This window comes from Crocuta crocuta, unplaced genomic scaffold (genome assembly GCF_008692635.1).
Source record: "Crocuta crocuta isolate KB4526 unplaced genomic scaffold, BGI_CrCroc_1.0 scaffold317, whole genome shotgun sequence".
NCBI lineage: Eukaryota > Metazoa > Chordata > Mammalia > Carnivora > Hyaenidae > Crocuta > Crocuta crocuta.
The window spans coordinates 6,434,924-6,506,804 of NW_027530984.1; the positions used below are offsets into that span (position 1 = coordinate 6,434,924).

A 71,881-nucleotide genomic window follows, 5' to 3' on the forward strand; every position below is an offset into this window, starting at 1 on the left:
ATTTACAATATTGTATAATATATAATTTATAATTATATATAATTATAATAATTATTATAAAAAGGGGTTACGCCAAGTCAACACAATTGCAGATCACTGTTTCAGTATCACATATCCCTAGAGAGACATAAATCAGCCTAACAGACCAATCAATGCATTGTAGAATCCTCACAGCAAATATAGAGGGTTATTACACATACAAACACACAATAAAGTATTAGTACATAATTCCTCCATCTATCTTGAGAATGGGTCTAAGTAATTCTTTAAGTATGTGGCTTATTTTAATGGAATGGTGGCATGGGAATGAGAGATGGTGATGTGTAAAACCTGAAAATCTATTCATCCCCTGTACTTACCTTAGTACACATTGTGTGTTGTTGCCCCTCTGGCCAACATCCATTCCCCTTCTTGTGGCCACAGCTGTCAGTTTCTCCTTAGGACTCATTCTTTCCCATTCCAGGCCCACATGGTTTATGTGGGTGTCACCCACCTCTGGCTCTAGCATGTGATCCAGGACTGGTCACTGAGAATCTTCCTGGGATGTTGGATGGAATTCTTAGGAAAAAAGAAACTCTTCTTCTGTTGAGGATTTAATTCTGAGATGCTGACAGATATCTTTGCTTCAGAATAAAGACAGCACAGAAAAAGCAAAGCCAAAAGATGGAAGGAGACACACACACACACACACACACACACACACACAATATGAGAAAGAGAGAGAGAGAGATCTCAAGATTATGATAAAAAGCATCAATGTCTCTATGACATACCAGTTCCCAGGTATGTAGGACAATAAAATCCTCTTTTTCACTTGTTAGTTTGAATTTCTATGACTTGCAGTCAAAGGAATCTTGAGAAGTATACGTACATGCAAGTACTAAAACATACTAAAATTCTAATTCTACCTCTCCTGGAAAACTCTAAGAGCAGGGGATTCGAGCGCTCATAAGATCAGATCCAAGCTTCTGAGACACTTCTCCCCTGTTGCTTTAAGACAAGGGTCCCTAACCTGATGCCTCGTCCCTCTAACCATTTTATGAAGGAGTGTGACAGATACATGAACATCCCATCAAACTTTGGGTAAAATGATATGTGTTCCCAAACATATGTGCTTTTCTGGGGGAAGTGTCCATTGATTTCATCACATTAGTAAAGGGACTGGTAAACCAAAGACATTAAAATCACTGATAGATGATCCAAAGCAAAAGTGCAGTGTTAAAGTCTGAATTTCCATGTCTCTAAGTGTATCAGATAGCTAGACCTTTCCATTCGAGATTTTGAAACAATGGAGAAGCCATGTCACCATCTTATTAACATCATGAAAGACTTGTTTAAAGATAAACCCACTAAATGCTTGAAATACATCTTCTAAAAAATTCATTTCATTTAAAAAAAACCACTTCATTTCATTGGAGGCCATCTGTGGTTGCCACCATCTGAAGGATGGGAGAAGCATATAGATTTAACAAATGACTAGAAATCTGCTTCCTAGAGAAGTTCAAATATTCCCCCAGTGTCATGTAAACAAATAAAAGACTGTAGTTTGCTTGTTGTATTTGCATAAAATAATAATCCTTGGCAGTATCAATACATTTCACATGCCACTGATTAAATCTTGAATATTCATGCATGCATTAGAAAGCCTTCTGTTGCTATGGTGGAACCTAATATTATGAAATGTGTTCCAGCTTTCCTTTAGGGAGAAGAATATTATAACTGAAAATTAAATCAAAGCTGTTGCTTATCAATAAGAACAATCAAGAAGAGAAAGATGGGAGATTGCCTTGGAAATAGTAGGAGAGGCCCAATGAAATACTAATGTTCTGTGGGCCTGGGGCCCAGAGACACTAATATTCAAGCAATAATGAGTGTCTTTAGACCTCAAGCATCCACTGTATGCATCAGCATCATTCTCTGTTTGAGTAATGAGACAACAGAATTCCAGAATGACAGGGACAGAGTTGAGGGAAATGGAGCAGGATTGCCCATGGAGGAGCCCAGCATAATAATGAACAGCCAGCTGGATACTTTGGCTTTTGATAGCAGGCAAGTTCTGCCCTAAGTAGGTAAAATGTGAAAAATAACTTTGCTTTGATTGCATGATTGGTTAGGAGTAAAGCCCGTACGAGCCCTTTGAAGTAAAATCACAGCAATTAAGAATGTCTGCAGACTCAAGTTTCTCACCCTTGGCACTATTGACATTTTGGGGTTGGATAATCCTTTGTTGTCCAGGCTGCAAATTCTTGGGCCCTACCCCAGACCTACTGAACTATGAAATGAGAATAGGATCATTCCTCCATGTGATTCTGAGGTTAGCTAAAGTTTAAGAAGCGGTAATCTAGGGGCTCCTGCGTGGCTCAGTTGAGTATCCATCTCTTAATCTCAGCTCAGGTCTTGATCTCAGGGTCTTGAGTTCAAGCCCCACTTTGGGCTCCATGCTGGGAGTGAAGTCTACTTTAAAAAAAAAAAAAAAGCAATAATCTAACTCAACACTCTAATTTTACAACTGAAGAAACAGAGGTTGGTTAAGTGCTTACTCAATCTGGTTAGCAACCAAAGCCATGCATCATATCTCCATATCTACGGAGTTTGCTAAATAACGCCTTGCAGGAAGAGGTTGATATCCTGCAAGTATATTTCATCCCAACACCATGACACGTGAACATTTTGCTGCACAGCAAACGTTCCTGGACTGGCTGAGTGTTTCTCAAATTTGGTCTCTCTCTCTTGGGGCGCCTGGGTGGCTTAGTCGGTTAAGCGTCCGACTTTCACTTAGGTCATGATCTCGCGGTTCGTGGGTTCGAGCCCTGCGTCGGGCTCTGTGCTGACTGCCAGCTCAGAGCCTGGAGCCTATTTCAGAGTATGTGTCTCCCTCTCTCTCTAACCCTCCCCTGTTCACGCTGTCTCTCTTTCTCTCCTAGAAATAAATTTTTTAAAAAAGTTTGGTCTCTCTCCTAGATTCCCAGGTTTTCTAAATTTTCATGCAGAATTCTTTCCTTTCGTTGACATGATTTTTCTAAAGATTACTAATTTTTACCTATTTTGTTTAGTCATTTTGCCTACTTCATTTTTCTTTTCTAACTACCTTCATTCCTAAGGTAGTCAGCCTTAAAGCCTTAATGTGTAGCCTTCCAAATCTTTTTTCATTGTACAATCACACACAAACTTATATTCACATATATATACACATATACATATAATTAGTATTATACCTAGCACATAAAACCACATATTTAGAACTGAACCTGAAGCATTATAGATGCTCAATATTTTTTGAATGGTTTTTCTTTATAAAAATGGGATAATTATATAAAAATAATATAATATATAAGTAAATATATAATAATTTTATATACATTACATATCTATTTTATTTGGCTTTTATCACTCAGTTTCTNGATTTAATTAATTCTTATGAATGGATGCATAATATCTTACCTCTATCAAACTGACATCAATTTATTTAACTATATCCCTACTTGATTGTCAAGATGCTTTTACTTTTTTGTCACCATAAATCAATAATAGCTAATACTTACTATGTGCCGCATGCAAAGCAATCTTAGCCTTTTACATTTATAAAGTCACTGAGTTAAGGTTATTTTTCTTGTAATAGAAAACTGAATAGAGGTGGATAAGAAGCTTAACCAAGGCTATATAGCCAGTGGGCTACAGATTCTTCAGTGTGGCCCCATAGTCCCTCTCACTGCATTACTTCTATACAAGTCCGTAATCAACACAGTTACACATACATCCTAATGGGATGGTGCTTTACTTCTAGTTGACAGTGTCCCAGGATTGGAATTACTGTGGAAGAATATGTGTATATTTTATATCGATAGATTGCTTTGCAACAAAGCAGTGACAGTTTGCATTTTCACCAGCAGTGTAGAAGAATACTCTTTCCTCAAGCAGATTATTATTTTTAAAAATATATACTTATTGTTTATTTTATTATATATTTATTATTTATTATAATATATTTACTATTTCTTTTTTGTCAATCTCGTGGGTGAGAAGTGACATTTCATTGTTTGGTTTATATGCTTTTCCAACGGTAGTGAAGTTGAGCAGCAACTCCTTATCAGCTATTTGGATTGACTCTACTACAAGTCCAGAAGCTACAGGGTGGCCCAGCAGGCTGGAGATCCAGAGAGCTAATGACATTCAAATTCAAAAGCTATGAGGCTGAAAACCCAGTTTTCCTTCCAACACATTTTTAACAGCTAATCCTTGTAATAACGTTTCTGGAGATGATAATGGTCAGACTGCCTGGACTTAATTTCTAACTCGCCACTTATTTAGTGACTGAGTTCCTTAAAATAACAGTAATAAAAGTTTGCTCCATAGGGTTCCTGGGAACACTGAAGGAATTGCTTCTTACTTTATAACTTTTGCCTATTGTTATTTGTTCTATTATTGGGATCTGTCACTGCTTTTTTAAAAAAAATATTTTAAGTAATCCCTGTACCAATCAGGGGCTTGAACTCACACCACCAAGATCAAGAGTCCCACAGTTTACTGACTGAGCCAGCAAGGTGCCCCAGGATTTCTCATTGCTTTTTGAGTAAACTTAAGAATAGAGGGTTGAAACCCTAGCCTGCCACTAAAAAGACACACGGAAAAAATTCTTAACAAAACCACGTGTCTTGGGACTGTCTGTCCCTTATTAACACTCACAACAATATAGACTTTTATGGAAGATACATAGGATGAATTTCAAATTAACATTCCATATCACTAAAGCAAGAAATTCAACCTATCAAAGTCTTTCCCTATTTGTCATAGGGAAAATTTTAGAAATGAGAAGCAATAAGATTAGTCATTAAAATAAGTTTCATCTTTAGCATGTCTAAGAATTTTTAGATTTTTAGAAGTGTAAAAATTTATAGAAGATTTTACAACTTATTTTACAAAAGAAGTATCAATCTGAGAGTTTCGTTTATTTAAATATTGTTTTAAGAATTAGAAATGCAGGGGAGCCTGGGTGGATCAGTCGTTAAGCATCTGACTTTGGCTCAAGTCATGATCTCAGGTTTGTGGGTTCGAGCCCTGCCTAGGGTTCTGTGCTGACAACTCAGAGCCTGGAGCCTGCTTCAGATTCTGTTTCTCTCTCTCTCTCTCTCTCTCTCTGCCCCTTCCCCTACTCATGCTCTGTCTCTCTCTCTCTCTTAAAAATGAGTAAACATTAAAAACAAACAAACAAAAAAAAGAAATGCAAACAAAGTGCCTGACCCAAAGTAGTCTCACAATAAATGGTAGCTATTACTGCCACTCCCAGCTGTCAAGGAGCATGTATTTTCCTATTAGGACCTCCTCACGACGCCTACCAGTGTTTGAGATCATGTAGGTAATTATCGGATGAGTGAGTGAGTGACATCAGTGATAGACCGGTTGCACTCTGTGGCCAAATCCTAGAGTCCGGTATCCTAAATTAGACAGCGGGGTCAGAGAGAACATTCTAGGTAAGAAGGCCTCCAACTTGCCCATAGTGCTGAACTACAATTCCCAGCATGCAGCCAAACGCCGTGGTTGCAGTGCATTCCGGGAAAGATATCTCCGGCTTCCTATTGGCCGCGCCGGAGAAGCGCCGGTAGTTTGCCCAAATACGCGTGCGCTAGCGTACGTACGCATGGAGATTGCGCAGATCTTCCTCGTCTGAGTTCTGCGGAACTAATTTTGAGTACAGAGATTTTTAGGACTAAAATCCGGTAGGATTTAAGAACGGTTCCACTTCCGGTAACACCGGAAGCAATTTGAAATGGCGTCCTCCTCCTTAAGTGGTCCAGCCGACGTGGACGGGAAAAGTGAATTTCGTAACAAGAAGCCAAAGCCGGAGAACCGAGGTGAGGTCGAGTGAGAACCGAAGCCTGATATTTGTATATAGAGTTGCGGTTGTTTTCTTTGGCTGGCTGGGGACGTGTAACGCTACCTTGAGTGTGCTCCATGAAGTTTGGGATCTCTCATTGCTGACGATTGGGGATGTTGGCCAGACCGACTGGCGGGTACAGTGCCAGGCACGTGTTACTAACCGCTTTTGCTAGAGGCCTTTCAAAGTGAATATGTTGCAGTGTGTGTCTTCTTTAAAATCAGGAGGATTAAGAAATTGTGGAGGGCGCTGCGGGACCTTACACATGGTGTAAGGCGGTGGCTGCAAGTCGTTGACAAAATGAGGGGTTGAATGAAGTAGCAATTGGAGGTCCTTATGCATGTGAACGTACGCTGATAAATGAAGCGTCTGATATAGAAGTGGCTGATAATGAAGTCGCAAAAACTTTAAACGCTCATTCTCTCTTTCTTGAGAAAGCACCATTACGCAGAAGCAGTACCATAATCCAAAACCCCTTAGCAACACATCTCGGATCATAGTATTTGCTTTTACAGGACATGAAATAACCATTCTGAATCATGTTAGCTTTTTCTGTTCTCTTCATAATCTTTACTACTGTGCACAAAATGGTTTGATTTTGTCATTTAATGCAAGAGGGCTGTGGATATTGTGCTGTGTCTTCCTAGGCTTAACTTTGTTTTTCTTATTCAGACCAGAAGATACTTGTAGCTGTAGTTTATTCTTTTCATTTGATACTGATGGTATTTCCTTCTATGAACATACAGATATTTGTATTTTCATTCTACTGTTGGTGGACATTTGGATTTTTCCCATTGTTTGCTATCATAAACAGTGCTTTTATAACAGCTTTTTATGTATCACCTAATTTGCAAGTTGAAGAGTTTTTCCAGATTACGTACATGGCATTGGAATCCATGAAAGTTAGGGTATGTGCAGGTAATACTAAATCTTTCCCAAAGGAGTTGTGCCAGTTTACACTTGCACTAGCAGTGGATGAGAGTTCTCATTGCTCTGCATCCCACTCTAATACTTGATGTTATTTGAATTTCAAATTTCTGTCACTTTTGGTAAGTATGAAATGGTGTCTGCTGGGGTTTTAATTTGAACTTTCCTTATTACTAATGAGGTTACACATCTTTTCACGTTTTGGGGCTATTTACACCCCCTCTATTGTGAGACTCCTGTGTATTTCTTTTGCCTGTTCTTTTGTTTTGTTTAATTTGTAGTTGTTGAAGTGTTTAAATTGGGTAGGAACTTGGTAAGGTATACATTTTAAGTAATCACAGTTGTAGGATTTGAGGGGTTTGGGGGTTTTTTTTAGGATATTAGGAAGTAAATGATACATGAAGACAAATTCTCTGTAATTTGAACCAGAAATAGCAAAGTAGAAATGAGTATTAGAAACAGAAAGCAAGTTTACTTGTGGTGGAGAAAATGAACTATACAGGCCACCTTCTCAGACTTGGTGTGCATAAGAATCTCCCGGTGAGATTATTAAGACAGATTCATTCTTGGGCCTCATCCCAGAGATTCAGAATTGTTAGGTCTGAGTTGGAGTTTACTTATTTATTTTGAGATAGAACCAGGAGGGGAGGGCAGAGGATCTGAAGCTGGCTCCACGCTGACAGTAGAGAGCCCGATGAGAGGCTCTAACTGGAACCGTGAGAACGTGGTGTGAGTTAGAGGCTTAACCAACTGAGCAACCCAGGGGCCCCCAGAATTGCATTTTTAACAAACTCCTAGTTTATGCTGACGCTTGCAGGCCTGTGGTTCATAACTTCGAGTAGTACTAAATTAAAGCATAGCTGTTAGATTTAAGAGATTCCTAAAATCTAGGTCCAGGAATTTTAATAAATGATATGGGAGATCATTTATGGCCTTTAGGAGGCATTTTGTTTTATTGAAAGGAGACCTAAGCTGAATCACCTTTGTGTCCCCTTAAGCAACTTACTGATCCTTTTGGACTGAATGTCTTTTATAAAATAACAGTTGTAATACAGAAGTAAGACATATGAAATCCTTTTGGGAAGCCTAAATAACTCAATACCAGTGATTAGTACCTGAAAGTGTACACTGGAATATCAGCTTTTAAGTTTTGTGTGTGCATGCACATGTGCGCGCGCGCACACACACACACATATTTGCATATATACACACATATGCAGGCTCCAGTTCAGGAAAGTCTGAAAGATTATCTGTATTGAAAATAGTCACGTAAACAAAGTGGTATTACTCTTCAACTCTAAGATAGTGTAGTGCAGTAGAAGTTTCTTGACGACCCCACTGTCTGTCAGGCATATGCTAATTACCATGGATCCAAAGAGGGTCCCTGCTCTTAAGGACCTTTGTCGTATGACGCTGAAGTGTTTACACATAGTTTTAATACAGTGTGTTGATAATAACGACAGAGGCATGTTCTTTTTTCAGTAATCTGAAAAGCATGGCGACAGGAACTGCAAGGAGAGTATTGGGAAGCATGTAAATGTGTGCATATAAGTTTTCAAACAGTGTCCACAAAAGGGTAAAATCTTACATGTAAGTTTCTTCCCCTCTTTAGATGAATCAGAACTCCTTACTGTTCCTGATGGTTGGAAAGAACCAGCTTTTTCCAAAGAGGACAATCCCAGAGGACTCTTGGAGGAGAGCAGTTTTGCAACTTTGTTCCCAAAGTATAGAGAGGCTTACTTGAAAGAGTGCTGGCCGTTGGTGCAGAAAGCCTTGAATGAACATGTATGCACATTTTATATATTTCTTTTGAGATTTTGCTCTTATACCTTTACTGTCAAATAAGTATGTGTGCTGATGGATTTTTTTTTTATAAAGTACTAGCATAACTGGTTAATTTGGTTCCTTTGGTATTTAAAACAGCCTAGATAGAAGCTTTATTCTTATAAACCATTTGTTTTTAATTTTGTAATAGATTACTTTGAAATAATCACATTACCTTTAAAATTTTAGGGATCTCATGGACTGTCTGAATGTCACCTGTGAACTCCAAGTTTTGAATGCCTGTTCTATACTGTGATTAGTTGCCATGTTTCTGTGTAGTTAGAGTTGAGGCATGTTCCCGGATGATTGCTTAATTTTCATTTTAAATGAAAGATGAGGATGTGGCCAGCTTTCCCCTATTTGTTGTTGCTGCCATTCACCTAGAGCAGTGTATTTGTTTTTGTTTTTCAAACTGGATCGAAATCTGTTAGTGGAGCAAGAAGTCCATTTAGTGGAGATAAGGAGCCTTTAAAAAAAATAGAATGTATCACACGTGGTAAGGGTAAGTATCATTCTGTAAAGCTTTTTGGCTCACTTCTGTGTGTGTGTGTAGTGGGCACACCAGGTTGTGATACAGGATGTCATTCTCAACAACGTGACTGCCCTGGTGTTGTTTGTCCTCATTAAGTATTAGGGTGCTTCAGCACACTGCAAGCTGTTTTACAGTGGTCTGCATCTGAGATTGGACTCTCGAAACTCAGAGACCTAAACTTATGTTGAATTGTTCATCACTCGCTATGTTGAAATACTCTTCAGAGTACACTTCCAGTCAGAAATAGCATTTTAATTTGCTTTGTTGAAATCTGGTTCTTCATATTAAGATGAATGCATATGTTCATGCATAATGTTCCAATGATTGTTTCTTTCTGAACATGTGAGAATTTGTTTTTAGTTTGTATTTAGCTAGTACAAACCACCTAGGAAAAAAGTTTGAAAGTCCATTCTCGTCTTAAGGAGCAGATCTACTGATCAGAGCTGGGACCAGGCTAGGGAAGCTATATGTAGCTTTACATTTTTCCCTTGGGTCTTACGTATGTATGGCTTCATTTGCCTTGATGATTTTTTTTATATATAATTAGAAAAAAAATTTTTTTAATTTATTTCTGAGAGAGAGAGTGCATGAGCAGGGGAGGGGCACAGAGAGGGGGAGACACAGAATCTTAAGCAGGCTCCAGACTCCGAGCTAGCTGTCAGCACAAGCCCTACGCGGGGCTCGAACCCACGAACCGTGAGATCATGACCTGAGCCGAAGTCGGACACTTAACCGACTGAGCCACCCAGGCGCCCTGATGCATATTTTTTAAACTAATAATAGTCTTTATTCCAATAAGGACAAAGTATTCTAAAGCAACTGGTTTCAGTCGCCAGCGTTTCTAACATTCTTTGAAATATGAAAGTAATCAAGTATTCATTATTTATATCAACTCTCCAGCTTCCTCACAGAGGGAGTTGATAGAATTTGAGAGAGTTTAACTTATAGCAATTAATAGTTTGATTAGGATGTGCTCTCTGGTTATGTAAGATTGACTTGGTTTGTAGACAGTTGTGTACCTGCTCTTCCTTGTTGCAGCACGTTAATGCAACCCTGGACCTGATCGAGGGCAGCATGACTGTCTGTACGACAAAGAAGACTTTTGATCCGTATATCATCATTAGGGCCAGAGACCTAATAAAACTTCTAGCAAGGAGTGTTTCATTTGAACAGGTAAATGTAGAATTACAAAACCTTTGTTTTATTTGTGTTAACATTAGACAACATATAACACTGCATCCTTCCCTCTTCAGAGTTTTCATTTTTCGGCTCAGATTTCCTTAGCCTGAGCCTTGAAAACGAATGTATTTGTAAAGAATACCAATGGAGTGTTTTCTTCCTTTTCCCAAAGGCAGTACGAATTCTTCAGGATGATGTTGCATGTGACATCATTAAAATAGGTTCTTTAGTAAGAAATAAAGAAAGATTTGTAAAAAGAAGACAGCGTCTCATTGGTCCCAAAGGATCTACATTGAAGGTACTTTTTAATCAGTGGAAAATTTCAGTGTCTTCCTTTGTCATTAGTTTTTCAGTGCACTGAATTTCAACTTACTGTTCTTTTGATAACAGGCTTTGGAACTCTTAACAAACTGTTACATTATGGTTCAGGGAAACACAGTTTCAGCCATTGGACCTTTTAGTGGCTTAAAAGAGGTGAGAGCTATTTACTATCTTTTAGGAAAGAACAAATTAGGTAATTCGATTAAAATAGTTCTTTGGATAACAGTTATAACAGTTTTTTTTTTTTTTTTTAGAATGTGCTTTGTTTGAGTTCCCATTAGTAAACACTTTGTGTTTCATGTTATTTGAGGTAATCATCACTCTTAGATCCTAACATATTATGGCCAATCTTCGGCAACTAAAGAGGTATCCATTTCTGAATTAGAAGGTCTACAGGTCATCACTCTTCTGACTACAAATTTTAAATGGGTATTTAAGATGTTAGTCTGTAGCACACATGGGAGATGTGTAGTTATATGTGCTCAAATGATTGGAGAATTGAACAGATGTCGTTACTTGTAGTAACCTGTAGAAGCCAGTAGAGGTCAGATTCTAAAAACTTCTTTTCCTTTAAAATATATTTTCTTGTATTTGAATTTTAGTGTAATGTTTATTTAATGTATTGATGAACTTTTATTTAAAATCTAGATATATTATTTAATTTTTGCAGCAGAGCTGTAAAATTTTATTTCCATATTATTTCTGTATTACAAATGAGAAAGCTGGAATAGGACAGTTAGGTGACTTTCCCTAATACAGGGGAGTTCCCTTTATTTGAGCCCACATTTTCTGACTCTGAATCTAGCCGCCTTCTCCCTAAATTACACAGTTCCAAAATGTTGTTGTATTCGTTCTGTATGTTACATTTTAGCTGTAAGTTGAGACATTTCATTGTGTCTAAGAGAGTTTTACTGTTAAGAAAAGTCTAGAAGTCACTCAGAGCAGCTGAAGGACCACCTGTATTCAGTTTGGTAGCCGTCGTCTACTCCTTAGGATATGTTGCAGTATATTAATCCTTTTCCACTTAGTTCATTAAAAACTTTGTAAGTGACAAATTCATTTTTCTTTGCAAATTTCAGGTTCGAAAAGTAGTCCTAGATACTATGAAGAATATTCATCCAATTTATAACATTAAAGTGAGTGTTAATTATATATCACTATAACAGTGGTTGTCAAACTTCTTTTAGCTACAGAAACCTTTCTTGAAATTAAATCTTTAATGGAAGCCTAATGCACAAAACAGATAAATGGAACTATTTGGGGTAAATTAGAGGTAGAGTTCAGCCTGCTCACCTCTACCCAGTCATATAGTTACACTTTTGGAGGCTTAGGTCTATGTCATACAGTCTGGAAACTATTGCAGGGGATACTCTAATGTACGACATAGTTCTAATATGAAGGAAATGAGCTTCATGGAAATGGTCATAGATGATAAAAATCAAGTTTTCTTGGGTTATTGGCTTATTACTGTATTAAAAGATGTAATCTTTCAGTATCCTGCCTTTCTGTTAAACAGAGTCTGGAATATTTCAGAATGCATTAAAACTTTTTTTTTCCCCTTAATTTAATGCTCAAATTACAAACTCTTTGAGAGAGATCTGTTACATTCCTGTGTCCACAGGATTCATGATGGTACTTGGAAATTTAATCATGCTGTAATGGGCTATGAGGGTTATTTATTAAGCAGTCCACAAATTTGATGAAATTAAGAAGCACCCTTAGGGGTTCCTGGGTGGCTTGGTTGGTTAAGCATACAACTTCGGCTCGGGTCTTGATCTCAAGGTTAGTGGGTTTGAGTCCCACACCGGGCTCAGTGCTGACAGCTCAGAGCCTGGAGCCTGCTTCACATTCTGTCTCCCTCTCTCTGCCCCTCCCCTTCTCATCCTGTGTCTATCAAAAATAAACAAACATGAAAAAAATTAAAAATACATATTTAAGAAGTCACTCTTAAATTGATGTGAAAGAGTTACTTTGGGGCATTAAAAATAAAGAGAGCTAGTTTTGTATCTGATGCCTGGTTTGCATCCTTGGATGTTCCGATGTGTGTGCAGAAGTCAAATGGCATGGGAGACATTTTAGAGTATCAGTTTTATCTGATCATGAGGAAGTTTACTTTTGTCTTTTCTGATAATTAAAGTAACTACCAACAGCTTCCTGCTTTCAGCATACAACTCTCCCTGCTACTATTAAATTGAATTTTTAAGGGTTTTAATGAATTAATGGTTGAAAAGCTGAATTAATTTCATTTTCATCTCAATTATTTTAACAGTTCTGCATTTCTCTTTTTTTTATTTAAAAAAATATTTATTCATTTTTGAGGGAGAAAGTGTAAGGGAGGGAGGGGCAGAAGGAGGGAGACAGAGGATTTGAAGCAGGCTCTGCGCTGACAGCAGTGAGCCTGGTGCAGGGCTCAAACTGTGAGATCATGACCTGAGCTGAATTTGGACACTCAACCAACTGAACCACCCAGGTGCCCCTAAAGCTTTTTTAATTTTTTAAAAAAATTTCTGCATTTCTTAATCTAAATTTTTAATGGTTTTCTGAAGCTTAGTTGTAGATTACTTATTTTTTTATGGAATTGGTTTGCTCCTACTGTGGTGGTTAAGAACTACTCCTTTTAATCTTGTTATTTTTAGGAACAGTATTTATAATGTGTTATTTTGACAAATGTATGGCTTATAAAATTAAAAATTCTTACCTTGTTCATATATTGCCATGACTAAAGACCTTAATGATTAAACGAGAGTTGGCAAAAGATTCTGAATTAAGGTCACAAAGTTGGGAAAGATTTTTGCCACAGTTCAAGCACAAAAATGTGAATAAACGCAAGGAACCAAAGAAGAAAACTGTCAAGAAAGAGTACACACCATTCCCGCCACCACAGCCAGAAAGTCAGGTCAGTGTTAAATGTTTCATTTCTTCACATGAGGGGGAAACCATTTTAATCTATCTTGTCAGAACCTTCATGGAGAGTAATTGAGGTGGACTTTGTTTCTGTGAGTGTGTATGTGTTTGGGTGTGTATAGGTATAAGTGTGAATAGGCTTATTGTGAGCTAAGTGCGTGGGGTGGGGTGGGCCTTCACAGTATGAGTGTAAACTACGTCTCAGTGGTTGGTGTCCGTTGTGCCCCTGCAGCCATGCCAGCTCCTGCACCTCCGTGGATACAAAACCTTAGTGGTTTGACCCTTCCCGCTCTCACTCTGCTTTAGCACCTTTCCTCTGACCATGTGCTATATGACTGCTCAGTTTTGAAGTCTTCAATGATAACACCCGTCCTTTTTCTAAATTGTGAATGCCTCTCATTTTATTAGAGTTTTCTGGCTTCATTTTTTCCCCACATTTCCTTTTCTCTCTTGCCCATCACTATTTCCTTCATGCTGCCTTTTCCTTCTATCATAGCTGTCCAGCAAAACTCTCAAACTTGATCATTCCTAAAATTTATTCTCTTTCCCATGATGTGGCTACTGAAGATAGCTGGAAAAAGTCTTCTCCTTGGACTCTGTCCACTATAAATTCACATTTCCAGCCTCAGATAGGCCCTCACTGTTGTCCGATAGTTCTGTGCATCCTCTTAATTCTTGAAGCACCCCTCCCACTCCTAACTGGTGACCCTGCATTTTAGTTTATGGAAATATTTAAGACCATCAGGTGAGAACGCCTTCAGCTTCCTTTTTTCATATATATGTATTATATAATTAATATGTATTACATATAATATATATTACATACATATTAACATATACAATAATATATATAATATATTTTCCCCCTCCCCCCGTCTGCACCCAGTCCTTTCTTTACCTGTTCTTTGAATTCTGTCTTCACCTGTCTCCTGAGGGATCTGACTTCATGATTCCCTCTCTTGGTTGTAACTTAGTCTTTCCTCTCTACTAGTTCTTTGTTCTCAGCATGTAGACACATACCTTTCTGTGTTAAAACAGCCTGCTGTATATCCCGTGAACACATCACCTCCTTTCCTATCCCTGTGCTTTTTGCATGTATTTCCTTCAGCTTAGAGTACATCCTCTTTTCATGTGACTGCCTTTATGAATTAATCAGATTTTTTATTTCATTGTCTTTACCTCAAGGACATTGTGCCTTTCTTAGGGAATGATTTCTCATCTACCTTATTTCTCATGTAATTTTAAATACTGCCTTCAACAGATTGATAAAGAATTGGCTAGTGGCGAATACTTTCTCAAGGCAAGTCAAAAGAAGCGGCAGAAAATGGAAGCCATAAAGGTAAGACTCTGTCTAGCTCACAGCAGTGATAGCACAGTTCATAGAAACTTGAATTCCTACTTAACTATAAATTATTTTTTCTAACGTATTTTTTAATTAATAATGCAGGCTAAACAAGCAGAAGCTCTCAGTAAGAGACAGGAAGAAAGAAACAAAGCTTTTATTCCACCTAAAGAAAAACCAGTTGTGAAACCAAAGCAAGGTAAATGCTTGTTTTCTAATTCTTGGTATGATATGAAAGTCTGTTATCTGAAAAGTAAACCCGTAGTGAATTTGCCTGACTCTCTGAGTGTTAGGTAAAGAAATCACCATATCTTTCATCAGTTCTCTTGCTATTTCATTAATCATTAATCCTAGGGACAGGAGACTAATTTATTACCAGCTAATGCCTATTTCAGAGTGTCCCAGATTGTCTTCTCCTGACCTCTGATTGTGCTGCAGAAGGGACTCTTTGTTGTGAAAGCTCTAAAGCAGGGCAGTGAATCCTCTGTAGAGATAAAAGTAACGAAAGCAATGAGGTCCCCACGCTCTGTTATCATGCCTCTCAGAAAGAGCTTATCAGAAGTTATGGTTTTCTTCTCTTATGTGTTCTGTGGCATAAAGTTTGATTCCTATATTATTAACGATGGATTTCTGACCACCTTGGGCTAAAGGACACCATCAAAGTAGTAGGAAGGTCTTAGGGGCTGTTAAAAAAGACACTCAGTGAAAACAGTGTGTTAAAAGTCCTTTCTTCTCCATTTCTAGTCTCATTTGATCCACCCTGTCCTCTTCTGTGTTTTCTTTCCCACTAGTAACACCTGTACTCTTCCTGAAGTAATTTTCCAAAGTAGCCAGTGGCTCAGTGAGGGGAGGGAAGTCACTGACAAGACCAGACATGACATTACTATTTTAGTTTCCTATATTGCATCAATGTTGATAGGCTTAAAAATACTGTATTCTTCTACGTAGATCATTGGTTATGTAAAAGTTAAAAATGTCGTAAGTATTATAATCTGCAGTCTGTTCAGCCTGTGAGTTTTCTGCTTTGAAGGCTGTTCAGTAGCATTTTTTTCCTCCTCCTTTCCCTTTGTTGTTCAGGCTTTTGGCATGGATTAGATGGTTGGATTCTGTTAGGAGGATCTCCAGATATGCTCAGATTATGGTCTTTATTACCAAAGTCTTGTTAAATGAAATACTGTTAGTCACTCATTGAACTAATATTTGGAAAACTTTATTTTTGAGTTTTTATGTGTGGTATTAGATGAAATAGATTTGACCTAAAGCTTCATGATTAGTTGACTAAAATTATTGAAACTGGAAGGGATACGTGTTTCTTGAAATGTAATTTTAAATTATTTTAATATGCAGAATGGAAAATTGGCATATTAATGAGTACTCTAAAGTTCCAAAATATGGAAAAGAATATAAGTAAAAATCCAATTTCAAGTACAGTTTAAGGGAAAAAATGAAGTTTTAATATTGTTGATTTCAGTGATTCATTCAAATAGCTAAACTACAATGCCATTTTCATGTGTACCTTCATTACTGTATTTATAAAGTAATTTATTTTATGATTTTTTTTCTCTTGAAGAAATGTTCAATGTTCCTTTAGGCAGGTGCTTTATATTTTACAACGTGACCTTTCACTTATTACAGTATACTCTGAAGTTATGTGCCAAATACATATTCTTTATGTTTTATTTGGTAAAACATAAAGAGTTACATATGTTGTTTTTAATTTGTCTAGCTTCTACTGAAAATAAAATTGATGTGGCCGCCATCAAGGAAAAGGTTAAGAAAGCAAAGAATAAGAAACTGGGAGCTCTTTCAGCTGAAGAAGTTAAGCTTAAAATGGAAGCAGATGAAAAAAAGAAGAAGAAAAAAAAGTAACACTAAAATAACCCCCTGAACTAGAACTCATTAAGCTATCTCCTTTTGTAAAGGATTTTGAGATACGAAGGCGTTCGTAGCCTTATGTGTGAGAAGAATACTCTGATCACATTTTTCTAGTTTGTGTCATTCTTCAAAGCAGTGTTTATATAAACAGCTGGGTTTGTTTTTTTTTTAATGAATTATTGTATTCTCTGTGTGTTTTTTTAATTTTAGTGCTGCAAAGCGGTATGTATGTCCTTGTATTCATCGCACCTGATCTGTTTTGGCATGTTTTGCCTAAGCATATTAGCTGTAAGTAATTTTTTAGGTTGTTTATACAAAGATCTTTGGAATGTGGCTATTGTAATTACCCGTCAAATCCAGTGTTTGCTGCCACTGGTTAGTCTTTAAATACAATCATGTCCTACAACTTGGTTTTGAGGGAAACAAATGCAGATTTTGCAGTGCTCTCTCTAATGATAATGAGTAAACATTTAGGCTTCTTTTTATAATCTCACTTTATATTATGTTTAACATTAAACAACCCATAAGCAGAAAGAAAAAGCAAGGCCTTTTAAATCCCTTAATTACTTTTCTGAGTCTGGGAAAATGGGAAACCAAAGACCTCAAATTGCAAGGGAGTGGGAGGAAAGCAGATGTTTCGCATGGAAGCAGCATGCAGCAAGTTCCATAGAAATGTTTTTACTAATGAGGGCCAGTAGAGTTGTTTAGAGTCACCTAAATCTAGCACATTCATCTTGTAGCTTTAGAAGCTGAGACACACGGGCTGAGTTACTTACTGAAAGTCATAGCTGTGGCAGCCTGAAAACAATTCTTATTCATAGAAAAGTGGGAAGTAAAAATGAGTTTATTCTAGAATTAGGAAGTTGAAGCTTTTTCTTTTGATTAAGGGTTTATTGCAACAACATTTTTTTCTGAAATGTTTTTAAATTAGAAATAAGAAATAATACAAGGGTCATTTTTTTTAAAGCCATATATGAATGAGTTGGGGTGGCTTTCTTTTTGATTATTTTAGTTTAAAAGAGTTGAGGGTATCTGTGCTTGACCCAAATGGTCGTTAGGATACCCAGTATTAGGATTGGTGGGCTGACAGTGAGAAAGAGAGATAAGTTTTTGTTGCGTACAGATATTGGCCAGTCAGGATACACAATAGAGTAGTAACCTGTGAAACAAACATAAAATGTTCTCTTAAATGTTGTTTCTCATAATGCAGTAATATAATTCACATCGATCTTAATGGAACAATTAAAGATTTGTATACATACGTGTGACTTTGTCTCGTTGTGGGTTAACTGTGAAGTCAGAAGAAAGAAAAACATATGCACTTTTAAATTTTATTTTAAAAAGCCAAGTCGCTATTTATAACCATTAACTGTTGCTTTGGCTTTATTGCAGTGTTTCTCAAACATTAAGATTTTTTTGTACTGTACTAATTTGACATTTTTAAGTTGACCTTATACATAAACTTTTTATATACTACTTACTATAAGTGAAAAATCATTTTACATATCACAGCTAGCAGATAATAAGTACAATTAAAATAAAATTAAACCATTAGAAATTGAAGAATTCATATTAGTAACAGTTCGTGTGAGCAGTGTATTAAAATATTTTTCTAGAAATGTGTTCCTCCCTGAGAAGAATGATACTATTTATGAAAGTAATAAAGGGACAATGACCTCTCTGTCAGCTGTTCCAATACGTCATTAAATTGTCAATAGGGATTTGGCTCTCATGTCATAATTATTTCTCTCCTTTTACTGAGCTTTATTCAGATTTTGACATTCAGAGCACTAGGTAGAAAATTCTACATCTGCCTTAGCCTTCTTGATACTTATTTTTATTGAATAGAGAACCTTTCTACACTAGTACAAGTGCCAGCTGCTGTTGAATTCTTGGGAGTCTGGCAGGTGCTTCTGGGTACTTGTGAGCATCCATGCTTGGGCTCTGTCCGCTGCTCAGGAAGCTGCCACTGCTCTAACTTTTTTGGCAGTGAATACCGTGAAATCAAGGATGTGCTGTGCTAGTTACATTTTTCTTACATATACATTTCTTAAACATTAAATATTCAACGCTTGAATATTGGGACAAATGTACATTCATGCACTAGCTAAAATCATCCCATGTACCACTGGTATACCCAACACATTATGTAATACCGTCCTGATTTGTCCTTCTTGGGTATTTATTGAACTTGCCAACAGTACCTAAAGGAATTTTTAGACTAGACTAGGACTAGAAAGGAATTTTTCCTCCAATATTTGTCATAATTTGTCAAAGATGTAATCTGTTAAATAAAAGCTTTTATTTTTTAATTTCTTTTAATGTTCTTTTTTTTTTTTTGAGAGTGAGCAAGTGGGTTAGAGGCAGAGAGAGAATGAGACACAGAATCTGAAGCAGGCTCCAGGCTCTGAGCTGTCAGCACAGAGCCTGATGCAGGGCCCAGACCTACAAACCTCAAGATCATGATCTGAGCTGAAGTTAGTTAGACGCTCAGACTGAGCCACCCAGGCGCCCCTGTTAAATAGAAGCTTTTATCCTCTAACCCTTACCTTCATGCAAATTAGCATGTTTTCCCTTTATTTTTATTGGACCACAGCCTTAATTTTCTGAATTTTTAGAGGCCATTTCAAGATACATCCAAGATGAGAAGCTAAAAATCTAAAAGGAACTTTTCTTGTCATTGTGGAGCTGTTGTTAACTAATTATCTAGATTTTTAAAGAGAAAGAATGATTTTTTTAAGGAAGCATACATCCAGATTAGTAGTGCTTATTTGCCAGCCAGTCTAGGGTATAAATGAATTATATATATGAATTAAATATATGAATTAGGCATAATTCCTACTTGTTTGGAATTTAGAGTCCAGTGAGAAAGATAGCAAACCAGTGGCAACAATTAAATTACTTCTTAAATAAATTTAAATAATTGTCTCAGTTTTCATAACAGATTTCAAAGAAATATCATGAGAATTGTTCATGAGTATAAAAAGTCACAAAGTTTGGACATAAAGAAAACACCAAGAGTAAACTCAACAGTTGGGAGTTGAGTTTGGGAGGATGAATTTGTGGATATTAGGTAATATTTAATGAGTGCTACTGTGTGCTAGGCTCTTGTTCTAAATATATTTTCTTTTCTCATTGATTGTTTCACCAAACCTGTGATGAGTTACCACCATCTACATTTTATTGTTCTGTTCAGACAGTTGCCCAAGGTCACAGTGGTGGAACTGGAAATTGAACTTGGAAATAAAATAAAATAACATGCATGGTTCTAGGGCACCTGGGTGGCTCAAGTCGATTAAGTGTCTGACTCTTCGGCTCAGATCATGATCTCATGGTTCGTGAGTTCAGGCCCCGCATCAGACTCTGTTCTTGCAGCACAGAGCCTGCTTAGGATTCTGTCTCCCTCTCTCTCTGCCCCCCTGCTTGCTCTCTCTCTCCCTCTCAAAATAAATAAAAATAAACTTAAAATGTGTGGTTCCAACTCCTATGTTATACTGCCTAACTTGGAAGAAAATAATATGCTTTGTAGTGTTATGGCAACACAAAAGGAAGTATCAGTTAATACCTTGATACCCTCAGAAGAAGTTCATCGCATAGAGGCTGCACTTTACTGAGTTCTCTTAACAAAACTGCTGTGAATGAAATGAAAGATGGTCGAACTAGGAGAGAAATGACTGGCTCTGAAAGCTGATTGAAAAAGTGATGCTGTACCAGAAGTGAAGTTGACAACTCAGTGTTGACAAATCATGAGTTTTTTTGATCTTGCTGAAATTCAGCAAATCTTGGGTCTACAGTTTCTATCTTCCTAGTCACTTTTTGTGGTAATGATTAGAGCTACAGAAGGAGGATATTCTCTGCTTCCTTAAATTTATCTTAAATATATGTGCATTCCTAGGACAGTAAGCCATTGGTTTGATTGCTGCCTAATGCCACCTTCCCTGAAAATAGCTATTAGAGAAAGCAAACATTTGCATTCTTAGCTCTGTAGAAAGTTCTAATAGTTTCAAACACATTGTATTATTGGCAGAGTTTTCCTTTTACTCACTGCAGAGATTATCCAAACACTGGTCATCATTGGGGCAGTCACTGCAGGTGGACCCTTCTGTGTACGGCCTACTTCTGTACTGTCTATAAAGGAGAAAACAACTGTCCATTAGGAGACGTGGGTTTTTGTTGTCATCGCAATGAAAATTACCGCGCATCTTTTACTAAATCTGTAGGAAGGAAGTCCAGGGATTCAGAGGGTTGGTAAGGGAAGTGGAGAGGGAAGCACAAGTAGAAGCCTATTAATATTTGCAGAGTTCCCTCCACGTGACTGTGTCTTCTCCTACATCATTTAATTCTTAAGACAGTTCTGGAAGTTTGTTTTATTTGACACAAAAGGAAACTAAAGTTCTAAGAAATCACAATGCACACATACCAGAGTCAAAATCAATCCTAAGGCAACCCTAGTCTGACTCCAGGGCACCACCATCCAAAACACTGTCCGTCCTAATGTATCATGACCCACATTTGCTCTTCTCAGTTTAGCAAGCCTCCATAGTCCATGGTAGAACAATATGTGCTTCCCTGTTAGTATTAAATAAGCTCTAGAAAGAAGTTTAATAATCAGTAACTTTAAAATAATGATAGATTAAAACCATATTTTGAGTTATCTGCAAGTGGAATGTCATATAAAAATATCTGATATTTACAAAGATAGAAGTAGTACTAAAAAAGTCACACGCACTGCTGCTGATACAACTGAAGTGTTGTCTTCATAATGAAATATTTTTTTAATGTTTATTTGTTTATTTTTTTGAGAGAGCTCAAGCAGGGGAGGGGCAGAGAGAGAGGGAGACAGAATCCAAAGCAGGCTCCAAGCTCTGGACTAATAGCTCAGAGGACTTGAACCCACGAACTGTGAAATCATGACCGGAGCTGAAGTTGGACACTTAACCAACTGAGCCACCTGGGCACCCCAAAATATTTTTAATAGAGGTTAGTGAAAATAAACATGTAACTGTTTTCTGATCCAAGTTCATGGACTCAACTCCCCTCCCCTAATACTATACCTTTACCTCCAAAGTTAAGAAACTTTGGTTAAGAACCAAAGTTAAGGACACATTACTTTTATGAACACCTCATTTCCAACCCAACATATGTGTTCTAATCTTACTTGTGTTCTAATCTTACTTGGCTCCAAAATAACTTGGGTTGTTTTAGAAACTCCGTTTATCCTCATGTTTGCTTTACACTGTGGAAAACAGTCAAAGGAACATAGTGATTCTGATAACTGTCCAAAGTGCACATGAATCTGGGGATATCTTTCATTGTTAAAAAGCACCATACTCATTGAGAGGTCCAGTTCTAGAATGTTTTTAGTAAGATCACTTACGCTATTTCATTCTTTGTTGAACTGGGAAAACTATATAGAAGAGGGGAAATTTACTACTTCAAAAACAGGCTAAAAACAAAAGGCAGTTGTGAATTCTAGGGAAATGGCACAATTTGTCTTGAGAGTAACATGGTACTGGAAAGGCCTGGGTTTTTTTGGAGGGGAACAATGGAGACTAAGGGCCCTAATATTCTGTCCATAAAGAAGCAGGAAGTTATAGTGTTCCCCCTGGTAGCTTGAGAGAGAAAGGATTGATACCCCAGGAGTGAGGAAAAGACATTTTTTTTTTAAGTAACCTCTTTGCCCAACATGGGACTCAAACTGAGGACCCTGAGTCATACGCTGTACTGGCAGCAGCCAGGCCCCCCTGAGAAGACAGATCTTTAAGGAAAAGATAAATACGAGTACAGGTTCTCAAAGCAGGGGATATTAATACTGTACTGATAGTCAAGGTTGTCCTTTCCTCTTCCATGCTGTAATCCATTCTCCCACTAATCAAATCACAAGATAGCCTTGCTCAGAGGGGGCTTGAAGGGAGAGTTCTGTCCGTGAAAAATGCAGATCAGAATGACCTGAAGCAGCCAGGAGGAAGGGTCAAAACTGTCCTGGGCAATGAATGACTCCAGAGCTTGAGCTAAGGTGACTGGAGAATTAAGCATCCTGCACCCAGCTCAGAAAATCTCAGAAATATGGCAAGGATACTGGACGTTAGAACTATGTGGGAAAAGATGCCTATGACTTTTTATACATGAAAGGAGGAAAACAAGCTCAGAAGGCAGAAGAAAATGAGGACATCCTTAACTGGTCTCTGTGTTCCTCCGTTATGCCTGTCAATCCATTGCCCACATCTCATTTAGAATGATCTCCAAGTTTAAGGCAGGTCTTGTCACTCCTTGCTGAAAAGGTTTGGATGATTCCTCTTGAGATGTGAATAAAGTTAAATTTGCTGTGGCCTGCACCGCCCTGCAGGGCTGAGCTGCCTCCTTCCCCCCGTTTCATCTGATTCAGTGGTGCAAGCACCCTGACCTGTCTGTTCTTGCATCCTTTCCACAGAAGCTTTGCAGATGTTTTCTGCAGCAGACATCTGTTCCCGAAGTTCTTCACAAGTCTGGTCCCTTTCTATTCTTCATGTCTGTGCTTAAATACATTATTTTATCCAACAGAGGGTCCTGCCTCTTGATAGCGTCAACTACAGTATCATTTGTATTTCCCTCATTACTCCTATCATAATGCAGTTATTTTATTTGTATTTTTATTGTCTATCTGCCCCATAGATATTCCATAGAAACAGAAATTCCATAAAAGCAGGGACTGTGGCTGGTTCTCCTTTGCATCTCAGTAAACAAATATTTGTTGGATAATTGAGCATATGAATCCATTTATTTGTATGAAAAAATAAATGTTACTCTATAGAAGCATTAAAACTGGTTATAAGCTTTACAGCTTTTTATTGTTTATAACTCTAAAAGGCAAGTAGATTCGGGCTAAACCAGGAGAATTTCCATTTGTACCTCCTTATTATAACAACAATAATAACTATGAATGCCTCGCAAATAATCACCATTGCCAGGTATTACAGTTAGTGTTTTACATAGCTTTCTCATGTAATTTTTATAGCTACTTGATAAGTAGCTGGTGCTATTATATCTCAATTTTTTTACAGAGGAAACAGATTCAGAGAGGTTAAGCAACTTGTCCAAGGTCAAGTGAACCAAGGTAGTGGGTCTCAAGACCTTGTATCCTAACCATTAAGCTATATAAATGACATGAAGAGTTACCACTGATTGATTTAATGGCTTTAGCTAGTTGTTCCTAGGTTTTCTCTGTTTTCTGATTTAGGCATTTTAAGTCAAAGCTATTCTCTTTTTTTTTTTTTTTTTTTTTTTTTTTTTTTTTTTTTTTTCTACTATGTTTTNAGGCGCCCCAAAGCTATTCTCTTCTGAGTGACACCTGATTTTAGTCCTTTCACCCCACCCACACTCGATCAGACTATCGAGTGTTTCTTCAGAACATTACTTAAGGGAAAGAAAGAGAGGCTTCCTCTAGCAAGTCTTCTAGAATCCCAAAGATTGGTAAAATCCAAACACAATTAAGGGCAACAAATTAAAGAAAAAGACTGTTATATATACGGCAACAAGTTAAAAGCTTTAAAATATAAACTACCATAAATCATTAAGAAAATCACTACAGTAGAAAAATGAGCAGATCATATGATTCACAAAAGAAGGAATATAAATAGGTGATTGGGTGAAAATTTATAGTCACTAGTGGTCAAAGAGATGCAAGAGAAAAAATAACATTTTCTTTCAAATTAGAAAATACTAAAAAATTATAGTATCCAGTACCAATGAAGAAGTATAAATTGATACAATAATAGTGCAGAATAATTTGGCCACAAGTGCTTTAAAAAACATAAAGATGTTCACACCTTTTATTTAGAATACTATTTCTAGAAACTGTAGGGAAATAGATGTGACCAAAGACTTATATGCAAGGTTGTTCATCACATATTAAAAGAAGATGCAGAGAACAATCTAAATTCTTCAATAGGATGAGCTGTTATGTGACCATCTAGAGCACAGACTCAGAAGCCAGAGAGCCCAGGTCACAATCCAGCTATGACATAGTGTCACCAACTGTGGAACCTGGGCAGGCTACTCACACCATCAGTGTCTCCATTTTCTTATCCCATGCCAAACTTGGGTTGTTATAGGATCCAGCTCAAGACTTTTCATGAAAATTGAGTAAGTTAATATATATAAAGCACTTAGAAAAGTCCTTAACATATGGTAAATATTTTCTAAGTATTACTCTCATTTTTTATGGTGAAAAAATTTATATTTAGATTCAACCAGCTGGATTCAGTTTAGATGATCCCAGTTTTTTGGGAACATCCAAAGCATCATAGTCAGCAGCCAGTCAAACATATGCCTTCCCTCCATCAGGCCTGGTCAGGATGTTGACCTTGGCCACGTCAGTGTCATAGAGCCTCTTCACAGCCTGTCTGATCTGGTGCTTGGTGGCACCACAGTGAACACGAGTGTGTTGTCTTATACTTCCTTTGTGGCCGTCTTGGCAGTTGGTGTAACTTGATGACGACATAGTGGTCAAGCTTGTTTCTCCTGGGAGGATTCTTTCAAAGATATTTGGTCTGCATTTGGAGACTCAGTGTCTTGGGTCATTGGAAGGAAGCTGACATGTGGATCTTCTTTTTTTTGTGATTGTGAATGTCTTTCAGCACCATTTGCTTGGCCTTCAAAGTCTTTGCTTTGGCTTTCCATCTTCATTAAAGAGTACTCTCATTAATTGTATAATTATTGATATTATGTTTAAAAATTTGATGATGTGGAAAATGCTCATGGTATAATTTTAAAAGAAGTAGAAAATGTTCATTTTCAGTATGATATTCATTTTCTAAAGAATGTGTATGATGCATAAGCATACATATCTATAAGTTTAAAGAAAGGTCGGGGGCATATCATGGGTCTACCCTGTTTTCCAAAGGGAGAAAAACTGTATCCATTTCAAAAGCAAAACTTTCAGAAGTAAATGAAATAAATTACATAAATTGAGAAATTTAATTCTCAAAAATTTATTGTTTTGAAAATTGTAAAACATGCCAAGTTTTTAATAAACCAATAAATATAAAGTAACACCAATCTACCCATTTTGTCGTATTATTACCATTTCCAATTAGTCTATGTCCCTGCAAACATTTCAGTCTGGCCATTCTAAAACTATATGTTGTGTGTGTGTCTGTGTGTATTGATTTGCATTTGTAAAGCGTGCACACAGCCACACAAACACACATGTATATTAAAAAAAAAAATGTACCAAATGTTAATGGATTAGATCTCTGGGTAGAGGAATTGAGGGTGATGTTAATTTTCTTTTTTACACTTTATTACCCCAATTTCCTGTAATGAAGATTAATACTTCTAAATTTTTTTTTTAGAAAGAGATTGATTTGGGTACTTACCCTGGTCCATAGTTGCATATGTAAAGTGCTCCGTTGGAAATACCAGTGCCATAAACACTGGAACAATACTGTACTGCACAGCCCACTTTGTAACTAGCTGCCCAAACAACCTGAAAGAAAGAAGGATTTGTAACAAGAGAGACGATAAAGTGAACATTTGAGTATGATTAGGCCTTCATAAACGCAGTGAGGTGTGTTCACTTTGTTTAGTTGGAGCAGTTATTACCAAGAACTCTTAGGTCCTGAGGACTCGGTTAGAAACAAGACTTGTAATTATGATTAGGGTCTGATTGTGTGAAATGAACATGTAAATGATACTAAGAAATAAACGTAAATGATACTAAAATGAAATAAAATAGTGCTGGAGTGGGGGCTGATCCTGGGTGCCCAGAGAAGGGGCGCTGGAGGAGGCACTGGAGCCGAGGCCTGCAGGGGGCAGCACTGGGGATGGCCTCACAGGAGTCCTCACCGCGGGAGGAAGAGCCTTCCATAAGGAGAGAACAGTGGCACAGAACCCCGGAGGTGGGGAGGGCTCGGGGGTGAGAGTGGCAGAGAGAAGCTGGCAAAGCCGGGATCCAGTGAGTGGGGAGAGTCATTGGCGTTGAGGGAGGAGGCAGAGGGATAGGTCGCGGGGAATCTCGTAGGCAAGTGAGTACTTTTTCACATGTCAGAAAGATCGCTTGGTTGTTATGAAGTCAATGGGCTGAGAAGAGCAAGGGAAGAAAGAGGGAGGGCATTTGGGAGGCTCTTTCCGCGGTGCAAGAAAGAGAAGACAGTGACCCACACTTGGGTGGGGGTCGCGGGCTCCTGGGAGTCCATCAGGTACGTGGTTCAGCTCTAGGTACAGCTGAAAGGATTTGCTGTTGCTTTGAGTGTTAGGGAAGAGGGAATCTCTGGGGCCTGAGTAACAGTTACTGAGATGGGGGAAGGGAAGGAGGAGGGTAGCTGGGAGCATGGACAGGGGTTCCGTTCAGGTCCTGTTCCCTTTGAGATGCCTATTAAAGTCCCAGGGCAGAGTGACTTTGCTGCTGAATGTGACCGTCTCTAGATTATTATTTAGATCAAGGCTAGAGATATAAATGTGGAAGACACGGGGCTAGATTAGGTCATAGGCAAAGATAACAAACAAGTAAATGAGAGCATAGGATAAGGAACAAAAGAAAACCAGCAAGGCAGATAGAAAACGGGTGGTGAGTGGCATAGGAGAAAACCCAAGAACAGAGCCAGCTTTAGGGAGAGGGGCCTGTCACACTGGACTCCATGGGGGTAAGACTCCATAGTTGATTTAGTTCAACATTGTCAGTATTTTCCCACATTTAATGACACTTGTCCCCTGATTTTTGAACAAGGGACTTTACATTTTCATTTTGCACTAGGCCCCACAAATTATATGGCTGGTCTTAACCAAGAGTTTGGTGTCATTGGAGCCTAAGGAAAAAAGTACTTTAAAGAGGTAGTATGTAGATACTAAAGATAAGCCAGCAATTAAATGCACTCCTTTGGGCGTCTGGGTGGCTCAGTCAGTTGAGCATCCGACTTTTGATTTTGGCTCAGGTCATGATCTCAGAGTCATGGGATCGAGCCGTGCATCAGGCTCCGCACGGAGTGTGGAGTCTGCTTGGGATTCTCTCTCCTTCTCCCTATGCCGCTCTCCCCCACTCACACACACATGCTCTCTCATTAAAAAAAAAATTTAAAAAGTCCTGTTTACAGTGATACCAAATTGCATAATAAATTACCTTTACTCATTTTTGTAAAAGCAATTTTGTGGCAAGAATTGTGCCAAATATGGGAAATACAGAAGTGAATGAGCTGGAGGTAATGTCTGCCTTTGGCAAATGAGGAGAAAAGCTGCCCTCCAGCCTATATGCGAGGGCTTGACCACAGCACAGGGGAGCGGAGGAAGCTAAGGGAGCACACAGCACAGGAGCCTGCGCTGACTTCATGCGGCGGAACTGAACCCCCAGGAGCTGGTCTAAGAGCCAGGGGAGGTCTTCCAGAGGCCACATCTATGCTAACCCAGGATGGAAAGACTCAGTGGAGACTAAGCTGGTGTGGCTGCAGAAAAAGATCAAGTTTACTTTTTAAAAGAATCGGTAATGGGTGATGGGCATTGAGGAGGACACTGGTTGGGATGCTGTATGTAAGCCAATTTGACAATAAATTATATATTTTAAATTTTTTTTTAATTTATTTTTGAGACAGAGAGCCATGAGCATGAGCGAGGAGCAGAGAGAGAGAGAGAGGGAGATACAGAATCCAAAGCGGGTTCCAGGTTCTGAGCTGTCAGCACAGAGCCCTACACAGGGCTGGAGCTCACAAACTGAGATCATGACCTGAGCCAAAGTTGGACACTAAACCAACTGAGCCACCCAGTTGCCCCTGACAATGAATTATATTAAAAACAAATAAATAAATAAATCAGTGAAAGCACCCCTAAGGGAGAGAATCTAGAGGGAGGGGAGATGTGGATCCAAGTCTGTGCTTCCCCAAGGCTGAAAGGTGGGCGGAGGTGCTAGGGAGGCAGGAGAGGAAACATAAGATAGGGCTGTGGCTCTCTGCATTCTGTCCCTCTTTGGTTTGGCAGCTGGGGACTCCATGGGAAGCCAGCCGCTGGCCTCTCCCCGGGGAGGAGCAGTGCTCTCCTTGGCAAGGATGGCTCCCTCCCTGGTCAGAATGGGGCGATTCCCTTCTTGGCTCATACAGGAATCCCCTGCAGGGAACTCTGGGCAATCCCAGTAGCTTCGGCCTCTGTCTCAGGGAGAGCCTAGCTTCATAGCCATTAGTCCTCAGGTTTGATCCTTGCACTTATTATACTTTCTGATCAATTTTTCATTTATTTACAAAGTTTTAAATTTCTCTTCACTGCATCTCAAAGGAATTTTATCCGGATGCTTTGTTTAAAATACAGGTTTCTGGACCCATCTCAGTCCTGCTGAATGCAAGTCCCTGGAATTGTCCTTGAAATCCATTTTTTTTAATTGAGGTATAATTGACGTATGTTATATTAGTTTCAGGTGTGCAACATAATGATTCAATATATTTACATATTGTGAAATGATCACCATAATAAATCTAGTTAACATGAATGGAAAGACAATCACAGGCCCAAAATGGTGTCACTTATGCTGGGCCCTATCACCAAACTGGGGCCTAATATCTAACCTAATTGCACTTTCCGCCTATCCCAGAAATGATCTTAACTGATCAGTCAGGAATTTTCTGGTCAGCACCAATAAGCTAACCTGTCACAGGGCCCTGTCCATCTCCCAAAGAAAGATGAGGTAAGCCACCTAATATGATTCCTGTCCCCAAAGGAAGATGACCCTTTGCAAAATAACCCTTTTTTCTGTTTATGACTTTTTGTCCTGCCTTTAAAAATCTTTCCATTTCTGGGACACTTGGGTGGCTCAGTTGGTTGAGCGTCCGACTCTTGGTTTTGGCTCAGGTCATGATCTCCCAGTTTGTGGGATCGAGCCCCATGTTGAGCCCTGCACTGATGCAAGCCTTGGGACTCTCTCTCCCCCTCAACCCAAATAAATAAATACTTTTTTTAAAGAAACACCTTTCCCTTTCCATAACCCTTTGGCACTCCTCTCTACTTGCTAGATGGGATGCTACCTGATTCGTGAATTAGTTCATAAAACCAACTAGATCTTTAAAATTTATGTGGTTGAACTTTTGTTATTTAATACATCCATCACCATATAGTTACAAATCTTTTTTCTTGTGATGAAAACTTTTAAGATTTACTCTCTTAGGAACTCTCAAATATACAATACAGTATTATTAACTATAGTTAATGTGCTGTACTTTATATCCCCAGGACTTGGTTATTTTATAACTGTAAGTTTGAACTTTTGACTACATTTACCCATTTTGTCCTCCACCCCAATGACCACCAGTCTTTTTTCTCTTTCTAAGGGTTTGTTTTTTGTTTAGATTCCACATATAAGTAAGACCATATGGTATTTGCTTTTCTTGGCCTGACTTATTTCACTAGCATAATACCCTCTAAGCCCATCCATGTTATTGCAAAAGCAGAATTTCTTCTTCGGGAAAATGTATTACATATATAGGAATATCGCTTATCTCTAAAAAAGAATAAAAATCTATATTTTAACAAGTTTCTTGGGTGATTATTATGCATGCTAATTGGGTGCAATGTTGTCTGTATTCCTTTTACTACCATCGTTGTCAATCATTTTATATTTTTTATCTTTTGGTCTTTGAGCACTTTCTTCAAGAGTTGTTTTATCTCAAGTATTCTGTCTTTGGGCTTCACACACACATCTTTAATGCTTTATGCTGTTTCTTTTGCTTTATTGTCTTTTCCTTTTCTTTTCCAGTCTCTTTTCTTCCAAGGGCATGCCATTCATTTTGTTTTAACTGGTGTTTTTTTCCTTTAAAGTCATGTTGTAATAAACACAATAAAATCCATCCATTTTAGGTGTACAGTTCCATGAATTTTGACAAAAACATAGTTGTGTAGCCGCTGCCATATTCATGACTTAGAACATTTTCATCACCCCAGAAAGTTCCCTTGTGTTCCTTTGTGGTCAGCTCCTACCCCCACACCCTGACAACCATTAGTCTGTTTCCTGTCTCTCTCCTTTTGCTTTTTCCCGGAATTTTATATAAATGGGATCAGTTTAAATGTGGGTTTTTTTTTCATTCTGGCATCTTTCACTGAGCATAAGCATTTGAGATCTACTCATACTATTGGGTTCACTTCTTGATTGCATGGGTGCCCCACAGTTTGGTTATCCATTCAAGTTGGTCTCTTGTTAAAAGTTTTATGGGCATTCACAGGGCACCTTGGTGACTCAGCAGGTTAAGAATCAGACTTTGGCTCAGGTCATGATCTCACTATTCACGGGTTCAAGCCCATGTGATTCAAGCTGTGCCAACAACTCAGATCCTGGAGCCTGCTTCGAATTCTGTGTCTCCCTCTCTCTCTCTCTCTCTGCACTCTGTCTCTGTCTCTCAAATTAAAAAAATAAAAACATTTAAAAAATTAAAGATTTTAAAAATAAAAAAAATTATTTATAGACATTCGGATTCTGGGTTCAACTTGTGGGCTCTGGAGCCACTCAGTCTCTATAGATACTGAGTTCATATTCTAGCTCAGCCACTCACTGTATGACCTTGACCTTTGCTTCCTCAACTATTTAGTGATGATAGAGAACACTCTCAACTTTAAGGCTTATTTTGACATTTTAAATGGGCTAGTAAGAAAGTGCTTAGAGCAGCTGCTGGCACATAGCAAGCACTCAGCAAATGTTCGTGTTTTATTCCCTAATTACTAATTTTCTTCTGTTTTAAAATCTTTGAAAACTATCTTCTATCAAGCAGATTCCTGTTGTGTGCTTTCATTTGTTTTAATAGGGTAAAAAAATAATAAATCTAATTATAAAAAATAATGAGAACTACTGATTATTGGGAATTTACTCGCCGCCAAGGTAATGTTGAGCACTTTACATGCAACATAATGTTTAACACATCACTAAGGAAGTATTGCCCCTATTTTTATTAGCGGAAGTTGGAACCTACTTCTACTTGACTGCAGAGTACTATGAGGGCAGTCCATGCCCTGAGAAAGAGGCTTTCAGAGTGTTTTCCCCTTTTAGCAGAAGTAGGAACAATTTTCTATACCTTTCTAACAAAAACGGCATCTCTGGGGAACATACTGGGGGCAGAGATGTCTGTCCTTTGGAGTTAACACCTCCTTTCCCACCATCTTTCAAGTCTCAGGAAGAGTCCATCTGACTCATTATCAGGCACTATTATCAAGAGTATGGTAACACTGCAACATATATCAAACCCAGTAAAGAAACTGTGAAACATGTTCCACTTTATTGGGCTGTAAAAGTGTAAAAATAACAAGCGGGTAGCAGTTGAGGGCTAGGGATAAAACTAAAAATGGGATCAATGGTGCCATCTAGTGGGCACTCTCAGCACTAGCACACCTAAACTGCTGCCCCGCCCGTACGCTTAAGTCAAACCATTCTGTTCCCAAATATAAAGGTGAGCAGCCGACAACAAAATAATCTAATCTCCCATATTAATATACCAAAATTCTCACACGGTGCAAATCTACCTTAGTGAAGATAGAGCTCAAGTGTTGACCTCATGTGTCAAGAAATATCACATCTTTAGGAGTTAATGATTGGGTCTAAATCTATTATCTTCACTCTGTACAACCACCCTTCACCAGCCAAAATCTAAAAATAGCTTGTTTTTTATTAGTAGAAGATGAGGATAAGTGGGAGATTATAATATCCACTTGAGGTAATTTCTAGCAAGAATTTACAATGGCAACTGAGTCTTGAATCTCCCATAAGATTTCTTAAAAGGATGAAAATATCAAATTTTAATGTAAAGGCATCTTTAACCAAGCTGTCAAAGTCTTCTTCCTACATACTTGGTGGAAAAACAGTTCATGGAGATCGAACCTTTGTTTAATGCCTACTAAGTACCTGCACTTTATTATAACACATACACATTCTATTATTTAATCCTTACAACATATCTGATATCTGGATTCCAGCTCTTCCTCTTATTAGTTATGTGACACTGGGCAAACCACTTCTTTTTTTTTTTTTAACTAGGCAAAAAACTTTATTAACCTTGTTTCAAACTTTATCCTCGGCTTCTTCAGCTTAATCAGCTGCAAAGAAAGAAAATTGTATATAAGCAAAAACTAAAAAGAGCTGCACTGTCCAAAGGGCCTGGGCTTTAAGATACTAGAGACCTAGATTTTATCAGCTCCACGAACAAAATTCTAAAAAGCAGTCATAGTATAAAATAGCCTCTCCCAGCGACTTCTTCAAGCTCTATCTTCTTCAGAAGTTGACTCATTCAGCTTGCTTCATTCTTGGAAGCTTCATCAAACTTCCCCACCAGATCTGGAACTTCATTCTTCTCCTCCTCTCTGGTAGCGAGTGGTGCTGTTCTGTCTACAGATTGTGTAGCCAGAGCTTCAGCGGGTCGTCCTAAACTGATCAGACTGTCTGCACCAAATTGGTTAAGATGCTGGGTAGCATTTCTGTCAGCTGCCTGGTCTCAGAATGGCCTGGAATGTGAAAGTGTTTACTGCCCCAAACTTTAGGTTCCTTGAAGTGGATTTCTGTTCCTTGGTTTGGGAACATATTCACTTCTTCAATACCAGAGATATCGTTCACCCCTAACTTTGTTAAGGGAAACTGAAGTTTTTTTATTCATCTGCTGTAGCGGTTCTATGAACCACCTTCTTCTTCTTTTAATGTTTATTTTTGAGAGATAGAGAGGAGACAGACAGAATGGGGGAGGAGCAGAGAGAGAGGGAGACAGGATCCCCAGAAGCACAGAGCTGGAATTGGGGCTCCATCTCATGAACTGAGATCATGACCTGAGCCGAGGTCGGACTGAGCCGTCCAGGTGCCCTAGAACCATCTTCTTTTCAGGTGGGCTGTTCCTTTCCTACCAATGCACATTTATGCTTTCAGTTTGGCAAGTTTCTCCTGGTTCATGATAGTTTCTTTCATCTTGCTGGAGCAGAAATTGAACCATGCAGGGGGACTAGGGTTCCCTTTCAGGGAGTCTCAGGTGGACAAGCTGAGGTTAGGTGCATAAAAGTGGGCACACAAGATGTAGGAAAACAACTTCCTAACTCCTCTGAGCCTCTTGACTCATCTCTGGATGACAGTGGTTCTCTGACAGGTTTGTGGTAAGATTTGAATGATATCTTTAACCATGGAGAGCTGAGTATCATGCTCACTTAAAAGCGCTGCGGGAGCTCCTAGGTGGCTCAGTTGGTTAAGCCTCCAACTTTGGCTCCGGTCGTATCTCACGGGTTCATGGGTTCCAGCCCCCTCTTGGGCTCTGTGCAGACTGCTCAGAGCCTGGAGCCTGCTTCAGATTGTGTCTCCCTCTCTCTCTCTCTCTCAAAAATAAACAAACATAAAGAAAAAAGTGGACACATTATGCCAGACCCAGGGAGTCCCTGGACTTCCTCTCCATGAACAGGCTTGCTTTTGGAAATTGGGGGTAGAATGTAGTGGTCTTTTTGAGAGAGCAGATTAGGGAGCACTCAGCTTAGACTCTGATACCTGTATGCAAGGAAATGAATTTTTCTCATGTCTGAAATGTTAGCTCTCTTTTTTTTTTTTTTTTTTTTTTTTTTGCCCTAGATGTAAGAGGAACACTCACAAATGAGCCCAGCTAATTTGGAGAGGGCCATCTCTGAAGTCTCCGGTCTATCTGACATAAAATCAAGTTTCCTCCTCTTGTTTTGAGTCCCTGAAAAGATGAACATGGAGTGTCTTAACCTGCATGGTTTAGGAGTCTGTGGTCAATTTACCAATCCTTTGATCTTTATATATTTGGTGTGGTGAGCTACTAGCCAGTCTTCTGAAGTACAAGGCTCATTTGTACACACTGTCCAGCTCTACCCCCTTTTCATTGTTGCCCGGAGTCCTCTTCCTTTTCCTTTTCATTTGATAAATTCTCCGTTAGTTCTCAAGAACCAGGTGAAATGGCTCCTGATGGGTGAACAACTCCTAGGTCTCCATACCTCCCTTTGTCCAGATAAGCGCTCTGCCCTCTTTGCTCACATGGCACCTTGTCGGTTTCTCCAACTTGCACCAACAATGCACTAGATTACATTCACTTACACACAGGTCTCTCCCCAAAGAAGGGCAACTCCTAAGGGTCAGGGGTCATTGCCATCTGTGTCCCTCATTCCCTGCCCCACCTCCATTTCTCCTCACGTTTACTTCTTGTGATTGTACTCAATAAAGTGTTAGGACTTGGGCACCTGGGTGGCTCAGTTGGTTAAGCATCCCACTCTGGATTTCGGCTCAGGCCATGATCTCGTAAGTACAGCCAGTGGAGAGGGGGCTTGGGATTTTCTCTCTCCCTCTCTCTCTGCCCCTCCCCCGTTTGTGTGCTTTCGGTCTCAAAATAAATAAATAAGCATTGAAAAAACTAAAGTGGTAGGAGATAAGCTATTGTTCCTGACTGTTTTGCAGGAATCTATACTAAGACATATGACCAGTGAGTGCCTTACACAGTGCTCGGCATATGGTAGAAGCTTAAACACTGACTGAATGAGTACCCTCAAACTGACAATTATTTTTGGAGATTTAAGCAGTGTAATTTGGGGGCACCTGGGTGACTCAGTTGGCTAAGTGCCTGACTCTTGATTTCAGCTCAGATCATGATTTCATGGTTTCATGGGTTTGAGCCCTGCTTCGGGCTGTGCTGACAGTGCGGAGCCTGCTTGGGATTCTCTCTCCCTGTCTCTCTACCCCTCCCCTGCTCACGCTGTCTCTGTCAAAATAGATAAACTTAAAAAAAATTTTAAACAGTGCAATGTTTAATGGTATCAGGTGCCGCTTGTGGACAAACTGGATTTAGCTTTCTTGCCGTCTAGGACTTGTGGGATTCTGATGGAATCAATTTTCTGGTTAAAATTTTTTTTTGTAAACATAAGCCAAGATTAATTGTTAATGGGATAAGTCTAGAGAAAACCTCATTTATATTTTCAAGAAAGGGACCAATGTGGCTGGTGGTTTGATAGCTCCTCCTTGCTTATAAGAATCGAGATGAAAATTTCACCAAAATCCACCCCTCCCCTCACATCATAATAGTAAATATCTGTGCCAAACTTGTTTCACCTGTAACAACACCCAGGCGATCAGAAGCTGAACTGCATGGAGACTTTTTCTAGCAACATTTTGCTCTTTAAAAACACCTATTATTCCAGGCTAACTGCCTTATTAACCTCATTTCAGCACATTTTTGTACATGAGAAGCAGTCAGACATAGGTTCGCACCTTTAATTATTGGCTTGACAAGGACTGCCAGGAAAGAAAAATAAATAAATGAAATGTGGCCAGGATCAGGAAGCAGGATAGTAAGAAGATAATAGATGATGCTACCTGACATCACGTTTATATCATGTTGCAAACATGCTAACTTGTTTACATCATGTTGCAAACATGTGTTAAGGTTAGGAAACTGAAACCAGCTTGAGTTAAAAAAAAGAGAGAGAGAGAGATCTCAATGGGAGCCTCTGAATGTGGCTGCTGGGAATAATGCTGTTTAGATTTGTGGGGCAGAACAGCCACAGGATGGTTTACACAAATTTGCATGTTGGCCTCTCCATTGTTGCTTTTCTCTTCCTTGTGTGACCCGTCACAGGCTCTCAGCTCATGTTTGAATAAATAGGAAGATGTGGAATTGATGCTTCTGTCTGAGAGGCTTATTTCTCCCAATATTATAGACCCAAATCAGCTGCCTCAAATTTTACAGAGGACGCACACCTGAAAATCCATTCACCTATAAAGTTCGCTGGTTAGGATAAATTCCCCCAGAGAGGTAGGTGTTACCAAAATATTCAAAGTCTTCCAGATTGGTGAACCTCGCCTTTAACGTTTATACACATAAATTAACTCTTCAAGCACCACCTCCTCTGCTATTGAAGTCTGCTCCATATATTTGTTTTTTAAGTAAGCTTGTAACCTCTACCCTCTCACATTTACAGGCACAGCAGTTTACTATATATTTTCTTACCACCAGATTCTAGTTTTCTCTTTACCTTTAAAAAGATGATTTCAAGAGAATACAGGGCAGATACTTGCCTGAGTGTAATGCCCGCAGACCTGGGTGCATTTATGAGTCCTGAAGTCGTAGTATTGAAGTTCATCGTACCAGTCTGCAATGGCTGAAGATACAGAAAACAGGGATAGGGACCCAGCCCAGATGTTTTCTCCCACAAAGGAGAAATTTGGGTGCAGCTTGTAGCTCGAATGCAGCTCAACGTTGTGTTTAAACTGACAGTTTCTTGCCCATGTTTTTGCACCTCCATGAATAGACATTTTCTAAGGAAAACATAAAAATGGTCAATAGGTACATGAAAATATGTGCAAAATCACTAATCATCAGTGAAATGCAAAAAACAAAACCACAATAAGATATCGCCTAATACCTATTAGAATGGCTAGTATTGAAAAATACAATTAACCTGGCTAGAGATTCTAGAGGCCTCTCAAACCTTTTCTGTGGATGTGTCTTCTCTGGGCTTGTGCTTAGNACTGGAAGATGAGGAAACTGATGATCAGAGGGGAATCGGTATTGTACGGTTCATGAGAGAAGGTCCTTGCACATCACAGAACAGGAATTAGACCAGTAGCTCAACCGTCAGGCACGGAAAGCTGTAAAAAGGCAACACGCAAGCGGGAACTGTTACCGGCCGCTGCACCCCCTCCCGGATGGACCACGCCCCGTCCCTTTAAAATCTCTTGGCTAGACAGAAAGCCTGGAGCTGGCTTTCGGACCAGAGTCTGCCTACACCGCAGGTAGCCCGCCTCCTGAATACAGCTTCTTTCAAAAAGAATGAAAACTGTTACCAAAAAATGTAACTGGAATGAGCAACATGAGACTCTGAAGGGGGAAATGAGGCCTGACGACGGTGATGACCCAACAGAGAAAGGTCCTCCACGTAAGTGTGGTCTCCCAGTATCGAATAAGGCCACTGGGAAACTTGATGATCTCGTTTTTTGTGCAATTTAAAGACTAAATGAGGGACGCAGATCAGCATTTCACTGAAAGCCTGTTATGTGCAGAATACTGTATGCTGTGTTTCACACTAGTTTATAGTATTTTATAAACACAATAATAGTCCGTATCCTAAGGAGCTTAGAGAGGTTAAAAACCAGCCCACAGCCACGGAGCTGGGGTTCAAACCCACGTCTGACTCATTCAAAATCCTGTCCTTTCCTGAGCTGCCATGCTGCCTTCCTGAGAAAGTCAATATACTCTGACAGCAACAACAGAAAAGTAAACGTACAGACAAACAAAAAAAGCCCTCAAAAAATTAACAGGGAAGAAAGTGACCAAAAAAACCAAAAAAAGTCGAATCTTCCTATGACCAGAAAGGAAATATCTAGAAAGAGGAGTGAAAAGTACTTGCTGAGCTTGCTTACAAGAGATGAGTCAACAGAGCTAAACCGGATTCGTTTTGATCCCAGACTGAATTTACTGCACCCGTTAATCACAATGAAAAAGAAAAAGCGTTCAGGATGAGCAAGGATTTACCTCTACAATCAACACACGGTAGTTGCTTTTTTTACTTACTTCTACGATTACTGATATTTTCCTTACCATGTATAGCATATCACTGGCTCTTGGATACACCTCTGATCGGAACTTGTTATGAAATCGAACACAGTCTTTGATGAAGTCTTCATTTTCGATATCGGGCAAACTAACTGTGTTTTCATAACCGGGGACTAAGGAAACCATCCAGGCTGTCACGGCAAGTGTGACCCACATGCTCAGGCTGTCTGGCATGGAGCCCTGGGAGGCTGGAAACCAGAGCCAGTGCAGGTTCTGAATGCGTGAGCCTCTCCCAGTCTGACAGAGCACAGGCTGACTTCAGCTTTGAGAAAACAGAAAGCAGAACTTGAGTTCATCACAAGTTGAAAGAAATGCATTTAGCCATATATGGTTTGCCACCACTTTTCTGCTGTTAACCCTGCCTTCTCGGCGGTTCTCGGTGACACAGCACCTATTACAACATAGATATTTACGAGGCTGCATCAGACTTTCGAGTGAGGGGCTACTTCCAAAGGAAATTCTGGAATCTCCAGAAACAACAGTCTCAATTTTTATGGAGGTTCTGGTGGTTAAATAAAAACATATCTCTTACTTCCATAAATGTCTTGCAAAATGCTTTTCAAGTTTGTTTTGAGTCATATGAGCACACAGTGGTTGGGATATCTGGCGAACATCTTAACTTGACCTAGAATTCATTCCCAGTGGCGTGTGTGTGTGTGTGTGTGTGTGTGTGTGTGTGTAACCATGGCAACGAGAGGGCAGAGAGAGAATAGTAGAGAGAGCACTGCTCTCAATTTCAGATTTTAGTTTAAGTTCTGTTCCTCCCTAGTTGCAGCTGCCTATTTACTGAATGAAGCAAATACAACTTTTTCTAGCCCCTTAATCAGAGAGGATTTGGGGGGCTCTAACGAACTAGCTGATATATTAACTCAATACATATTAAATGTCTACACTGGGTATTCAGTTTAGTAATAGGAGATGAAAATGCTGCCCTCGAGGAGCCGAGAGAAGCAGGCACTGTGGGGTGGTGACAAGCCCAGGAGAGCTGAAGGTCTGGGTGGAGGAAAGCACCAGGGGCTAAGGACACAGGATGCCTAACCCATTCTGGCAAGGGTCAAAATGGCTTCCTACAACAGCAGTGAGGTCTTTGCTGAGCTGGAATCAGACTGGTGTTGATCAAGTGAAAAAAAGAAAAGGAGGTGAAGGGAATTCGGGGATAGGAACTATATATCTGAGGCAGGCAGGCCGGGTGCAAGGACCCAGGGGGTCCTGGGCTTGGAGAAGGGTGGAAATCAGATGCGGGCCAGCAGGAGGGGAAAGCAGAGTTTACTGAAGTATATATATAGAAAGAGATACATGGAGCATCCAGGAAAGGAAAAGAGCATGAGTCTCACCTTTGCTTGGGGTCTGGGATTTTTATTGTCAATTATGGTCTGGTACATGTGTCCTCTTAGACATCCAGAAACTGATCAGAACCAGGAAAGTCTGGGTGTCCTTCAGAAGCCACTCACTCCCTCATGTCAGGGGTCTTGGTGTCAAGGTGCTAGAAGTCAGTGCTCTTAGAGAACGTTTATGATGATGATCCTGCTCCATCACTTTTTAGACCTATTGTGCTGGGAGACTCCAAAGACATCATTATCTCTTTGACCCTTAAAAGGAAAATATATGTAGCCTGGCTGACTCAGTCTGTAGTGAATGTGACTATTGATCACAGGGTTGTGAGTTCAAGCCCCACATTGGGCACAGAGCCTACTTAAAAAAAATAAAGGAGAACATACGCTTTTTGCATTGCAAGGCATGTGTAGAGTGGAGTGGGGGTGCAGGTCCTAGCAAAAAGAGAAACTGGAAAAGAAGCAAGGGAAAAAAAAAAGGTTTTTTTTCCACGGGGTCCCTTCAGGTTCTCGGTCTCATACCCAACTCTGAAGTTGGAAACAAGAATAGAGAGTGACTGGGGCGCCTGGGTGGCTCAGTCGGTTAAGCGTCCAACTTCGGCTCAGGTCATGATCTCACGGTTGTGGGTTCGAGCCCCGCGTCGGCTCTGTGCTGATGGCTCAGAGCCTGGAGCCTGTTTCAGATTCTGTATTGTTGTGCCCAAATTGCGAGTCCCCTGAGACCTTCAAGGAGCCGACATTGATGCAGGTACATAAGGGTCTTTATTACAAGCTCAAGCAGGGGCTCACCCGTCTACCGGGGCAAGCGGCACCAAGAAGAAGCCCCGAACAATAGCGAGCAGGGTTTTTATGGGGTAAGGGATGGGGGTGTTACAGTGCACATATTGTACATTTTGCATCATCACATAAGCACCAATCCTAATTGTACAACACCCATGGTAACAGTTTTGACCATTCAGTGTCTGTGAGGCGTCCATTACTTTTGGCGGGACCCAATCATGACCTTTGAGAATCCTTTGAAAATGACCAATCATGAGATGAGCTCAAAGGGCCCGCGTGGGGTTTAGGCAAATGGTGAGTGATTGGCTAGTTTGTACAGAGTAACTACCTGCAGTTCCCAGCCCTGACTCAGACCTCAGGAATGTTACACATTTCTTTTGATTGGCTGATCCGAGGGTGCTTTCAGCTGAAGCTTTTCCTGGAACTGGGGCTACGTGCAGCCCGAGGTTGCTCTTAATGAAGGACTTAATTTCAGGCTCTTCAGTATCTCCCTCTCTCTCTGACCCTCCCCTGCTCACGCTGTCTCTCACTCAGAAATAAGTAAAACATTAAAAAAGAAAAAAAATTTAAAAGAATAAGGAGCCACTGCACGTTGTCTTTCTCTACAGAGATGGTCTTCAAGTATGGCTGGTAGGAAACATGGTACCTGGTTCTCATTGAATTTAGATTCCATGGGCACCTGGGTGGCTCAGTTGGTTAAGCGTCTGACTTCGGCTCAGGTCATGATCTCATGGTTCATGGGTTCAAGCCCCGTGTTGGGATCTGTGCTGACAGCTAGCTCAGAGCCTGGAGCCTGTTTCAGATTCTGTGTCTCCCTCTCTCTCTGACCCTCCCCTGCTCATGCGGTCTCTCTTTCTCTCTCAGAAATAAATAAAACATTAAAAATTAAAAAAAAAACAAACAAAGAATCCAAATAGTGCTTTCATGACAGGGAGAGCAGTAAGAGGCAGATCAGGGAGAACTTTCTGGCTTCTGTCAGTGATTTGGATTTTATCACAAATCAAATTAGAAGCGATAGAAGGGTTTGTTTGTTTTTTAAGCTGTAGTTGGGGTGTGATCTGGTTTTAGAAAACCAAGAGATATGGAGAATGGAATAGGCTTGGGGGTGATTATTTTTGGTGGAAACTCTTAAAAGGAAACATTATAGAACTCTGAAGTGAAATTATTGCCCCCACCACATAACTTCAGAAAGTACTCATAAATAATGTCACTTATGTCCAGGCTGCCTAATTTGCACTAGCATTCCATTCCATTATATTGACCTAAGACTCCTTGTCTAGAGCTCAGAGGTAACCTTTTGATCAAGGTAGTCAGTCAACAGTGAGACCTTCCTGAAGCTTGAGGTGGGATACAGGCCTGGGTCTGCTTCCCACCTTCTTCTGAGTCTCTGTGAGCTAGACTGAGTTTTGAACACCAGAACAAGAAAAATGCAACCTTGCAAACAAGGAAATTTAGTGACATTTTGTGATTGCTTGAGCAATCCCCATTGCACATACACAACTCCCAAGAATTAGCAATATTATCTTCGTACTGAAACGAGCTAAACAATTTTCTTCTTGAATTTCTTGAAAATAATAAACAAAAAGGAAAGTTGGCCATCACTGAGACCCTTTTTACATTACTATGCGAGGCCAATTAGCTCCTCTGAACTAAAACCTTTAACACGTCTTACTTTCCACAACAAAAAGGTTTCCACAACAAAAGCCCACAGAGGATGGTTTGCTCAGAACAAAAGGAATTTTTAGCAAGGAGCGGAGGCAAGCCTCTGCTTCTTTTCAAGAGGCTTACAGCTCTTTCCTTACCCAGGGTCTTTGCCATGGTCTTGAGAAGCATGTCTGTGTGTTAAGAGACTTGTTTTCAGTGTTTATCTCTGAAAGGTGGCTGTTTAGATTTTTTTCCTTACTTCCTTAATCTCTTCTGTACTGTGGAATTTTTTTTTACAGTAATTATATAGTATCTTTTATAATCAGAAAAAAAAACCCTAGAACTATTTTATTCTGGAGAAGCATGGGATCTTTACAATTGTACACAAATTAACTCATATACACTGCTGATAAAGGCATGCATAGATAAAATACTAAAGGATTATGGCGAAGCCCAGTACTTTTTGTTTGAAGGACCTTCTTGTTCAAGGGAGTTGAGGAGAATAATCAGTCATTGTTCATGACATCTTGAGGAGGCCACTCTGGTGTAGATCATTCGGAGGGCTATGAGAAATACAAAAAAGATTAACAGGCAGAGAACTCCAATAATCCAAATATGTAAACTGAGGCCATGGAATGAGTTGGTTGGATTTAACCATTTCACATTGTCAGATAACTCCTGTTCAACCTGTATCTGTGTTTCCTGTTGAATATCTAAGGTGTTTTTTTAATGTGTTTTATTTATTTCTAGGAGAGAGAGAGACAGTGTGAGCAGGGGAGGGTCAGAGAGAGAGGGAGTCACAGACTGAAACAGGCTCCAGGCTCTGAGCTGGCAGTCAGCAGCTGGCTGCTGTGGCAGTTCGTGGCTCGAACCCACGAACCGCGAGATCATGACCTAAGCGAAAGTCGGACGCTTAACCGACTAAGCCACTCAGGCGCCCCGGAATATCTAAGTTTTGATGCACCTGGGAACACAGAGCATTCATCTCAGATTGTAAGTTGGTGGAAAAAGCTCCTTGTAGGTGTTTTTTTCAGTAAATCCCAGGAGTGTTGAGACATATTATATTGTAAGGGAATGACACAAATTTTGTCACGTTGCCTGTCACACTGTATACGTTGATGATCAACAAGTGCCTGTTGGCAGTCCTCCCTCCCTTCGAGGGCTGCTTATGCAGCTTGTAGTCTCTGCATGAGATCGTTATGAACCTATGTTTGAGTCCTTGTTGCCTTGGTGATATTAGTCATTATGGGACTGACTGCTTTAGCAGTGTGGATAGACTGTTAGGGAGACCACTGCCACAGAGGCAGTGCCTAAAATGACAACCAGTGAGATAAAGAAGGCAATGAGTCATCCAACAAATCTTTATGTCTCCACTTAGAAATGACTTGGGCTAATTCAGTGACACTATTGCACCCTTCCCAGAGCCCCACTAGATTTACTGGCAACCAAATTTGAGGCTGTCTTTTTAAGATAAACATGGGCGAGATAGAAAGTTTGGTAATGTTACAATGACTGATACAGGCTGTGTACCAAGCCAGAGGAGGTACTTCAAAAACAATATGGTTGTCAAATGCTATATTAACCAGCTTAGTGGAAATTATGAAAACATAGGGATGAGGTGTACAGATCATGACACTGTGTGCGACAATCTGTGTGAGATTCATACAAAAGGTGCCACTACTATTAGCATAATGCCCATGAGAGAGATTGAGAATCAAAAAAGAAAGGCTAAAATGCTGTAAGCTGTAATGCCGAGGGCTATGTGAATCTGTTTTCAATGATTAATATTGGCCCTGAAAATCTGCCATCAGTCCAAAGGATGGAGGAATTGCTAGGTTCAGAAAACCTAATAGGTTTGCCCACTGAGGTTGTGTCCTTTAGGACCCCAGTTAATGAGAGTAAGATTTTGAAAAAATTCCTCTTTATAGACAAGGGAGTTCTGGCAGGGCTACCAGATGACTGAAGAGCTACTAGGGACCATATCTTCTTTATTTGGCAATGATGAATAGGGGGTGGGTAAGAATCCTTGGTGGAGGGGCACCCAGATGGCTCAGTCAGTTAAGTGTAGACTCTTGACTTCAGCTCAGGTCATGATCTCATGGTTCATGACTTCGATCCCCGCATGGGGCTCTGCGCTGACAGCGTGGAGCCTGCTTGGGACTCTTTCTCTCTCTCTCTCTCTCTCTCTCCCTCTCTCTCTCTCTGCCCCTCCCCCTCTCATGCTCTGTCTCTCTCCTTCAAAAATAAATGAACATTAAAAAATTAAAAAAACAAAAGAATCTTTGGTGGAGGTGGATGTAGTAAAGGAGGCTACTGAAATGAATGTCAGATTTGCTTTATGGTCCTTTGTTTTAGGCACGTAGTGAACGTATGTCTGTGCTATGATTTTTAAACATCCAGAAGTGTTCACAGTGGTTACACAAATAGGAGGGAAATGTGATGATGATGAGGGAGCATGGGGCAAGCTGACGGCAAAGTACAGATTAATAGCACCCTAGCCACCACCCAGGTGGAATATGTGCGATATTCCTTGGATGTTCCTGGCTACTCAAGAACAAAGGAAAAGGGTTTAAGCGCTTGCCATGCCAATGTGGGAGACTAAGGCAAATGAAAAATTAAATCGCCTTACTGCCTACAGCCCACTGACAAGTCCTTGAAACTGGCAGAATGAGGCTCAGCTGCCTCAATGATGACACTTTGGTAGGGACAACAGGGAAGCTTAGCTTAACATTATCCTGATGTCCAGGATCCTATAAGTCTACTTTGACACAAAAAATTCCTTTGGAAACTTCCTTTATCTCCACTTCCCCAAGATATATGCTGACAATCGTACTCCAAGCTTATGGCCCCCTGATATACATCTGAAGGGCCTTATGACGGAGGTTTTACTAAATGGTAATAAATGGCATCTCCCTAGCAACAGCTAGCCCTTCAAAGTCCTGGAAACCTTGCTTCCAAAATTCCTTAGAGATTTACTCTATCCCCGAACCCCTCCCAACATGAGGGTATACAGTGAGTTATATACAACCCCAGTGCAACCCTTGCTGCCCACGGGTCCTGTCCCCATGCTTTCATAAAATCACCTTTTTGCAGCAAAGATGCATTCAAGAATTCTTTCTTGGCTGTCAGCTCCAGACCACCCCACCATCACCCAAAAACTTCATCAGTAACAAATTGAGAATAGTTACATCAGAATTTTTTTTTAAGATGGTAAGTTTATCAAGTACGCACATATAGGTTTTCCATAGTAAAATTTTAATAAAGCACGAAGCACGTTTATCAGACCCAAACAGTCTTAGTTTCTCTGCAATAAGTCAGAAGCACAAACCTACATCTAGTCATCAGTGCTTTAGTCTTTTATCTCATTAGTCAATGAATTCAACCCCATTTATTGTGCAAACAAAACTTTAACGTTTTAGGTTACCAAGGACTGAAAATTATCTCCATAATTACCCATGAAAACTTTTAGACAGACAAAATTAACCGTTATTTTAAGTCATCCTTTTGCTAACAAATTGCAACAGAGATAACAGAAGCTTACTTGACTTTCAGCAAGCCTAGATAGAATAAATTCCATATTTAATGCTGATAAACAGGTCTATCAAAAACCAGCAAACTTAAATTATCCTAAATACAGAATACGTTTTACTTGGGTCCACTTAAGACAATTTGTTCCCCATGGTTAATTTTTACCTGGAATGCTGGTGGAGAATATGAAGCGGGCGGTCCAAGGGGGTGCTCTTTCCTCCTGGACCCTGGACCGAAGGGTGGGAGGAGGAGCCAGTAGTGCCCAAGGCACTGAGGATGAGATAGAAACCAGTTATGCAGGCCACACCCCAGGTGGTGCCGAAGCCGGAAAGGGAGGGGAAGGCTGAATGGGTGAGGTTTGGCCTAGAAGCCAGGAGGGAGATAAAAGCCCAGAGGGAAGAGAAAGAGGTCTCCTAGTCCTAAAGCCTGTCAGCACAAACAGAGCCAAGCCAGGTTTTTGTTTTGTTTTCCACCAACTAGTGGAATTAGGCAGCCCAGGTCAGGCCAGAGAAGATAGGGAATTTCCCCAAAATGGAGTTTCGGCAGCTGCTTGGGGATATTCCTTAAAGTCCCTATCCTGAGGTACACTAACCATAGTTGGCTCCAATTATCATAGTCATTAACCAGGGAAATGAATGAATGAGTGAGTGAATGAATGAATGAATGAATAAGCAATCGGGAGTAGTTAAGAAGGCGGTGGAGGGGAGTCATCCTCCATAGTAGGAGGTGTTCCAGGAGGGGCGGGTGTTAGCTTTTTTTCTTAATTTGTTCCTTCTCATGGAGATACATGTACAGACTAAACTCCAGGTCACTAAAATGGAATCGGGAACCTTCTCTCTTTCTTCAAGTTTCCTTTTCAAAATTTTTTCCCACTTGTTCCCATAAATCTAAATGAACTGAACCATAGTTGGGGACCCAGGAACAGGCATCTCTATTGCTCATAACAATTTACTTAATTGATCTGTAACAGTACAATGAGCCACCTTTAAAAGCTGCTGTGAAGTTTTTAAATATAATAGCTATTCCTTTGACATTTTTGGCCCATGGTAGAGACAGAGAAAAGAAACACTCTCACTAAATAGAAGACACGGTGGCAGCTATCCCAAGCGGGTACTGCTGTCACTTACCGAGACGTGGTCTCTCTGAAGTCTAGGCAATGTCACTGTCTTTTCCTGAACATGTCAATTCTGCCATCTGAAAATCTGCCTCTGAAGTCTATCACTATCGTGTTGGCGTCACCAATTGTGGGCTTGGCTTCGGCTTTGTCTAGCAAAGGAGGAGGGCAGACAGGATTACTCAAGACTCCGTGCAAGTCAAGAGAGGTGAGAGGGAGGCTGAAGGAAGTTTCCCTGCTCCCAAGCGCCCGTATTCACTGAGTGTACATTTAGGCAAACATTGCACAATCCATCAGTGGGCTACGTGCCAGTAAGAATGTATAGAAAGCATGCAGAAAAACAACATGGATAAAATATTCCATGAAATAACATGGTCTAAGGAATTTATGAGCATAGGCAGGACCTACCCCATAGATATACATTAACTAGATAAGCGAAGCTTGGCTGCTGTTTCCAGCAAAGCCAGAAAGCAGTTTTCTGCTTTGCAATGCATTTCCTATAATCTCCTAACCCAGGACATTGCTGTTTGAGTTCCCTGACACACTGACAGCCTGAAGCCTGTTTGGGATTCTCTGTCTCCCTTTCTCTAAGCTCCTCCCCCAACTCACGCTGTCTTTGTCTCTCTCAATATAAATAAACTTTTTTTTTAAAGCATAAACTTATGTTTAGTAATCGGTGCTTTAACATTTTATCTCATTAGATATCCAATGAATTTAATCCCATTTATCGTACAAACAAAACTTTAAAGTTTCAGGCTATCAAAGACTTTGAAAGCTATCTAATTACCCGCAGAAACTTTACTGAGATAGAATTAGCCGTCATTTCAAGTCTTTTTGCTAACAAATTGCAACAGAGGTACCACAAGGTTATTTGGCCTTTAGTAAGCCTAGATAATAAAACAACATTAAGGCATTAAGACACTCATGAGTTCCTGGAGGAAGGTCATGCTCTGCATGTTTCAGGTGTCTATCAGTGGGCTGCAAGCTGGAAGGAGATTTATTTTTTTTTAATATTTTTATTTATTTCTAGGAGAGAGAGAGAGAGAGAGAGACAGCGTGAGCAAGGGAGGGGGAGAGAGAGAAGGAGATACAGACTCTGAAATAGGGTCCAGGCTCTGAGCTGGCAGNCCCCTTTCATTTCAGTCATCTTCTCCACAGTTGTTACCATAATCTTTGCTTTCTGTTTTTGTTTCTCCATATCCCTCTTAATAAATATCTTTTATGTTTCCCTGAGCAGTTCTTCTATTTGCTTCTCATTCCATCCATCCATCTTTTGTAACTTTCCGTCAATATCAGGCCAACTTTTAGTGACAAAATTAATCTTCAGGAGACCCTGCACCACTGGCTCCTCTGGATCTAGGCCCGAATATTTCCTCATTTGATTCCTAAGCCTCTGTAAGACAGTAGTTGGGGTTTCCTCCTTCTCCTGCTGTATCTCAAAAGCCTTGGCGACATTCTCATATCTTGGAGTTGATTCCCTGATCCCTTTTAATTATTACCTCTCTTAAATCCTGTATCCTAACCCTGTGCCCAAGATCATGATCATCCCATCCAGGTCTACGTTGGGAAACTTTTGTTGAGCTTGCTGAACATCCAGGCCAGGTGGGTGCTGTCTCTCCCAAACAGACATTACAGCCCTCCTGATAATTCCTCTTTCCTCTCTGGTAAATAGGATATTCATGATAAAAATTATTTCAGCCTGAGAATAAATATTAGGTCCCCAGAACTGATCAACCTCATCTGCCAAGCTCAATAGATCTTCCAATAGTCGTTTTATTTCCTTCTTGAAATTCCTCACCTCAGTACTGGTGAGGGGGGCATTGACAAAGCCAATTTCTTTTTTTTTTTTTTTTTAAATTTTTTTTAATGTTTTATTTATTTCTGAGAGAGAGAGACAGTGTGAGCGGGGGAGGGTCAGAGAGAGAGGGAGACACAGAATGTGAAGCAGGCTCCAGGCTCTGAGCTAGCTGTCAGCACAGAGCCCGATGCGGGGCTCGAACCCACGAACCGTGAGATCATGACCTGAGCCGAAGTCGGACGCTTAACCGACTGAGCCACTCAGGCGCCCCGACAAAGCCAATTTCTACCTGTCCCAAAGGGACTTCCCTTAATCAGAATAACTTAGAACACTTTCTTGAGCCCTGGGAGGGAAGAAGGAAGTTCTTTATGTCCTTTCCACATTGTTCCAGTTCCCTCCTCAGATTTGGACACAAACCAGTAGACAAAGATTTCCTTCCAGTACTGTGACCTTTGCCCCAGTGGACTATCTGGAGGAGTCTGAAGAGACCACACCTCTTTCTGGGTGTCTCTTCCCTTACTCCTAGGACTAGATCTTTTGTTCTCCATCCTTGACCAGGCTAGTTCCTGCTCCTGAGTTTCCCTGGGGCATTCAACCACCCTTAATGGAGGTTTCTTGAACTCTCTAGAACCCACTTCGTCTGTCTCCAGCTGTTTCCCTTGCAGGAGAATGAAACCTTGGATGAAGACTCGGCATTCACTTTGTATCTAGGATATGTCTCATTCGCACACCCTCAGCCTCTGAAGATTTCCCAATCTCCAAGGCAATATGTTCCTACCTTAGTCTCTGCACGAAATTACCAGGTCGCTGCCATAGGCTACACCCAGCATCACTTCTATCTCCGAAAGTAAAAAGTTTTGAGTTCCACGAATCCCATAGGGGTCAGGGTCCTCCCACAAAAAGGCCACCAAACTGAGGTGGGAGATGTCTCCATCTCACAGGAGGACCTGGACCCTACCAGCTGAGGTGAAGCTTGAACAAGCCCCCAAATTTTCAGAAATAAGCCCACCATTAGGGGTGGGGAGTGGACGGAGGCCTGAGACAAAGGAGGGGTGCTTGATCAGAGGTGGATGGGAGTGTGAAGTTCCTGTGCCAGAGACTAGGGAGCTGTGTAAAGCCATTTCCCTCTCCTGTTCCTGCTTGTGTGTACAGGCACACGGATTCACCCCAGTAAGCTAAGAAACATTACCTAGTGGAGAACAGAACAATTACATTAAGCCCTGCCTAACAGTGCCCTCCAAGCACATCCCCAGAAGATCAGCTGCAAGCCCCTCTACCTGCTTAGTGTATGGACGATAGAGTGCTTCATAGTTTCAGTTCTAGGGGAAACTGCATGCAACTTCATTTAACTTTCATTCTGTTCATTGGTTCAATTATTTGTTCGTTTTCTTTGCTTCTGTATTTGCTTAAATTGTTTTCTTTTTTCTTTCTTTTCTTCCTTTCTTGGATACAGAAATTATTTATCTTCATTTTTTATTTTTTAAATTTTTATTCTATTTTATTTTCTTTATTTTATCCTATAATTTTTTTAACTTTTAAATTTTTTTATATCTTTTTTTTCTTCTTTCCTTTCTCTTCTCTATTCTATCAAGTTTCTTTCAACAAGCAGACCAAAACACACCTGGGATCTAGCTTCCTTTATCTGATTTTTTTGTTTTGCTTTTAATTTTTTTAATTTTAATTTTTAATTATTTTTTCTTCCTCCAAAATGAGAAAATGAAGGAATCCACCCCAAAAGAAAGAAGAGGAAGAAATGACAGCCAGAGACTTAATCAACACAAGTATAAGAGTATAAGATGTCTGAACTAGAATTTAGAACCACGATAATAAGAATACTAGCTGATGTTGAAAAAAGCATAGAAAACACCAGAGAATCCCTTTCTGTGGAGATAAAATAAGTAAAATCTACTCAGGCTGAAATTAAATTACAGCCTGAAATTAATTACATCTCTATAACTGAGATGTAATCTCAACTGGATGCCATGATGGCAAGGATGGACAAAGCAGAGCAGCGAATCAGCAATATATAAGATAAAATTATGGAGAATAATGAAGCAGAAACAAGAGTGAAGCAAAGGCAAAAGATCATGACGCAAGACTTAGAGAACTCAGTGGCTGATTAAAAAAAGGATAACATCTGAATTATAGGAGTCACAGAAGGTGAAGAGAGAGAAAAAGGGGTAGAAGGTTTATGGAGCATATTATATCAGAAAAGTTTCCTAATCTGGGGAAGGACACAGACATCAAAATGCAAGAAGCACAGAGAAATCCCATTATATTCAACAAAAACCAACCATCACCAAGGTATATCATAGTCAAACTCACAAAATATAGAGACAAGGAAAGAATTATGAAAGCAGCAAGGGAAAAAAGTCTTAACTCTATAAGGAAAGACAGATCAGGCTCACAGCAGACCTATTCACAGAAACTTGGCAGGCCAGAAAGGAGTGACAGGATATATTCAATGTGCTGAATTGGAAAAAATATGTAGCCAAGAATTCTTTATCCAGCAAGGCTATGATTCAAAATAAAAGGAGAGAAAAATTTCCCAAACAAAAACTAAAAGAGTTTGTGACTACTAAACCAGCCCTGCAAGAAATTTTAAGAGGTACTCTTTCAGTGAAGAAAAGATAAAATAAAACCAAACCAAACCAAAAGCAACAAAGCCTAGAAAGGACCAGAGAACACCACCAGAAACACCAACTCTACAGGCAACACAATGGCACTAAGTTCATATGTTTCAGTACTCACTCTAAATGTCAATGGACTAAATCCTCCAATCAAAAGACATAGGGTATCAGGTAAGAAATAAGATAACACCCAATAAGGGATAAGAAAACCACACCCATCTATATTCTGCTTACAAGAGAGTCATTTTAGACTTAAAGACACCTGCAGATTGAAAGTAAGGGGATGGAGAACCATTTATCATGCCAATGGTTGTCAAAAGAAAGCTGAAGTAGCCATACTTACATCAGACAAACTAGATTTTAAAATAAAGACTGTAACAAGGTATGAAAAAGGGCATGATATCATTATTAAGGGGTCTATCCACCAAGAAGATCTAACAATTGTAAATATTTATGCCCCCAACATGAAATTCCAAATATATAAATCAACTAACTACAAACATAAAGAAACTCATTGATAATAATACCATAATAGTAAGGGACTTCAACATCCCAGTTACAGCAGTGGACAGATCAGGTGAGCAAAAAATCAACAAGGAAACAATGGCTTTGAAAGACACACTGGACTAGATGGACTTAACAGATATACTCAGAACATTTTATCCTAAAGCAGCATAATACACATTCTTCTTGAGTGCACATAGAACATTCTCCAGAATAGATCACATACTGGTCACAAATCAGCCCTCAACACGTACAAAAAGACTGAGATCATACCTTGCATATTTTCAGACCACAATGCTATGTATGAAACTTGAAATCAACCACAAGAAAAAATTTGGAAAGACCATGAATTCTTGGAGATAAAAAGAACATCCTACTAAAGAATGAATGGGTTAACCAAGAAATTAAAGAAGAAATTAAAAAGTACATGGAAGCGAATGAAAATGGAAACACGACAGTTCAAAACCTCTGGATGCAGCAAAGTCGGTCATATATAGGGAAGTATACAGCCATCCAGGCCTTCCTAAAGAAGGAAGATAGATCTCAAATACACAACCTAACCTTACACCTAAAAGAACTGGAAACAGAACAGTAAATAAAGCCCCAAATTGGCAGAAGAAGGGAAATAATAAAGATTAGAGCAGAAACCAATGATATTGAAATTAAAAAAAAAAAAAACAGAACAGATCAACAAAACAAGAAACTGGTTCTTTGAAAGAATTAACAAAATTTTATATTAACAAGAATTTCTATATTTCTATCTCCAGCCTTGAGTTCCTGTCATGTTTTCAGCTGCTGCTTGTCATCTCTGTACATGTTCTTTCTCTTCTCAGTACATTACAACCCAGTCTTCCAAATTCTCAGGCCCAAATCTTGGAATCTCCCTTGATACTTGTTTCACTCCTTACATGTATGTAATCCATTAGTAAATCTGATTGACTCTATCTCTGAAGTAGATCTGGAATTCATTCACTTCTCACCACTCCCTTTTGTGAGCAACCTGTCTTCACCTCCAACCTGGATTATTGCATTACCTTCCTCAGTAGCCTCCTTGCTTCCTCCTCTGTCCCTACATTATATTTTCCTGCCAGCAGTCGGAAGTATCCCTTCATAATATAAGCCAGTTATGTCAAAACCCTCCATGACTTTAATTTAGAGATGAGCAACATGAAGAAATAGCCTCCACTTTGTTTCTTTTTTTCTTTTCTTTCTTTCTTTTTTTTTTTTTTTTCTGGATGATTGGCAACAGACATGTACAGCTTCTGGGGGGTTGCAGTTTAAAAAGTGGTAGTTTTTCTAGAGTTACTGGCAGCCAGCAGTTGTATCCTGCTGGTGGCATTTGTTACTTGACAGCAACAGTGGTGATGGTTTTCTTTTCAGCCAGACCTAGGCATTGCTCTGACAAGTTTTGCCTGCAGACTGTGTTTTCAGGGGCCTCAATCACTCTGTCAGCTAATTTCTTATAAGTGCCTTAGCTGCTTCACTTTGTCAGAATGACTTCTGTTGTTTGCAACTAAGATTCCTGACTTTTTGAGGAGGAAAAGAAAAAACTCTTAGAAGATTCCCTTTTTTAACATTTTGGGGTACTTTAAACGTTCCATATACACATATATGTTTTTTAAATTATAGTAAAATCTTGGTTTGAGAACATAATTCATTCTGGAAACATGTTTGTAATCCAAAACACTCATATGTGAAAGTGAATTTCTCCAAAAGAAATAATGGAAACTCAGATGGTTCATTCCACAACCCCAAAATATTCATATAAAAATGATTATAATACTGTAGTATAATACAAAATTATCAAGAATATACAAAATACAAAGAAAAATAAATTAACCTGCACTTACCTTTGAAAACCTTTGTGGCTGGTGTGAGGGAGACAAGAGAGAGGAGGGTTATTGTGTAGGCGAATTTCACTATCATTAATGGAATCACAGCTATCTATGGGCTCAGTGGAATCTTCTGCATGGAGCCATTGCATACGCTTGCACAGTTGTTGACTACAGTACAGTATTAATAAACTAATGTCATATACTGTATTTAATGTAACTGGCAATAAGGCGGCAGAAGAAAGAAATTTATCTGCAGGCAGCCTGACCTAGAATGAAGCAAAGCATTCCTAAGCTCACTCTTGTATGGAAAAGCAAAGGACTGTCCGTAGGTGCTTTGAAGTGACAAAAAATACACTAGTGCCAGTTGTGGGCACCTTCCAATGTTCTGCCAAACACTGTGGCCTGATATTGAGCATCCCAGCATGGGAGACAATCACTCACAATCCTGCAGTGAGAGAGAGAGGGGGGAGAGAGAGAGAGAGAGAGAGAGAGAGAAGAACCATTGGCTCAGTTGTGATCATTTGACATTTGGTGTCACATACTGCTCATATTGAAAGATATCATTCATTTAACAAATTAAAATTTATTAGAAATGTTTCCTTATCTTGAGGAACACTTGCAGAACAAGTTACTTACAATGCAGGGTTTTACTCTATGCATACATAGAATATACACTCAGAGATTTCTTTGCTAAACAAAGGCATAATTTTGTGCAATTTTGTATCCTACTTATTTTACTCTACTTACTATCATTTCATAAGTATGTTTTGGCAGTCGTAATTCTTCATAAACATTTTGAGGACTGTACAGTGTTTCCTCAAATGAATGCATTGTACTTTTATTGCTGGATATTTAGACTGCTTTCGTTTTTTCTTTATTATCAATAATGCTGCTATGATTATATTTATATATAAGGCCTATTCCAAATTTAGTAGGATTGATTCCTAGAAACAGAATTATGGGATAATGAAGTATGAGTGTTTTTAAGATTTCAAATATGGAGTGTCCAATTACCCTCTTAGAAATTTTATTAATTTAGGGGCGCCTGGGTGGCTCAGTTGGTTGGGTGGCCGACTTTGGCTCAGGTCATGATCTTGTGGTTTGTGGGATCGAGCCCTGCATCGGGCTCTATGCTGACAGCTAGCTCAGAGCCTGGAGCCTGTTTCAGATTCTATGTCTCCCTCTCTCTCTCTGACCCCCCCCCCCACCCCCGCTCATCCTCTCTCTCTCTCTCTCTCTCAGAAATAAATAAAACATTTTTTTAAAAAAAGAAAAAAGAAATTTTATTAATTTATACTTCTGACACCATCACATGGGCACTGAGATCATATGCTACCCTAAACATTGGAACAATGAATATATATGAACCCAGATGAACATATTGTCTAAAATAACCAGAACTAGACACTAGTTAAAGCAGTAAAGGTAGATTTTATTCAGAAACTCTTGCAAAAGGGGAAAAGAGGCCCCAGTATAGAACTGGGCTCATTTCTGAATACAATAAAGGCAGCTGGGGATTTATAGACAAGAAGCAGAGTTGGGAGGGGGAGGCATTAGTGGATGAAACATTATAAAGAGCAAACCATACTGATCAGATATCAAGGGTGAGGGGTGATAAATTTTATTAGATATTGAGGGTAATCATATATCAAGTGTGAGGGAGATTTTCTCTTGTAAGGGCCAAAGGAAGGCCACCTTGAGATGGGCCACTTTGTTGTGAAGATTATTTTGAGCTGCAAGCAATCAAGACCATTTACCCCTCCCTTAAATAAATAAAAGAATCTAAAATGGAGTCTTTCCCAGAATACAGGTTCATTAGAAGAGATAATTTTTATCTGAGTGAACCATCTATGTATGGCAGGGCAAACATCTAATTACCAAACATTTCTCCTCCTCCTCCTCCTTCTTCTTCTTTTTCTTTTTCTTCTTCTTTTTCTCCTCCTCCTCCTTCTTCTTTCAGTTGGGAATCATTTATTTTATTTGTAAAAAATTTTTTTATTCTTATTTATTTTTTATTTTTATGAATTAATTAATTTATTTATTTTTCAATGTACATACAAGTCCTCCATGTCCTTTCTTCTTATCACCTTGTGAAGTGCATTCCTTTCCTCTGAGGTCTTAGACCCCCTTCCCGCTTCTTGGTTCAAGGTGACATAAATACCTCATTTTGCTTGACTGCCTTTGAAAATTTCCTTATCTATGTGGATTCCCTGCACATACGTTATTAAATTTGATTTTCTCCTGTTAGTCCATTCTCAGAGAATCTCTTTGATTCTTTTTTTTAAAATGTTTATTTGTTTTGAGAGAGAGAGAGAGAGAGGGTACAGAGGAGGGGCAGAGAGAGAGGGAGAGAGAGAAAATCCTAAGCAGGCTCCACACTGTCAGCAGGGAGCCCAACACAGGACTTGAACCCATGAACCATGAGATCATGACCTGAGCTGAAACCAAGAGTCGGATGCTTAACCAACTAAGTCACCCAGACACCCCTGATTTTTAGTCCAGTTAGAAGGACCTTGAAGGAGACAGAAATTCTTGCTTCCCACACTCTCAACTGACAGGCCTGTTGATAAAACTGGGCTATGCAGGTCTGGCAAGGATAAGGGGTAAGGGTAAGGTTGAGGCCTAGTCAAAAAGAAGGCTTAGAGAAGTCTAAGTCTCGTCAAGGCGAGTGTCTTGTTAATGTATGTAATTTAAGTACTTCCTGTTTTCTATCCTTTTGTATGCTAGATGCTAATTTTCACTTCCTAACTTCAGCTTCAGCCATACAAACCTCAAGGAACAGTTTTTTCCAAAGGAAGTCACAGTGTAACTTCTATATTTTGCCTTTGCTGTAATGAGAGAAACAACATCCATAGCAAATTTACAAGCACTGGGAGCAATTCTGCTCAAACTTAAACAGAGTAGTCACTTTTAAAACTATGAACTCAAAAGCTTTGCACAGTAGCAGTATCGTGGCCAATGAGGTTTATTCAAGGCACGATTATTGCTAATTGAAAAAGCAATATGAACTCAAAGATAATATTAATATGAGAATTAGTAACATGAATTTCTAAACCCTTAAACATTGCTACACTTGTTTTTCTATACATATTTCCAAAAACTTTCCTTAGCATAGACATATTTCAGAGAAAAACATTACTGAAGATTCACATTCTGTGTATTTCTTAGTTAGTGAGAGTCCAAATATGAGTTAATTCATTTTCAGCATAAAAATCTGCCTGGTGCTGCCTTCTCTATGGAACAATGCTGCTCTGATTTCAATAAGCCAAGAAAGATGTTGTGCACACAAGTGGCAACAGGGCCTCTCTACTGAGGCACCACAGAGAGCGCTAAACAGGCTGCAAAATTATACTACCAGCCTCTCTGGAGCTCAGCAAAGATCTTTGTACAAACTGCAAATTGTGTGCAGGAAGATCAGCTTTCAGGAGGAGAAGCTGAGAGAGCTAGTGTGCAGTTACCATAGCAACATGCCTTCACATTCTGCCCTTTGGCTTTTACCTTGTCCAAGCCCGAGAAATCTAATAGTCACACATTGGACTATTCCACTTACACAAAGAAGATGCCTATCTTAGGCCAGGTCACTATAGTCCCTTCACAAGACAGAGATTCATGGTCGTGTACTTTCCATGGCGTGGCATAGCATGGCCCACCATGTTCTCAGTTAATGTTTATCTCATTGTGATCCTGGAAAGTATGTCTTGTCCAGCTAAATTTTTGATGAGGAAATTGAGGGTCAGTGTTAAGTAACTTGATCAAGTTCACAGTGAGTAAATGAAAGAAGCGAATGAAACTAAGGGTTATCTCTCTTTATACCAATGACTCAGACACCTTGTGCATTAGACAATCCACACCATGACAATTTGTTTGCGTTTTTAATCATCTCTCTCTAGTGTTTCTGGAATATGGCCAAAGTTTGAGAACCACTATTTTACACCACATGGCTTCTCTTTGTCCTAATGACATCTTATCTCTGGCAAAGTACTTAGGATGAAGGCACTCATTCACTCTCATTTCTTGTATCTTAGAATGGTGGGACCAAAATTCTCCCAGTTTTCTACTGCTGCTTTCAGACCATCACTACACGAGCTTTCCTCAGTAAGATTTTGTAAGTACACGACATTCATTTGCACTGAATTCCATTCTTCCCCTCATCGTCCTCAGACGCCCCCTACAATCCTTGAAGACTTGGACTGTGGTCCGTAGTGGCAGTCTCTGTTTAGATATCTAACACCCTGCCCACAAACTTCTTTTGCTAACTCTACTTCATTGACTTTAAGAAATCATTCACATAGACATATCAGCTAGAGCTTCTCTGCTTCCAAACTCCAACTGAATTACTCTACCTCTGAATTCCTACAATCTTCTGCCTCCTACCTCTCAAGCGCTGGCACAGTCCCTGCTACTAAGTCTGTTCTCTGTGCTTTTGGTGACTCAAAAGCTTCTCATTTATTCTCTCACCCATCACCTCCCCCACCCTCTAACCTGTTTGTTCCCTTTTTCTATCTAACCTAGGTACCAAGGATCAGGAATCACAAGCATGTTCACACCAGTATATCCCATACCCTCACTTTAGGATCCCCTGTGAGCTTGGTCAGCCAATCCTTGACCAAAATATGTGTATTGGTTTGATGTCTATTAAGTAGAAGTACGGAAAGCAGAAAACCCATGCTGATGGGCATCATCAATGTATTTTGTTCCTCGGCATTTTAAATCAGTTACTTTTTTAAATTTTACTTTATTGTTTTTATTTTGAGCAGTGTTTTCTCCAAACCTTTTGCAATTCTCAAGCCACCTACTCACCCTGGAGAGCTACTCTTTTGTACTTTGGCTTCATAAGCGTCTCAGCAAGCACTTCTGAGTTCTTCTCTGACTCAGAATTTCTGTTCCTTTTGACCCAGCTGTCATTTTCTTACTTCTTTCTTTGTCAAACTCCTACTCATCCCTGAAGTCCCAACTCAAATGTTGCCTTTTCTCTGTTGCATTTTTTGACCCTCCTTTCCTCTGTGTTCTCTTATTCCCTTTAAATACATGTCTTCCATTTTCTGCTAAACTATGAAGCAGAAGGAAACTGTCTCCATTATATCTCCTCTTACTGTCTCTCCCTCTGCCTTAGTCCTCTCAGGCTGTTATAACAAAAAACAAACTGGTTGCCTTAAACAACAGAACTTTATTTCTCACTGTTCTGGAGACTGGGACATCCCACCATCCGTGCACAGGTGATTCAGTTCCTGGTGAGGGCCTCTTTCCAGCTTGCCTCTGAAGGCTGTCTTCTTACTCTGTCATCACATAGTACAGAGAATGAGAGAAACAGAGAGCTCTGGTTTCTTCCTCTTCTTATAAAGACACTAATCCTATCATGGGACTCCACCTTCATGACCTCATCTAAACTTAATTACTTCCTAAAGGCCCCTCCTCCTAATACCATCACATTGGGGATTAGGGCTTCAATGTGTGAATCTGGAGAGGGTGCAAACATTTCCTTAAAATACCCTCTAATTCAGAATCGTCACCTCAAGTCGTATTAAGTAAACAGAAGCCTGGTGGGATATTGGACAAGATGCGCTCTAGAGCTGTGACACTTGCAAGATCTCAGTCTTTATACTTGCACTGTCCTGTGTCATAGCCATTCGCCACATGGGGCTTATGGAGCCCTTGAAATGTAGCTAGGCTAAACTGAATTGTGTTCTAGGTAAAAATACACACTGCATTTTGAAGACTTTATGTGAAACAAAGGATGTAAAATTTCTCTTTAATATTCTTAATATTGATTGAATGTTGAAATAATATTTTGGGTAGTTTGAATTAATAAAGTATGCTACCAAAATAATTTTCCTGCTTCTTTTTATTTTTTAATATAGCTACAAAAGTAACATGGGTGGCTTGCATTATTTTTCTATTAATAATGTTTTAAATACTCTGTGAAATATAGTATGAATATAGTGACTAACACACTAACACTCCATCCTAGACTGATGGGGTCTAGGAATACTTTCAACTAGGAACTCTGTGTATAAACCTGTACTTACAGGAATAGTCCAATTTTTTTTATCATTCTGAAAACTATGCAGTAAATTCAAGTGTCTTATCAATATGAGATTAAGATTATAAAGATGTTGGTGATGATATTACCTTGCCCATTTTTAGAAGATACTATAGATTCTGTCCTAAAATATTCTTGTAAAACAATTAAAATATACACATTCTCATTGTGAAAATATTCATATTCAAGTCAATACAATTACAAAGTGCAAAGGACAACTAAAGCTGTCATAGCACATACACAAAAACTTGTTTATAAATTTACACACAATTATTTCCAATTCAAATATTCCTCTTCCATCATCACCCAGACCTAATCCTTGTAGGATGAGTCAACACTTTTGCAGGTGTCTTGCTAATTTTGCAAGACACTAATTTTGCAATTTCAGTATGAAATTGCAATTCGTGCAAGATTTAGGATTTCAGGAATTTATTCAAAACCTATTGACAAATAAAATGCTGGCTAGGATTAAATAAGTTAACATTGGAAGGAGAACAAATAAAAAAATAATGGTCATTCAATTTAAATGTCAAAGGATTGTAAGAATTCTTGAGAAAATTGATGAAGAACTCTGAAGAGCTCTGATATATCAGTATGTGTGTGATCAACTTGTTCTATGAGTGCTCCACAGGATGAGCAAACATTTCTAATCAATTTTAACTTGATAAATGAGCGATGTCTTGCAATATGAGTAGTATGTGATACTAAATGTCACATGATCACAACTGAACCAATGGTTCTTGAAATTCACTTTGATGTACAAGTGCTTTGGATTACAAGCATGTTTCCAGAATGAATTATGCTCACAAATCAAGGTTTTACTGTACTTTATTTTTTTAATGACCCTCTCTATTTTGAAAGTCAAATGTGAAGTGAAATAAACTGTTCTTTTGTACCATGTAACTTTTCTGAAAAATTACGCTGATCAGTTAACACTCATTTTATTCTTTTGTTTCTAAGAATTAGTCCATAGTTGCAATTCTCAATTAAATACTTGTTAAATATGAGAATAAACACGCTCAATTTCCAAATTTTCACTACTTTCATTTTTCAAAAGAAAACCCCCATTTAAATCGTTTTTGTCACATTTTACTTAGAATTTTTAGTCCTCGTTTAAAGTATATTTGCTTTAGAGGTGCCTGGGTGACTTAGGCAACTGACTTTTGATTTTGGCTCAGGTCATGATCTCATGGTTCATGGGATCAAGCCCTGCATTAGGCTCTGTGCCAACAGCATGGAGCCTACTTGGGATTATTTCTCTCCCTCTCTCTCTGCCCCTCACCTGCTCTGTCTCTCTCTCTCTCAAAATAAATAAACATTAAGAAAAAGTATTTTTCTGGGGCGCCTGGATGGCTCAGTCAGTTAAGCGTCCGACTTCAGCTCAGGTCATGATCTCACAGTTTGTGGGTTTGAGTCCCACATCAGGCTCTGTGCTGACAGCTCAGATCCTGGAGCCTGCTTCAGATTCTGTGTCTCCCTTTCTCTCTGACTCTCCACTGTTCATGCTGTCTCTCTCTCAGAAATAAGTTTTTTAAAAAAACATAAAAAAAGAAAAGAAAAACATATTTGCTTTAAACAGCCCTTTTCTGAAACCAATTTATCTTTTTAAAAAAATATTTATTAATTTTTTTAACATTTATTTAATTTTGAGACACAGAGAGAGACAAAGATTATGCATGCTTAATCATGCATAAGCTAAACTTGTCACAAAAAGAGCATTAGAAACTCTTAGGTATCAAAACATAACCCAAGTGTTTCCAGGTAAGAATACAAAATATAAATGGTCAAAGAGATAATGTAGCCAATATAATCATAGCAATGAGACTTACCCAGTTAATGTTTACACTATTCCAGTAGTGACAGACTTTTAGCCCAGGTAATTTCTCACTTCTGAGAGGAAAATGACTTTGAACTTGCTCAACCCAAAGGAAGTGATGGTTTCAACAGCAGGTTTGGTGTTTCCTTTCAATGTTCTGGTTCTTAACATTTGTTGTTTCCTTTTTGCAGTTTCTTTGCTAATGTATCTTTAGCATGGCCTGTGAGCTGTGGCTCCAGCGGCGACTAGATTTTTATTACAGGCTGTACAGGGCTATTTGATTTCTTAAATATAAATACAACTCAAAAAACAAAAATGTTTGTAAAAGCTTTAATTCATAACCAATGCTGAGTAAAATACTGTCCTTTGTATCTGACCCAGAAGGACTCTATTTTCTTTCAATATCCTTGAACCGGTGCTTGACAAACTTGTTAGTCTGCAAGCAGCACACAATTTCAGACCATTCTTGTTGTTGTTGTTTTTAGTGGGAGGCTACTTAGATCTTTTTTTTATTGTCCTGTTGGTTTTGAAATGGACTCATTCAACAATTTGCTCATTCCAACTAAATTGTTGAATCTATTGACAAAAAGTTATTCACTGTTTGCATTTATTGTCCTTCTAATTTCTCCGCAGGATCTCGAGTAGTGTCCCTTATTTCATTTCTGATATTGGTAATTTTTGTTTCCTCTTTATTTTTCCCAAGACCAGTCTTGTCCTTTTTTATTTTAGAATTTTATTTTCTTAATGTTTATTTTTGAGAGAGAGAGAGAGACAGACAGAGCACAAGCTGAGAAGGGGCAGAGAGAGGGAGACAGAATCCAAAGCAGGCTCCCGGCTCCGAGCTGCCAGCACAGAGCCAAAGGTGAAGCTCGAACTTACGGTGAGATGAACTGAACCCAAGTCAGATGCTTAACCGACTGAACCACCCAGGGAGTTATCATTTTTATTAACCCAGTATAGGTTGGTTCAGCCTGGATTCCATGGAGCCACCAGCGGCAAGGAGGGCTAAGAACTTAGGCCAAAGTCAGTGTTAAGAAAGCTGAACCAGGCAGAGAAAAAGGATTGAGAAACAGCAGGCCACATCAAGAAACCAAATTGGGACTCCGCCAAGGGACAGTGCCTGAGGTCATTTGATATCTAAAATTGAAGTCAGCAAAGATGAAGCAAAAAAAAAAAAAAAAAAATCACACATAGAAATAAGGGAGTTTGTTCTGAAAGCTCTTTTGTGAGGAGGTCAGCTGCCATCGATCAGACTACTACTTGCAACTTCACTAACAGATGTAAAAATGTAGGTCACACTTTGACTTAAAGCAAAAAGAAAAAGGAACAGAACAAAAATGTATGTTATTTTTAAGAACGGCATTATCTGCTTGTGTTGAGCTGCTAAGATACACAGATATTAATTCATGCTTGAGTCTCAGGTTTGCACAGGCAGGCAGACCCGAGGGAGCAGTCCATTCAACACAGTCGCATTGTGAATGTTACTGTTTTGAGGTTGTTTTTGAAGAGAGGGATAGTTGCACAACAACTTATTCACAGTAACTTATTTACAATGGGGTATACTGTTTCTAAGAGGTTTTTTTTTTTAAGTTTACTTATTTATTTTGAGAGAGTAAGAAAGAGAGGTGTGGTAGGGCCCCCTCCCTAAAGAAAAAAAAAACAACCTCAAGGCAACCTGGGTATTTGTGTATGTGACAACCTCCCTCATGACCTAGTAACAGAGACTACTTAATCAGACTGCAGGTTTGTGTGTTACCATATATGGGAGACAAAGAAGTAAAAACTATGTAAACAACTACGCCACATGGTGTTTGGGGCTCAGTTCTTTGGGTCTGAACCCAACTGAGCAGTGCTGGCAGGAATAAAGATGCTTCTGGAAAGAAAAGCCTCGGTGTCATGGCTTTCTGTGTGAGAATGCTGCTATGCTACTTGGGGGGGCTCCTGTCCGGATTCAGAGATGGTCCATTTCCACCTCCTTTGCTGCCAGGGATGCGAACCTCAAGGCGCTGGGAGAAGCGGCCTTGCCTGGCACCAGGGGACCTTTGATCCGCAGGATACTAGCCTTCTCGGAGCCCTGGGGTGAGGACCCCGCGTGTGCCAGTGGGACCCAGAGGCCCAGGACCCAGCTCAGGGGGCACCTCTCATCATCCTGGTAAGAACCTTGGGTTCATTTTGGCAGACCTGCTCCTAAGAGGAAGATGGGAAGCCTGATCACCTCCCAGAGTTGCCCCAGTATTTCCACAAGGGATGAAGAATGAAGCTGCAACTCTAGGGTGCTGGGCACTGGGCACCAGGTTGGAGTCACCATGTGACAGTATGTGGGGACTTGTCCTTTGTTCATTTCCTGGGTCAATGACTATGACAACTAGAGCCAACTGTCTCTAGTTAGCCTACCTCAGAATGGGGACTTTAAGGAATATTCCCAAGCAGCTGCCGATGTGTTTCAGGGAAATTCCCTGTCTTCTTGGACTGACATGGGTTGCCTAATTCCACAAGTGGAAAACAAAAAAAACAAAACAAAAAATAAAAGAAACCTGGAGCTTGCTCTTATGTCTGAGCTGACAAGATTTAAAGCTGGGAATTCTCTTTCTCTGCCTTCTGCTGGCACCTTGCCTCTACTGCCTTCCCTTACCCCCTTCTTGTTTCTTCACTGCCTTGTGGGGGGGAGGTGCCTGCATAACTGGCTCCTCAATGCCTCAGGCACCATCTGCTCCTCCTCCCACCCTAGAGGTCATGAAGTGAAGACCACTGACTTCAGATTTCCCCCTCCAATGTTCCAGGTAAAAATTAACCATGGGGAACAAATTGTTTTAAGTGGACCCAAGTAAAACGTATTCAGTGTTTAAGCCAATTTAACTTTGTTGGTTTGAGATAGACAAGGTTTATCAACATTTAAAAAAAAAACTTTTATTCTTCTTAGATTTGCTGAAGGTCAAATAAGCTCATGTTATCTCTTTTCCAGTTTGTTAGCAAAAAGATGACTTAAAGTAATGGTTAACTTTGTCTCATAGTCTTCATGGGTAATTGTTAAGATAGCTTTCAAAGTCTTTGGTAAACCTAAAACATTAAAGCTTTTGCTTGCATAATAAATTGGGATTAAATTCATTGACTATCTAATGAGATAAGAGGCTAAAGCCCTAATTACTAGATGTAGGTCTGTGCTTTTGACTTGTTGCAGAAAAACCAAGGATATTTGGATCTGTTGAAATACATGCTTTGTGCTTAATTGATTCATAAATTTGCCATCTAAGAAATTCTAATGTAACAGTTCACAATTGGTTACTAAGAGTTAAAATTCTGCTAAATGCAGTTAAGGCTAATAAAAAAAAACCCCAACTCTACACATAAAAGAGTAGATATATTAAAAAATTGAAAATACATTTATTTGTTAAATGTAAAAAAAAAAAAAGGAGTAATTTTGTCCTAGATGAGACTGGTTGGGGAAAAAAAAAGGCTTAGGTTAAAATCATTATTTATTTATTTATTTATTTATTTATTTATTTATTTCTGAGAGAGAGATAGCATGAGCAGGGGAAGCTCAGAGAGAGAGGGAGATACAGAATCCAAAGCAGTCTCCAGGCTCTGAGCTAGCTGTCAGCACAGAGCCTGATGCGGGGCTCGAACCCACGAACCCTGAGATCATGACCTGAGCCGAAGTCAGACGCTTAACTGACTGAGCCACCCAGGCACCCCAGCTTAGGTTAAAATCTAAAAGCAAAGGAAAGTTGTAAAAAGTCTGTAACAAAAAAAATGACATACGGTCAGGAGGTATAATGTTAAACTTTTAAATTACACTAAATTAGCCACTATCTTAAAGACACAAAATAAAACCATTCCTGGTGGCCTTCCTGGAAAGGTTAAAGGAGGCTCTCATTAAATATACAGCTATCTCCCCTAACACTGCTGAGGCTGAGACAATTCTAAAAGACAATTTTGTCACTCGATTGGCCCCAGATACTCAGAGAAAACTGCAAAAACTGGCTATTGGTCTAGAAAGGACCTGGGAGGAGCTCTTACGAGCTGCCAGTTGGGTACATTACAACCAAGATCAAGAGAAGAAAAATCAGAAAAGGAGGCTTAAAAAAAATCTGAGGCTTGAGGGACAACCAAAATGAAACCTCCATAAACCATGCCTCTTACACGCAATCACTAGAGATCTGAATGCCCTTGGGACCTCTATCTGTAAGGTCTCAGTTAACCAAGGTCCCTGAAAGGGACTAACCGGGGCCTAGGGCTCTTCACCATGACTCCCCTAAACCAACTGTCTATCAGAAACCCAGAGCCTCAGGTAATCTAAGTATAGAAGGAAAACTGGTTGATTTCCTTCTTGACACCAGAGCTACCTTTTCTGTCCTTCTTTCCACTCCAGCCCAAATATCCCAATGCAGCATGATGATTAGAAGCATCTCCAGAAAGCTTTTAACTAAATTTTTCTCTCAGCCCCTGGGATGCATATGGGGAAAATTCCTTTTTTCTCATTCTTTCTTGATAATACCAGAGGGCCTTACTCCCTAGCTAGGAAGGCACATTATAGCTAAATTAGAGACTATAGGGCTACTAAGTCCAGAACAAAAAACAATTGTATGAGTTTTGGAAAATTACTGAATATTGTAGGCTGTAGATACCAGGGTTCCGGAAAATAGTTTGCCTGCTATTTCAGTTATTAAAGGAGACCCAATCCCACCTACTCTCCCTCCCAAAATAAACTGGGGTCTGACTCCTAGACACTGTCTCCAGCCCTTGGAATAGTTACAAACAGAGCAGGGCAATTCCTGTTATTACCAAGCTCACAGAGCTAACAGATCATTAAAACACAGCATCGGGCCTTCCATTTAGGGAGGGACACTTATCAAATGGCCCAAAAGATGTTTACCAGAAACAAAATTTGTCAAGGACAGCTCTGGAAGTAGTATCAGCCTGTGAAGCATGTCTTAGAAAGAATCCTTGCAACCACAAACTTGATCTCCCAGACAATCAAGGAACTGGAGGCTATTCAGGAAAGACTAACAATTAGGTTTCACTCATATGCCAAGGTCAAAGAAATTCCAACATTTGTTGGTATAGATTGATACTTTTACTAATTGAGTAAAACCTTCTTCTACAAGACAGAACAGGCACAAAAAGTAAAAAAGTTCTGCTTTATAAAATAATACCCAGGTTTGGCTTACCTAAAAATTTTCAAATTAATAATGGTAAATGGCTGCCTTGACTCTTTCTCTAGTAAAACTCTGGGCTCTTGGAAAAGTTTTACACCTCAAAATAAAGCAGACTGTCTGCCTATACTCAGCAAATCTCTAAATACCACCTCACAAGCATTAGATGCTTTAAAACATTTTTTAAAATTAAGTTAGGGCCAAACTCTTGAAAATAGAGCCACCATTGATTATTTCCTGCTCCTCCATCACCTGGGTTATGGGAGATTCCTTGACATATGTTGTTTACAAAGTCACGGTCTCTCCTAGACTGTCATTTTGTCCATCCCTACTGCACTAAACGTAGCCGAAGTGGGTCCCTGGATTCACTATAGCAGAGTGAAGTCGGCATCTCGAAACTGGGAGTGCATTCCTGATCCATCAATGCCGTGCAGGCTGACCCTATGGAAGAAGCAATCCTCACCTCCAGAGGCTCCAGGAGACGGCAGCCCTGCGTTAGTCACTCCAGAAGCTGACTAATCCATGCTCGGCAGAAGCTTGAGGAATCTGTGGTCTGGTGGAACAAATAGGCTGTCCTTATTTTCTATACCTGGTTCCTTACTGTGATGCACTGTCCCCCTTGTTTCTCACTGTTACTGTGATTCTTGCTCTACTCTTTGCCACAGGACTGGCAGAGGCCGCCCCGGCTGGCTGGGAGTGAGCGCGGTGAGAGGCTTCTGCTAGCACTCAGCTTCCTTTCGTGGATAGGATACTTCATTAGTACCAATATGGGGAAACAATGGCCTTAAAAGACTAGAAAATTAGATCTCCACAGATCTTATAGTAAAACAAAATACCCCAGTATTTTGGGGGTATACCCTACTACCCTACTACCGGGGTTTGGCTCCTCAAAACCTCAATTATTGGCAAAAACTGTTTTGCCTGGTGGGGAAAAAAGTTCATCATCATCTCTGTTAAAAACTTAACATGGCTAGGCCAAACACAGATTTTTTTAGCTCAACAGCTCAGAAAACCCAATGGTGGAGGACCCCAGAGCACCCTGAGCCGATCCCCACCCCTTGTCTAACTTCTCTCATCTCTGAGAGGCCTCGGACAGTGTCAACACAGCCATCAAATAGCAGGCCCAGGGGCACTATACCAGATATGTGGAACGACAGCCTATATAGTGCTTCCCTCGGGCTGGTCATGGTCATGTGTGCTGAGAACTAGTCATCTATCCTTCTTTCTGCTCCCACTTGTCAAAGGAAAATATTTGGGAATCCCAGTGTATGGGAACAGGGAGACTCAAAAGGAGTGGTGTGCCTTACAAATTGACAATTAAAAAGATGATAAATGGCTTCCCCAGCATATGATCCAATATTATGGCCTTGCCATCTGAGCAGAGGATGGGTCCTTGGGCTCCCACCCTCCCCTTTACACGCTAAACCACATAATTAGACTGGAAGCAGTTGTAGACATTATGACCAGTAAAGCTGCCAGAGTTCTTAACTTACCAGCCTAGTAGCAAACCAAAATACACAATGCTATCTAGCAAAATCACTTGGCCTTAGATTACCTACGTGCTTCTGAGGCAGAAGTTTGTAAAAAGTTTAACCCAAGCAACTGCTGCCTACAGATATTAAAAAAAAAAACAAAAAAAACAGCTATAAAGGAGATCACAAATCAAATTAAAAGAATTGCTCATGTCCCTTTCCAGACCTGGAATGGTTAAAACCCCAGGAGTTATTTAAAAGATGTTTTTCAACTATCGGGGGATTCAAAACTCTCATAAAAATTACCCTCCTAATTCTGGGAGGTTGCTTAATCCTACCTTGGTTAGCTCCCCTGGTTGTATGGTCTGCCTCCAGTCTCATTGAGGCCATAATTTAAAAGAAAAGACTGCCACTCATGTAATGATGTTATAAAAATATAAGCCCCTAAACCAAAATGATGCTCTTTGACCCAAAATAGAGGGGTCCGAGCATCAAAGGGGGGAATGTGGTAGGGTTCCCTCCTTAAGGAAAGAAAAAAAATATCAAGGCAACCTGGCTATATGCGTATGCGACAACATCCCTCCTGACCTTGTAACATGAGACTACTTAAGCAGACTGCATGTTTGTGTGTTACCATCTATGGGAGACAAAAAGTAAAAAATATATATTAAGGAAACAAACTACGCCACATGGTGTTTGGGGCTCAGTTCTTCACACCAACTGAGTGGTGTCGGTAGGAATAAAGTTGCTTCCTGGAAAGAAAAGCCTCGATGTCATGGCTCTCTGTGAGAGAATCATGCTACAGAGGCAGGGAGAGGCAGAGAGAAAGAGGGAAGGAGAGAGAATCCCAAGCAGTCTCCCCACTGTCAGCCATGCGGGGCTCAAAATCAAGAATCCGCCACTTACCTGACTGAGCCACCTAAGCACCCAGGGTATAGTTTTTCTAAAATAATAAGAAGCTCAAAGGTAAGGAATGCAGGGCTGATGCAGCAGCAACATGATGCGACTATTTCCAGCTCTATTTTCCTGTTCCATCATCCTTAGCATGTGGCTTTTCCACCCATGCTTCTTATTTCATGGTCACAGGACTGCTGCTCCACCTATGGCTTCGCGTCCACAGTCCAAACACAAAGAAGGAGGAAGGGACGGATGGTGTCTGTTTCAGACTGGGGACACAATGGAGATAGCTAGTTTCTGCCTTGTGTAGGAGCCAGAAGTTAGTTACCTGCGGAGAAGTTATTCAGAGGCTGCATCCCTCATGTCTATCCTGCCAGTGCCAACTCCCTTGCATAGGAACAATTCAACTGGTGATCTACCTTTATCACTCTGCAACATGAATTGAAACACATTCTTTTAATCTGGGATATTACTCCTTAATGCTACATCACCATGCCCCCCCCCCCCTTGTTTAGTCTAGTAATTGTGTTGTGGAAACCCAAGTTCTGCCTGTTGCTCAGTACTCAAGGGCCAAGTGTTGATCGGAAAGGACTATGAGCTTTATCGAGGAGGCGGGCTACCCGGGGAGAAGTCAGGCTCTGGTCCAAAAGTTGATTCCTCCCTTTCTGTCTAGCCAAGAGGGTTTTAAAGGGACGGGGTGTGGTTAATTAGGGAGGGCCTGTAACAGTTCCTGATTCCGTGTGGATTTAGGTGCCTCTTTACAGCTTTCCATGCCTAACCGTTGACCCCCAGGTCTAATTCCTGTTCTGTGATGTGCAAGGGCTTTCTATTCTCCTTCTAGAAAAGAAAATAAGATTTATAGATATGAAAGGAGGGTTAGTGAAGCAATCATATAAAATTAAGATCATCTGGTAAAGGTCACCGTGCTAGTTATGAAGATCAAGGTGGCTTTAATTACTTAAAGTGCCGATTTTAATTTCTGTTTATTCCTCTACTTTGTGGTGGATATGGATTGTTGAGAGGCTCAGTTCATATTAAATTTCTTGCTCCTTTGTGTCTTGTACAGTCTGTGCTATAAAATGCTATTCGCTGATCTGTTGATAATCTAAGTTTGGGTTTGTATTTGTGGGTAATCTTGTGTTTTAGCCTTTCTTGTTTTGTCAAGGTCTCAGTCACAAAGTCAACCCTCCTAAAACTGTCAATAGCAGAGAAAACCTAGTTGTAACTTATTATACCATGGGTGACAAGCCATGTAACCTGGGGATCTGTTTAAGGACTCAAATGTAAACATGTCTTTGGTAAATTACAAGCTGGACAGGAAACAAGAGAAAGTCCTGGAAATGTGTCTATTGACACCTGGTTTACAACTTCATGTACACTTATCTCGGGGGCCTAGCCCTGTCAAAGCTTGCACAGATAAATATATCTTGTTTTTTCAATCACTAGCACTTTTCTCCTTTGAATGTGACCGATGGGTTTTTCAACCACATGTGAGTAATCTATATTTTAAGATAAAAAGCCCAGGGCTTTTCTTTTCTTTCTTTCTTTTTTTTTTTTTTTAAAGTCAGCACTATCTTTTATTTTCAAGTAAGAAATTACCTACATGACTTCACAAAGCCTCAGGATAACTCTATAACCTCATGGGTCTTTAAAGTTTTACCAAAATAAACATTGTTTTGTTTGAATTCACAGTTTAAACCAAATATGTTCTCAGGAGTGAGGTGTCCAGGACTACCTTTGCTCTTCCTCATTTTTATAGAGACTGAAACAGTCTGGCACTCTTTTTCATGTTCATGTTCTTGCATGAATGTCAAAGAGTAATCGTTTTCAGAGATGACTTATCTCCATAATATTGTTTTAGCTCATTGTGGCCAATAAAATTCCCAACACTGTTTTAAATATTATCTCTTAGTTTTTGAAATGATGAAATAGGCATTATGAAACATTCTGCTTTAAATTCCTTAATATTTAAAAAATAATCTATTTATTTATTTATTTTTCAACTGTTATAAACATCTTTTTTTTTTAGGGTAATTTTTTTTCCTTAAATAGTTTATTGTCAAGTTGGTTTACATATANCTTGCCAAAACAAATGGTTAGGCCACTCATCGACTGAGTCATTACTATCATATCTATTGATCAATTGACCAATCTCAGTAAGGGTTTGTATTAGCCACTCTGTATATAATTGTCCATGTAGCTGATTGCTCACCTCTTTTTTCTTTTACGAGACATTTTCTGGTAGCTGACATTCTTTCAAAAACAAATCTCCCTCAGTCAAGCATTGCCATCCATGAATCAAGTTCCATCTTTCTTTTTCTTTCTGAACTTAGAAACTAATATGGTGGGGCACAAGCCTTCAGTGTTAGAAGTAAATCATCTTCCAAGGGTAGTCTTGGCCCTGGGGAGGTGGCTTCCCCTATGTACAGATAACTTTCAAAATATGTCATTTCCATTTAATTGGGTCACTTTGATTGAGCTGCCTGTTTTCTTATGCAAATGCTTTTCTGACAGTGCCCAAGTTCTTACTGGAATCTTTGATCTTAAAATTATTGGAGCTCCTTATTAGTAGACAAAGTCTCAACCAAGGAGAATGCCTATGATTGTTCATTCAATGGGAGAGTGGTGAATAGGTGGGTCAAGCATCATTAGGTCTAAAAGCTCAATGTTCTTCCCTATAGCCGCCCCCCCACCCCAGCCTTCAGCCAGAAGTACAATTTCCTTCTGTGTCCTAAGGGTCTGAGTTATTAAACTCTCCTATGCCTTTCAGTTTTGATTACTCTAAGGTTCCCACTTAAAGAACCCACCCTCGCTTGCTCCATGGCAGCTTACTCACTCATACTATCCTCACCAACAATGAGCTCTGGGATTCCTAACAGAATTTGTTACTGATTTGCTTGTCTACCAACTTTCACTCTTACCCCTAGATCATTCTCTCCCTTCAGTATTGATATATGGTCCCTGCCCAGGGATCTAAGTTACACTGCACATTGAGCCCAGTATCCAGAAACCCAGGAAAGTTCTGTTACTGATCCTCAGGATGTT

At 39.7% G+C, this 71,881-nt stretch overlaps 2 protein-coding genes and 1 non-coding gene across 4 annotated transcripts; 2 read left to right on the forward strand and 1 right to left on the reverse strand.

Moving 5' to 3' along the window:
- Positions 1-5,667: 5,667 nt before the first annotated feature.
- On the forward strand, positions 5,668-19,092 carry KRR1 (KRR1 small subunit processome component). 2 transcript variants are annotated; one of them, XM_077770231.1, is made up of 10 exons: positions 5,668-5,849; positions 8,412-8,584; positions 10,194-10,328; positions 10,507-10,632; positions 10,725-10,808; positions 11,735-11,791; positions 13,381-13,551; positions 14,821-14,898; positions 15,007-15,100; positions 16,628-19,092. In XM_077770231.1, exons 1-10 carry the CDS (start codon positions 5,765-5,767, stop codon positions 16,768-16,770), a joined length of 1,146 nt encoding a protein of 381 aa, XP_077626357.1. In that variant the 5' UTR covers positions 5,668-5,764; the 3' UTR covers positions 16,771-19,092. The 2 variants fall into 2 exon arrangements, with proteins under 2 accessions (XP_077626357.1, XP_077626358.1); XM_077770232.1 differs by lacking the exon at positions 11,735-11,791.
- GLIPR1 (GLI pathogenesis related 1) lies at positions 17,640-46,798 on the reverse strand. Its single transcript, XM_077770233.1, has 10 exons — positions 46,705-46,798; positions 45,743-45,847; positions 42,510-42,612; positions 38,280-38,556; positions 37,863-37,868; positions 36,758-36,997; positions 26,133-26,242; positions 20,822-20,904; positions 18,039-18,065; positions 17,640-17,935 (listed from the first exon to the last, which is right to left on the reverse strand). The coding sequence occupies exons 4-10, from the start codon at positions 38,466-38,468 to the stop codon at positions 17,790-17,792; spliced, it is 801 nt and encodes a 266-aa protein (XP_077626359.1). The 5' UTR covers positions 38,469-38,556; positions 42,510-42,612; positions 45,743-45,847; positions 46,705-46,798; the 3' UTR covers positions 17,640-17,789.
- Positions 46,799-56,387: 9,589 nt separating this feature from the next.
- LOC144236609 (U4 spliceosomal RNA) lies at positions 56,388-56,526 on the forward strand. Its single transcript, XR_013336628.1, has one exon. It is a non-coding gene; the product is annotated as a U4 spliceosomal RNA (small nuclear RNA).
- Positions 56,527-71,881: the final 15,355 nt, after the last annotated feature.

Bases quoted from the DNA above. Each gene is read 5' to 3' on its own strand.
- KRR1 (XM_077770231.1), top strand. From the start codon at position 5,765: ATGGCGTCCTCCTCCTTAAGTGGTCCAGCCGACGTGGACGGGAAAAGT. The intron at 5,850-8,411 runs GTGAGGTCGAGT...TCCCCTCTTTAG, and splicing joins GCCAAAGCCGGAGAACCGAG to ATGAATCAGAACTCCTTACT. The intron at 15,101-16,627 runs GTAAATGCTTGT...TAATTTGTCTAG, and splicing joins AGTTGTGAAACCAAAGCAAG to CTTCTACTGAAAATAAAATT.
- GLIPR1 (XM_077770233.1), bottom strand. From the start codon at position 38,468: ATGCCAGACAGCCTGAGCATGTGGGTCACACTTGCCGTGACAGCCTGG. The intron at 26,243-36,757 runs GCAAGTATCTGC...TCTTTCTTTCAG, and splicing joins TCTGCGGGCATTACACTCAG to GTTGTTTGGGCAGCTAGTTA. The intron at 20,905-26,132 runs GTAAGTACCCAA...TCTCCTTTATAG, and splicing joins ATATGCAACTATGGACCAGG to ACAGTACAGAAGTAGGCCGT.